Source organism: Lycium ferocissimum, chromosome 7, assembly GCF_029784015.1.
Source record: "Lycium ferocissimum isolate CSIRO_LF1 chromosome 7, AGI_CSIRO_Lferr_CH_V1, whole genome shotgun sequence".
Classification (NCBI taxonomy): domain Eukaryota; kingdom Viridiplantae; phylum Streptophyta; class Magnoliopsida; order Solanales; family Solanaceae; genus Lycium; species Lycium ferocissimum.
The window spans coordinates 44,836,300-44,908,388 of record NC_081348.1 but is presented as its reverse complement, the minus strand read 5'-3'; the positions used below and the strand labels follow the sequence as shown (position 1 = coordinate 44,908,388).

General features: G+C 33.5%; 3 protein-coding genes across 6 annotated transcripts; 2 read left to right on the top strand and 1 right to left on the bottom strand.

The window, feature by feature from the left end:
* Positions 1 to 15,848: 15,848 nt before the first annotated feature.
* LOC132065313 (homeobox-leucine zipper protein REVOLUTA) lies at positions 15,849 to 24,301 on the top strand. The gene is made up of 18 exons (XM_059458645.1): positions 15,849 to 17,435; positions 17,931 to 18,087; positions 18,419 to 18,504; positions 18,610 to 18,700; positions 18,801 to 18,896; positions 18,978 to 19,091; positions 19,178 to 19,261; positions 20,114 to 20,269; positions 20,353 to 20,427; positions 20,711 to 20,817; positions 20,945 to 21,119; positions 21,218 to 21,406; positions 21,857 to 21,937; positions 22,005 to 22,139; positions 22,237 to 22,571; positions 22,688 to 22,793; positions 23,169 to 23,318; positions 23,919 to 24,301. The coding sequence occupies exons 1-18, from the start codon at positions 17,203 to 17,205 to the stop codon at positions 24,069 to 24,071; spliced, it is 2,523 nt and encodes an 840-aa protein (XP_059314628.1). The 5' UTR covers positions 15,849 to 17,202; the 3' UTR covers positions 24,072 to 24,301.
* Positions 24,302 to 25,693: 1,392 nt separating this feature from the next.
* Positions 25,694 to 34,826, bottom strand: LOC132065312 (CASP-like protein 5A2). 2 transcript variants are annotated; one of them, XM_059458643.1, is made up of 3 exons: positions 34,615 to 34,826; positions 31,819 to 31,951; positions 25,694 to 26,089 (listed from the first exon to the last, which is right to left on the bottom strand). In XM_059458643.1, the coding sequence occupies exons 1-3, from the start codon at positions 34,824 to 34,826 to the stop codon at positions 25,898 to 25,900; spliced, it is 537 nt and encodes a 178-aa protein (XP_059314626.1). In that variant the 3' UTR covers positions 25,694 to 25,897. The 2 variants fall into 2 exon arrangements, with proteins under 2 accessions (XP_059314626.1, XP_059314627.1); XM_059458644.1 differs by lacking the exon at positions 34,615 to 34,826 and adding an exon at positions 33,608 to 33,726.
* A 12,877-nt stretch (positions 34,827 to 47,703) lies between these two features.
* LOC132065310 (uncharacterized) lies at positions 47,704 to 67,711 on the top strand. Of its 3 annotated transcripts, XM_059458638.1 has the most exons (20): positions 47,704 to 47,732; positions 55,995 to 56,151; positions 58,480 to 58,583; positions 58,736 to 58,822; positions 58,957 to 59,032; positions 59,125 to 59,199; positions 59,308 to 59,361; positions 61,304 to 61,363; positions 61,480 to 61,596; positions 62,161 to 62,255; positions 62,369 to 62,574; positions 62,839 to 62,936; positions 63,421 to 63,524; positions 63,661 to 63,826; positions 64,022 to 64,171; positions 64,835 to 64,917; positions 65,553 to 65,694; positions 65,893 to 65,922; positions 66,045 to 66,115; positions 66,509 to 67,711. In XM_059458638.1, the coding sequence occupies exons 2-20, from the start codon at positions 56,113 to 56,115 to the stop codon at positions 67,335 to 67,337; spliced, it is 2,586 nt and encodes an 861-aa protein (XP_059314621.1). In that variant the 5' UTR covers positions 47,704 to 47,732; positions 55,995 to 56,112; the 3' UTR covers positions 67,338 to 67,711. The 3 variants fall into 3 exon arrangements, with proteins under 3 accessions (XP_059314621.1, XP_059314622.1, XP_059314620.1); XM_059458639.1 differs by lacking the exon at positions 47,704 to 47,732 and having other exon boundaries at positions 55,899 to 56,151; positions 66,512 to 67,711; XM_059458637.1 differs by lacking the exon at positions 47,704 to 47,732 and having other exon boundaries at positions 55,899 to 56,151.
* The last annotated feature ends 4,378 nt before the right edge of the window (positions 67,712 to 72,089 follow it).

The following is a 72,089-nucleotide window of genomic DNA, read 5'->3' as shown; positions in this document are numbered from 1 at the left end:
TAACTTGAATGAGATATAGTTTTTTGTTCAAAAACTAGTCTATATATTTAATAGTACTATATATATGGACTGTATATGTAGTATAAACTTTGGTACAGTATACGGTATCACGATATTCTTTTTATAAATACCGAATACAAAAAAAAGAAAAATACATAGCAAATATCGTAATATCAAAATCACGGTATTAAAAATTTCGGTTTGATAGGTTATTCGGTATATATCGTACCATGCCCACCCCTAATTACCGGTAGATATTTGATATTTGGCACAAATATCATGTTTCGTGTCATTTTTACATCCTATTCTTATGACTTTTATCGCTTAATCTATGATGAAATCATCGTATTTGGGCTTATGTTGTTATATTTCATGTGTATAGGCACGATGAAGACAAACGATGGAAAACCCAAGCAAAAAGTGGTTGATTTTGGAGCATATGATGATTATACGAGTGACTAGGCGAAGACTACGTTGACAAACTAAAAGAGAAGAAAAATCGGATCGAAGGAGATATATGTGCCGACCGTAAAGACGGTCCAAAGACGTGAAAAACCGAACCGATCGAGGCATGTGCCGGACCCGTAGCACGGGGCCGCACGTGAAGTTCAAGTCGCGGAAATTGAAGACCCGCGCTGCACGCGCGTCACGGACTTGGCACATTCACAATCTTAAGATTACTGAAGGGTCCGTGCTGAGCCCGCGACGCGGGGCCAGCACGGATGGGCTCAAGCTGTCCGAATTTAATTAGGATTTTGTCTATTCTTGAGTCATTAAATTCCTAGACTATAAATACTTATTTTAAGGGTTGAGAACGGTATGCTGAGATACTTTGAGACAATTGTAAGCCGTCATTAACCCTTTTCTTCCCCGTTTTTACTTTTATCTTCATAAACCCCAAGCTAATCATGAATTCTTTTGTTTATGATCGAATCATGAGTAGCTAATCTCTTAATTCTAGGAATGTGGCATAAGACTTGAAAGTTGGTTTAATGACAATTATTATCTATTGATTTTTCATATTTTGGGTTGCTTATTTATTCTTGATCTTAATTGTTTGATTATCTGGACAATAGTTAGACACTATCTGTGGCGTGTAAATTGAACTAGGGATAGGGAATTTGCATGCGTAATAAGAATAAATAAGGCTTGTTCGATATAATCGTTTCGCTAATGAGGATAGGAATATACATTTTAGCCTTGCTTAGTTGAATACGAGAAGTAAACGCGTTTGGAATGCTGCCGCGACCAACTCGAAGATACTCATAAAGTTATAATTAACCCGTCAACTAGTAACCCAGAAAATAAGATAAGTAGAATTGTCAGAAGATCAACTGGATTGTCGAAAGCTATGACCCTAGAACTCTCCATTGTCTGATAAACCTTACAATCTTTGTTGAAATATTCTCAGTCACAAAAACACCCATCACAAATTGTTTATTTTTCAGTTTTAGTTTGGTTACAACAAACACCTTGATTTTCACTTTCTTGAATAGTTTTATTCGAATTTGGATTAGTTTAAACAGTAGAATCTAAGACTCTGTGGGATCGATATCTGGACTTAAAAGTCTATATTACTTGTACGACCACGTATACTTACGTGTGCGTTTGGGAGCAACAATATTCAACTTTCTTTAATTGCATTTGGACCCCAGTTAGATTATTGAAAAGGATACAATAAGCGTTTGGAAGTTAAAGTTATGCTTGGACATGCATTTCCAACTTAAAATACTTTTATCAAGTTGGAGTGAAGAATTGGCATGATGTATAAGAAAAGAAAAGAAAAAAAAAAAAGATGTGCAGACAAGCCCATAGTACATATAATTTCATGTTTGGTCGTCCAACTAAGATTCTAATACAGCAAAGTCGTAAATTTTAAAGATAAGTCAACAATCTATATATTTCGCATAATATGAAAATCAATGGAAATTCATCAACTAAGGAGTTGAAATACAACTAAGTTTCCACATAAGACACAATTGCCCAAAGATTACAACAATATAAACATATAGTAGTTAAAAACTTAGCTTCTATGTCCTGTATTTGGTAACAAACTTTAGCTTCCGGCTATTTTCATTTATGCGAAATATAGCGATGGTTGATATACTTTTTGTTGCAAAATAGTTTTACTGTGACTTTGTTACAATAAACTTTAATTTGATGTTCATACTCATGGGTAAATATATTTAACGGAGTATTGGAAACTTCAAACGGAGTGTATTTAGTTAGTTTATGATGAGAAAAAAAAATGATTAAAATGTACCATTCATTATATATTAAGTAAGCATTTGGTCATGAAAATCAAATATTTTTCACTTTATTTGTTTCAATAAAATAAAATTGAGCTGCGTTTGGTTATATAGCTGAAAGAATATTTATTGTTAATGTATTGAAAGTGAAAACAAGATTTAGTTGTTTTCCAAATTCATGAAGTTGTATTTGAAATTTTCATGACCAAACGCTGATTTCTAAATAAAGTAAAATAATTTTTTGAAAAAAAGAAAAAAAAAATTCATGGCCAAAAGGTCCTTAATGTTGCTTTCGTTTTTTATGATTGCTATACATAGGGGTTCCCCTACAGCAGCAACATCCATAGAGTGACATTTGTCAAGTGAATGTCTTTGGTATCACTGACCACATGAAACACTACAAAAGGCTTTTGCCTCATAGATCCCAGTGCCAGTGAGGATGAAATGGGGTTTAAGAGTTTAATAATTGCAATTTCATTTCATCGCGATAAATGTGGAGGATCCAAATTCGATAAAAGGTAGTATGAAAGAATTTGAACATTTTATTTATTTACTCTTTACATGAGGAGTAATTTAGAGTCGTTATAAATCCTAAATAAAAAGACTGATATAACCGTCAATATGTGATACTCTCTCTATCTCAATTTATGTGACACTTTTCGCTTTCTGAGATTTAAATTGCATTAACTTTGATCAATATTTTAAAATGTATTTTCACCAAATTAATATGAGAAGAATTGCAATATATAGTACTTTTCATGTAGTTTTTCAAATATATAAATTTTAATCTTAAAATATTGAGTTAATCTAATCCATTTAGCTTCAAAATTTAGTCAAATTGACTCTCGAAAAACGAAAAGCGTCACATAAATTGGAACGGATGGAGTATATTCTAACACTTTCCTGCACGTGTAATTTAAATTTACAAGTGATTTTATTTAAATTTACAAGCGAGTTTTTTTTTTATTTTATTTTTTAGAGAATGTTGATGAGCGGACATAAAAAGAGATATAGGGTTACATAAAACACACACAACAATCTGTATCCTTAACTCAAAAACACTAAACTACAGAGAGAAACCTCAAATAAACTATATACAGCAAGATGCTCGTGAAAAAGGGGATTGTCAAAGTTTACCACTTAAAAATTAAGCATCCAATCCAAAACTTCAACGCAACAAGTGAAAACATGTAGAAAATCTGATATAACAATAAAGTCAATAAGGGACAGATAATATATGTATTCTCTAACAAAAGATCCTTCCTTGATCTCATTTCCCCCTTATTTGACGGTTAGTGGACTAAGACTTTATGGTCGGAGGTAAAATCCACAAATAACTTCTTTCTTTTTTTTGTCTTTATAATATAAAACTAATCATTGACATTAAATTTTAAATTTTAGGATATTCTCATGAAATCTCATCCGTGAAATTTGAAACACAATGACAGTAATTATATTTTAAAGATGGAGCCAAGAAGTGATTGGTGAATGCTATTTTTATGAAAATGGTCAAAGTGCACAGATAGCCGATTTTGGGACAACCATTTAAGTCATACTTTTAGTGCATGCATAAATATTTCTAAGTCTCCCGATTCAGAATAACTTCAGATATCTATGACTGAAGTTTAACCAGTTTTACTTGAACTATAAGCAAAAATATTCAAACTTCAATCATATGAAACTGCAGACACACCGTGTTATTCTGAAGCGGATAAATATACTACATATGATAAAAGAAAATTAGATGATGTGAAAAAGCATAAATACACTCCTACAAGAGTGTTACTACAAGTCTACAGTATAAGTGTGATAAATAAGCAAAGGTAAGAAGAAAAAGATGGAGAGAGAGAGCCGCATGTCATATCCATGTGTAAATGGTGGGCCTAAATCTGCACTTCAACGACACCAACCCAACTCAGCATTCTATTAATTCACGCAATATTTCCCCAAAAGGGCCCATATTAGGCCCAGACATAATGGGCCCACTTAAAGGTGATGAATTTGATTGGACCACAGTGGGGCCCAAAAAGGAATTAAGGAAGCACTGGATTTTATTCCTTTCCTATGAGAAAAGGAATGGCTCTTGGCAAAAGTAAAGATGGGAACCCTCCACCCATTAGGAACTATCAACAAAAATAAATATATATATATATAAATATATATATATATATATATATATATGGTAAATAAACAACAACAACACGCCACAGAATCTCCCACAAAGTGTTTCCTGAAAAAGTGATAATCGCGCGCAAACCTTACCTCTACTCATGAGATAGAGAGATTGCCTTCGTGAAGACTCGACTCAAGTCAAGAAATCAAAATACCAGGAAAAAGTAAATACAACAATGAAAAAGATAAATAAATAAAAAAAGAAAAAGAAAAAAGACCTAATTAGGTAAAAAGAAAAGAAGGGGGACAAAGTGGAAGAATGTTAATCCCATCAATCTATCTAAAAAGCTAAAGTTAAGATTGTAAAAAGAAAAAATTGAAACAAAGATACAAAAAAAAACCATGTTGACTTTGGCCAATGCTCATCATAAACCATTGATTGTACAACATACAGATAGAACTCATATTGTCCCTATTATAGTCCTTGCTAGTCAATCTTTGTAATGTGTCATGTCATTTTGAGACATTCTCTCAACAAATTTACACTTCTTTATGTACATCTTTTTTAACATGTTGCTTTGCATACAATCATTCTTTCTTGTTGAAATTTCCCTCAATGTTTTGTCATATCACAATTTAATAAAAGGAGAGACATAACATGTTGCATCCCATATGACAGAATAATACCAAATTTGCTACTAATACACTCTTTGAATTAATAACTACAGTATAATTTAGGGTTAAAGATAGTTGTTCAACATAATCTTACTCCCATCGAAATAATTTCAAACTCATAGAGGCAATTAACATGGTCCAAAATGGACACCAAATTTATTGGGCGCTAATCTCTTAGTGTTAGTCTTCATTAAAATCACCGGGGAATCAGCAATCAGCCACACATCCAGGGAGAAAAATCAAGTCATTGATCTGTGTCGAAGGAGGGTGCCAGAAAACAACTTTTTAACAGACTCAAAATTTTGATAGTTCCTCCAATGTTTGCCATTAATGCAATTTCGACAGACATTTTATAAACTACTTTTATTAGACATGTTTCAGACTGTAACCTTAATGTGCGGGACATAACTACTAAACTAACAAGGAGCAATGCTCCCACTATTTTATATTTTTTTGGTTGTATTATGCTATTACTATCCACTTAGCAAAAAAATACCAATTTTGCAATATACATATATATATACTTACAAGCATGAAAGGATTTTTGTCAAAAAGGTTAGATTTTTTTACTTTGAAATATTGGAAGTAATTGGCACTTGGTTTAATGCTTTTCATGAGATTTAGGAGGAAACAAAAGCAAGTCTTCTTTAAACGGTGGAGTTAAATTTAAGCTTTCAACCCATTATATCAATTTCAAAGAAAAGAAGAAGTTGCAATAATAGCATGTATAACTTTGTCAACTAATTTGTGGAATTTTTAGCCCCTCTGAAAATCAAATCAATAAAAGGACGGCATGGACAAGAGCTGAAACTTTATGTAATGTCTGTGTACTCGTCCTGATCTGAAAACGGATTGGTCAAACTAGATGCCTCTCTTATTTTTTAAACCACTAGGTATTTGCAACGCGCTGACTCGACTAGCCGACTAATATAAATTCGGGTCAGTAGGTCCACGAGGGAGCAAAGTGCTCCTTATTTAGTGGCGGAGCCAGAATTTTCACTAAGGAGTTCAGAATGTAAAAAATAAACACAGACAAAAGCCGACGAGATTAAACATATACATTCTATTAACATAAACTTAATTATACACTATAACTTTTCAGCGACTGTCACCGACTTCCCTTGGAAAGGGTAGCTCCTCCCCTTTGGTTAAGGATAAAGTGATCTTAACTATTCCATTCTATTCTTCAGTGATCCATTCTATTATAGTTTGAAAACCAAGAAGTAACGTGAAAAAGAAAAGAAGTTGGAATAGATAGTAGAAGTTGGAATTGTATGGATGACCAAAGGCAAAGATAAAAAGAAACCATTGCTTAAACGTTACTCTCTTAGACCGGATCTATTAGCTATAGCTCTGTACACTTTGGAGAAAAGAGGATTCATAATGTAAACTCACATCCTTTGAACCATAAAAGGGGCTGCATTAATGTATAGTTTGTGTAGTTGATATATAATCACACTGTTAGCCGACAAATTGGTTGGACTAGCTCTTTAGTAAGTCTAAACAAAGGTGATTTGTTAGCTTCATCAAATTATAAATGAAGCACTCACTTCTATGTATAAATTGGTGGACGTAAAAGTGATCTGGTAAAAGCTTCATCAAATGAAACACTCACTTCTATGTATAAATTGTTGGACGTACGATCAAAGTCTCGCATTGAAAATTAATACTGACAAAAAAAGGTAAGCTTACAAACACTTTAATGGTGTGAGTCCTTTAAAAAAGACCATGCATGTTTAGATTAAAGCGGACAATATGTTGTTGAACAGATTAGACTAACAAATTGCTTTAAGAATTCGTGATTGGACGGAACTAGTATAAAGATGACAGATGTAGCTTCCAATTGTTATGAAAAGCAAAAAATAAATCCCAATGGTGTGGAACATACCGATTAGTAGACGCACAAGGAGAAGCTTATGGACTTTGGTGATCATAAATACTCGGATGGGAGATTTTGCGTTGGTGTAGTTAGCAAATTTCGCCAACATAGTCCAAGCCTTTTCCCAAATTGTTATGTTCTTTCATGAAAGGTGTTATTTGGCACATCGTGATATTTCATGAAAATTCGTCCATTGAGTAAAGACAACCCTTTGTAAGAAGCTAAGACTTGTCATGAATTGATGTATTGGTTGGTTTATAAATAGAAAGACCAATTGAATCCATTGAACTCTCATTGGAACAATTACCAAAGAGTTTGCAGTATTTTCAAAATTAAAGTGAATTCTCAAACTTAAAATGAGAGTATTAGAGAATTCTTCAATATTGCTAGTTGCAGAATTCACAAATGTTTTAATGTATTATGGGAGTATCCTTGCAATAACCCCATAGCAAAACGTAAGCGGGGGGAAATAATTCTCTTACGATAGTGTTCTACATGCCTCAAAGCCTGACCAACTTCGATATTGCTTTGATTTAATTATTTTCTTCTTTCTATCAACCATCTTCTCCAAGATATGTTCCAATATTTTGGATTTGCAATCGCAGCTCTAATTGTTAATTAATAAGAAAAGAAAATTACATATAATTAATGATGTGAGGCCTTTCTGACAAGAAATGTGCTAATTTGGCCTAAACCAAATAGTATCACAGGGTGTTAAAAATGTCTTTGAACTATCATATCCTAGTATAAAAGTCATCATGTTGTGTCTGTATATATATGGTGCATATAGCTATATTCTCTAAAAAGAGAACCTAAATGGTACAAGTTGGAATTTGCCAGTGTATAGTAGTTCTCAAACTTCACGTTACTCTTCTACACTTTATGTACTCTAAGGTCTAAATATTAGGTTGTGTGACCTTGTTGGTTAGCAGTGACTCCCTTAATTAAAAAATTAATCGTATCTGATTAATAAGTACTTATAACTTTAAAACATGAACAAATTTATATTATTAAATGTAGCAATATAAGTATATAACAACAAAATTATTGCGAGTTCTTAGCTTGTTTACAGTTATGAGTTAATTAATCTTGCTTTCTCCTAAACATAGATCTCACAATACTAATGTACATAAGTATAGAGTCTTATATTCCTGGAATATTCATTTTTTTCTGTTCCTTTTCGAAAGTTTCATTTGATACCAGAATATTATCATAATTAACATACCATAATGTGATAGTTCTAGAATAAGAATGTTCTTTGAAAGGGATGTTTTTTTCCTTGCTATATCCAAAAAGAAAGAACATGAAAAAAATTAGGTAAATCCTTTTATTCCTAATAAAATACACAATGATTGAATCTAAAAGATTGATCCTAACCCGACTCTATATAAAAATAAAAATAGTACAAAACAATTGTCACACTGACTCTTACTTTTTTTCTGTATTTGCTTTTCAAAAAGCTAAGCCATGTCGTTTCATACTAAAATTAAATAAGATAATACCACCTCTATCATATATAATTGATTTATACCTTTTTGCAAAATATACAATTGATTTATACTTTTTTGCCAATTATAAAATTGATTTATGTACACCTCACTTGCTGGACTTTGTGTCTTCTAGGTCATCCGTGGGAAGCACGTGACGTCTCTTTTTACGCATGCCCTTTCCTAAAAGCACTTGAAAATGTGATGTCATTTTAAAAGCTAACATAAAAGTTTACTCCATATTCATTTCTTTTTTATATTTTTTGATGGTGGTAGAGAGTGTGGGGTATGGAGAAAAGGGTGGATGAGAATTTATAATTTAAACCTATACTTAATTGAATCGTCTAATTTGAATTCGAACGTATAAATTCGTTAAGGGGTAAAAATGTTTTCTACTTTTAATCGTTTAGTTAAAGTTGTATGTAGTAGTTGATCAAGGAAATCATGATGATCCCTCTGTCATTTCTCATGCTGTAGTCATGTAGTGAATGTATAGTTAGACTTACCGGATGATTTTCTATTTTCAAAACTCAAATTTGAGACCTCGAATTTGCGGTCAATATTTTCTTACATTGGTTATCCGTAGTATTTTCGATGTATATATTTTTTTATCTTTGATATTTTCATCTCAGCTTCTTTGTTCTTGTGTTTTAATCGTCTAATTTTAAAACCTGTTTTACAAAATGTTTTTTCTGAGCCAAGGATCTACTAGAAACAACATCTCTACCCCACAAAGATCAGGATAAAATCTGCGTACAACTACTTTCTCCAGACCCCACTTATAGAATCACACTGAGTATGCACTCAATAAACTTCCTACAATGATAAAACAGTTCTTATAAAAAAGTTCTATCCGATATCAAGATTCAATCATGAAACCTCCAATTAAAGGTCCACTCCAATTAAACGTGAACCTGAAACCAGGGCCGGTCAGAGGGTCAAGCCAATAAAGCGAGGGTTTTAGGCCCCAGAATTTTGGGGGCCCAATTTTTCTTATCCGGTGTTCGATACATGTATTAAATTGTCTAATTAATTCGACTTTGAGACACGCAAGGTCAATTAAAGATGGAAGCAACCCCAAGAAAGATTTTTTTCATTTTGAGGCTCGAACTCAAGATCTCTAGTTAAGGAAGAATGAGGCCTAATTTTTACCTGTAATAAATTTATAGGTGAATTTTTCTTTTAAAAAATATTGAGCAAAAAAAAATAAAGCTTCCATTTAAGCTTAGATTTAGGCCACTGATATTATTGAGTCGCCGCTGTGTGAAACAAATAAAAGAGTAGTGTGTGAGGTGGGACAGGAGGAGCAGAAAGAAAATTGAGAATAATGAGAAGGGGAATTAAAGGGGAGTTGTTATCATGCGCATATCGCTTTTATAATGGGAGTGTTGGTCTGGAATTAAGAAACCGCCTTCAGAGATCAGATACTGCATTTCACCACTTGTTATTTTCAATAAACATTATACTATATGGTCCCCCTTTAGCTACATTCCTTGTACACATTCAAATATTATCCTAACCCTTCTTTTATTTCACTTATAATAATATAACATTACCCCTTTGTTGTTACTTACCTTTCTTATTTTGTAAGGTTATGAGAAAGAGTGTAACTTCTGGATCATACTACAACAACAACATATTCAATGTGGTCTTATAAGTGGGTCTGGAGAGGGTAGAGTGTATGCAGATCTTATCCCTATCTTTATAGGATAGAGAAGTTGATTTCCGATAGATCCTCAGCTCAATGTAACTTCTAGATCGTGATAGTAGAAAAGGTCTAAATTTCCTATTATTTAGAATTGTTCAATTTTATCATCCGTTATATTTTTAGTTCATTATACTTTGTCTCGTATTTCTCATTATTATAAAGGAGCGATAGTGCGAAATGAATGGATTTCATGTGTCCAATTTTGTTTTTACCTTTGAACTTTTTCTTGGATTTAAAATCACCCTCTTATTGGAGCTTAATCAAAGGTGAAGGTAAAAAAAAAAAAACGAGACATTTTTCTAATAACGAAGGTAATATATAATGCCCCGTAGCTTTTAAACTGGACTAAGAACAATGAGGAATCATGTAGGAACGAATCAGAGAATCAGCATGAAAGAAAACAAACGAAAAGGGAACAAGAAAACATACTGCATGGACTAAGTGACGAGATCTAAGTTTGTAGTCCTTTTAAAAAAAATCCTTTAGTTTTATTCTCAATTTCACGGGAAATTCGTATAAAATAACAAATGAATTTGTAAATAGAACAAAAAACTTGTGAAAATATTTTTATATTCAAATTGAAAATGGACATGGAAGAGTATTCCATCGTGAAATCAAATAAAAATAAATTTTATAAGGGTTGGTTAGAAAATACTTTCACCTCAAGGATGGGCAAACATATTATTTTTTGTTTTCTTACAGATGTCGAGAAGATGGAGAAAGAATAGTTGAAATATGAGGTTTATTCGTGAAAGAAACTACTTAGCAAATTTATAATGTAATTGTAAACAAGACAAGAAGAAGAAAGAAGAAAATAAACAAACAAGACATCACATGTAAGGTAATGATAGCAGGATTTTAACAATAAGTGAAAGGTAAGGAAGGAGACATAACACCACTAAAAGTGAAAAATTAAAGAACAAAGGACTAGTTGTTAACAAGAAGCTATTTGTCTACTTAAGTGAAAAAAAAACTAAACTCTTGAAAAGGACAATTCTATGAAACCCTACCTTCTTAATTACTCTACTAATTATGAATGTGACTGCAAATTAGTGTAATTATGAGAAAGAAAAGGCGAGTAAGAGTAATGGTAAACAGCAACACATCCAACTAACCCCACTAGATTAATATATGTGAGAAAAATAGAGTATAGTGTATAGAAAATTGTTTTGCATGAGAGACTGGAGGAAAATTTTGAAATCCCATGATTAGGAGGGGTCATTTAATTTAGCTAAAAAAGTGATAAATATTGTGCTGTCAATCAAAAACTTGAAAACCTTGAGTCCAGACATGTGACTATTTGTTTCCCACTATATATTCAATCACTACTAACTAACTGGATTTGATCTGTCCTTCACCAACATGTTCAGTACTATCTAGTTGTAGCAACCTCCAATCTTGCCCTAATCTTATGGAGAAAAAAAAGGAACTATATTTACTCCCTAACGTTTAGTTAACCTTTGAATCAAATGATTAAACAGAAAAAGCTACAAGACAAATTGACAATTTAGTCATGTACGTTGAGAAAATGACTTAGAAAATTCTCTTATGTTTGGAATAGATTCAAAGTAGTCCCTTGAATACAATTTTGAGCCGTTTTTGTCCTTTAAATTTGTCAAAAGTGAACATTATTGTTTTCCGTCAAATATTTTAACAACCTATGTCACTCTAATTTGAAAAGTACTGTGAACAAAAGAAGATTTAACTATAAATACCAGAAAAGCCTCATCAAATGCTATAAACTACAATACACACACAAAAAAAAAAAAAAAAAAAAATGAACACCAAAAATTGCAGAGGCTGGCACGTTATCTCTCAAATAACTACACCAAGACTTTAGAAAATATACCAAAAATAATTGAAACTACAAAAATTATAAACTTAGGGGCCGTTTGTAGCTGGTTAGAGTTATACATATATTAGTATTACATGGATTAGTTATGAGGGGATTCATGTATTATTTTATGTAGGGTTTAATTATTCATGTATTAACTATTCATATATTAGTTATTAATTCCATCTTATATCTTATGTAAAATAATACATAGATTTTTTTGATAACTTATACATATATTAGTTATGTGGCTTTCTAAATTGTAAGCTAAACACCGTATTAAGCGTGTTTAATTTTATACATAGCAAAAGAATGCTATCAAATATAGAACTACTTATGCAGGATTTGATACATGAATAACTTAGCTCCTAATAACGTATGTGGGATAAGGTAGTCCCAAGATTAATCCCGAGATTAAATTTATACATTCAACTAAACACAGTATAAATTTAATCCCAAACTTAATCCTGAATGTCACATCTTATCGGATCAAACTTGTTATTATTTTATCCCACCTCCAGCGTGGGATAAATTAATCCAAAAATGATAATCCCAAAACTATAATTGAGAAATAATTTAGTCCGCGAATCAAATAACTCCTAAGTGACCGTCTTTATTATTTTGTCCTTGCAGGTTAAATAGTTTTTGTTCATTTTCATAAAGTTCTAGTATTTCCTTTGACACAAAAGACCAGACCCTCAAGAAATTAATCCTATCTGACACAAACGTTTGATCCTGTAGGGAATAACTCGGATCTTAGCAGCTACTGATTTTTTTTTCAATCCCTTTTTTGTTTTATTTTCACTTTTTTTTATGTTCCTCATAAGGACAAAAAAGATTTTCTTGAAAACAAAAGAAGAAGAAAAAAAAAAGCAATAAATCTTTTAGCAGAGAAACAGAAAGGGCAGAGTAGGCATAGGCATAGACATTTGGCAGAAGATTTTATTTCTGTAAGATTTGACCCAACCATTTTATTAAAGTTTTCTTTCTTTTTAACAGTACGTGGCGTGGGTCTTATACGTCATTTCACATACTGTACAAGTTCGTAAATGCGCCGAATGGGTATAATACTGTTACTGTTGACCAGAAAAGGAAAAAAAGAAAAAGTAAAAAGGAACTCTTTTAGGGGTATGTTTGGTAGCTGGCTAGTAGATAAATTATCCGGTACAGTCAAACCTCTTTATAATTATAGCATTTATCCGAAAATTTCATGACTGCTATAGTGAGTTGCTGTTATATATGTGTACTGATGTTTAGATTTCATTTAACTGTTATAAACAAAAGTATACTTTACTTTTTATGCTAGTACTAGTATAAACGAAACCAAAAAAATTTGTTAATTTTAAAATCCCAATTGATTTTCATATTTCATCATTAAAAATTGAAAAGACTAATAAATTACTAAGAAATCCATAACTAGTTATACCATACCGATAAAGAATTAAAATCTAAGGAACATGTATTTAAAATTAATTGAAAATTTAAATTTTCAAGTTAGATGTAAGAATTCTAAAATTGTAGATTGTTCCATAAATTTCAGCCTCATAGTAATAATATAACGTTTGAACTGACGAAGATTTTTGTTCAAACTTTCAGCAAAAGAAAATTCAATAGCTTTCCCTTGAAGGTTGTCTAAGAGCTTAATAGTATAATTGAAGATTGTTAGATATTCGTACTTGAAATTTACTATGTACATGACATTAATGATGATTATCATAAATATTTTAATATTTTATTTTATAGATAATATATTTTTACAAAATATTATTACACAATATTTGAATGTGGCCTGGCTGTTATAGAGAAGTAACTTTACAAAGAGTGTACCGCTATAATGAATGTCATTCAATTTATCGCGTAATGTTGTTATAGAGAAGTAAAATATAACATAAAAAATCGATTCCGGAGAAAATCAGGTCGCTATAGTGAAATGTTGTTATAATGAATGACAATTATAGAGAGGTTTGATTGTAGTATTCTTTTGCTACATACTCTCTCCATTTCAATTTGTTTGTCCAATTTTGATTTGACACAAAGGTCTAAAAAAGTAAAAAAGATTTATAAACATGCTGGCCTTAAATTAAAAATACGTAAAATGTATCTAAATGCCCTTTGATCTTGTGGTATTAAACATTTCATGTGAAAATTGAAATTATAGAATTGCCAAAAAGGATGGAGGCGTTCTATTTTAGACGGACTAAAAAGAAAAGTAAGACGAACAAATTGAAACGGGGGAGTATAAAATTCAATAGACTTAATACGGTGTTTGGTTTACAATTTAGAAACTCACGTAACTAAAACATGTATAGGTTATCAGAGAATCGATGTGTAATTTTATGCAGGATAGAAAATGAAATAAATAATACATAAATAATTGAATCCCGCATAAAATAATAGTACATATATTCTCTCATAACTAATTTCTGCATTAATAATACCTTCATAACTTTAACCAGCAACCAACCAACTCTGCATATTTTTCACCCGTTATCCGTTACCTGCTTTGAAATCCCGATTTAATTCAAGTTCATGCTAGAAAGTTTCATATGGGTACGCTCCACAATAAAAGTGATTTTCATACCAAGGCCAAATCCAAGACATAAATATTTACTCGTCCGTACAATTCTATTGATTAAAAAAGCATATAAAAGTAAGGTTGAATATAGAAACTATTATACAATGTTATTTTTCTTTTTTCTTTTTTATTCGTCAGAATCTACACAGAAATAGAAAAATTCACCTAGACAGTTATATCCATATTTTTAAAAATGAAGCTTTTGATTTTTTCTTCTTATGATTTACATGGAGTATATAAATTTGTGTAAACAGTAGTGACCATATGTAAACAAACAAGTTTTTGAATTTTTCCTGTTTCCCCTTAGTATTATACAAGTATAACAAGGTATTGTTAGGACTAGATTGTTCCGTAGATTACTGTAATTTACATTGATGCAATGCAGATTTTATTGTGACTTATACAAGTATAACAAAGTATAGTTAATGCCTGACCATCTACTTATTGTGTACCACTAGATTGTTCTGGAGATTACTGTAATTTACATTGATTGATAAATTGCACTATTGCAGATTTAGCTGTGACTTAACATTTGACCATCAATACATAGTGTACAACTAGACTGTTCAGGAGATTACCGTAATTTACATTGATGGATTGCAGATTTAGTTGTGACTTAATATTTGACCATCAATGTATAGTGTAACACTAGATTGTTCAGGAGATTACTGTAATTTACATTGATGGATTGTAAATTCAATTGCTATTTCTTGTTGAAGTTTGTAGCTATCTCATCTATAAACTTAAGTTGAAGAAAATATATTTTTATTTATTTAAACATATTTTTTATGGTCAAGCATATTTTAATTTTTATGACAATAAGTTACGGCGAGACTTGAAACCAGAATGTGATCAAACAAGTTACGGTGAGACTTAAAACAAATACCGTGTTAAAGTATGTGATCATCTTATTCAAAATTTAAGCCGTTAGAGAGAGCATGTTATAAATTATTTAATATAATCTCCAAAATTTGAATCTAAGTAATAAGCCACCCCAAGATGAGTGCTCTTCTATTCTAACTTCCTCGGAACCACTACTGAAACGACGACGTACTCTCTGCCCAACGAAGATAGAACAATAGATGTTTTTAATTCTAAAATAACTTATTACAGAATTAATAACCAAATAAGAGATAAGACGGTACTAAATGTTTATTCCAATACTAATTCCCATTATACTTTAGCACAAGCTATTGTATTATTATTTTCATATAATCATTCATAGATTATAATATACTTTATATATTATTTAAATTAAGTAGCAGAAAGGACATAAAAAAGAAAACAGAAAAACACAACACCACCAGCACAGAGAGAGGCAAGAGCAGCATAAAAACACTGTCACATTTTCGATTTGCGAGCTCAACACATAACTTCTTTATTTTTTTCTTTTCCCTTTTTCTCACCCACCACCACTCTCCATTTTCAACATCACTTCTCTCTCTAAAATATATTCAATCTTTTTTTTTGTTTTTTGCTGTTCTTAATCGTTAACATGTCTTTTATAGTTTGTTTCAGTTTCAGATCTTAAGGGGTTGATGTTTCTAATGTATTGAACCTTAAAAAACCAAGAAACAAAGAAAAAAATACAATCTGTTTTTGGTGCTACTAATAGTTGACATGTCTTTTATAGTTTGTTTCAGTTTCAGATCTTAAGGGGGTGATGTTCCTAATATATTGAACCTCAGAAAACAAAGAAACAAAGAAAAAAATTCAATCTTTTTTGCTTTCTTTGTTTTTTTTTTAAGGTTCTCTTTAATGGGGGGTAGTTCTTGTTTTAGGTTTGTTTGTCTAATTTGAGAAAGGCATTTTTTTCAGTGAAGTGTACTAAGAGAAGAGAAAATCAAGAAACATACCAAGTTTGTATTTTTTTTTCTTTCTCTTTGTGAGGGGGTAGTTCTTGTTTTATGTATATACTGAAGGGGTTTGTTTGTTTATCAAAAAACAAAAAAACAAAAAAAGCCAGCTTTTTTGAGTGAAATTTGGAAAAAAGTTATCATTTTTGGACTGAAACGTGTCATTTGATCTCTGTATAAACCAGCTGGATAAGTTTTACAGCTCAGAAAACTTGAAATTCTTGTGGAAAAATAAGGTGAAAAAAGAGAGTTTTGAAGCAAAAAACAAAGGGCTGTAGTTGAAAGTTAAAAGTCTTTTTTTTTTTTAACTTAATGATGATGGAGTTTGGAGTTTGGAGTTTTGTGTGAAGAGTGTATCAAACACGAGTAGTTTACAGCTTAAGTGAAAATATTTGTGATAAAAAAAGAAACAAAGGATTTGTTTTTGTCTGTATTAATATCCTTTGTTTCTGGCGTATCTTTAGTTGAGCAGTTTTGGCTGTACCTTAATTTGTAAGGTATGTGTGAAGTGTGTGTTTGAGCCTTTTAAGTGGCACATAGGAATCTTCTAGTTAAATCAAGATCGTTCATTTAATCTTGTCTGAGATCACTAGGGGAAAAAAAAGGAGCATCAAGGTTTAGTAAAAAAAGGAAAAAAGAAAAAGAAAAAGCCTTTGTTTCAGAGAATCTTAGTTCTCTGCGTAGATATATATAAAAGCTGTCAAGAACACAGTTTCAAGGGAATATATCTACTTGGGGTGTTTTATTTATTCAAAGGGTGTACTAAAAATCCAAAAATTTTGAATTTTTATTCTTGGTTTGGGATTTTGAGATTTTGAGGGTTACAAATGGCTATGGTGGCTCACCAACAAAGGGAGAGTAGTAGTGGTAGTATTACTAAACATCTTGATAGTAGTGGAAAGTATGTTAGATATACAGCTGAGCAAGTTGAGGCTTTGGAGAGGGTTTATGCTGAGTGTCCTAAGCCTAGCTCGTTGCGCCGACAACAATTGATCCGTGAATGCCCGATTTTGTCGAATATCGAGCCTAAGCAGATCAAGGTTTGGTTTCAAAACAGAAGGTACACTGCCATTGTTTGATTTTTCGGTTTAAATTTGGTTTCTTGTTTGTTCTTAATTGCATACATTTATGTGTATGGTGTACTATTGATCTGCATTCAAGTTTGTTTAGTACTGCTAGAATGTTGTATAAGGTAGATCACTGATGATAAACTGGAATTTATCAATGCGGTTCTTTTTCTTAGGCTTGTGGATTGGGCGGTAGGAGTAATTAGGCTGGTCAAAATGGGCGGGTTGGGCTGAATCTGAGCTGGTCAAAATGGGCGGGTTATTGACCCGCCCAAAAGCTACTTGGGCTGAGTTAGTAAATGGGTGGGTTATTGATACGGCCAGAAGTTACTTTTTTTGGCGGGGGGGGGGGCATGTTTTCATGGGCTAATTTTGCCACCCTAGGGGTAATGGTTAATCTTAGGTGATTGAATGTATTGTTTAATTTCTTTTTGTTGGAGAAATGAGCTTAGAGTTTGGCATGGAGGGTAAATTTTGTATCGTTTCAGGTGTCGAGAGAAGCAAAGGAAAGAGTCTTCTCGATTACAGACTGTAAATAGAAAGTTGTCTGCGATGAATAAACTGTTGATGGAGGAGAATGATCGCCTACAGAAACAAGTCTCACAGCTTGTGTGTGAAAATGGCTATATGCGGCAACAATTAACTGTAAGTTAACTTAATTCTTCGTTTATTGCTTATTCCACCACTACGGACTGCCTGACTTTAAGCAGTCTATATTGTCTTTATATTGATAACATTGTGTTAGGTAAGTCTTATAATTATGGCATGCATGACGTTAGATTTGGGACTAAATTTTGTATGCCGTTGTTTTCTGTTGTATTATGGTTTACTACTCGCCCTTTTTTTTCGCTGTGCTATTTGTCAAAGAAAAAACAAGAAGCATTGGGGTACTGTGACTTCAATGGTACCAGTCATCAGTGTTTCAAGAGGACTCATTTGGAGCTTCCTTAAGGGTCTCTACTTGTGTTTTGTGCAGGCATCAGCGGCCACGACTGATGTAAGTTGCGAGTCAGTGGTAACCACCCCTCAGCATTCCCTTAGAGATGCTACCAATCCCGCTGGGTAATTAATTACAGACAGCTATTTCTTGGGAGGAAGTAAATGGCATATATCATTATTTAAGGGACTAGTTGTTTATCTCTAAAGTCAAGTTTATGCTCTATACAGACTACTATCAATTGCAGAAGAAACCTTGGCGGAGTTCCTTTCTAAGGCTACAGGAACTGCTGTCGATTGGGTCCCGATGCCTGGGATGAAGGTTGAAATCTAGTCAATCATATTTACTTTAAAAAATTCAGTATTTCCATCTGTCTCATTGACCAGACGGCTAAAAAACAAAATTCTCATTCTATTGTCAGCCTGGTCCGGATTCAGTTGGGATTTTTGCCATTTCACACAGTTGTAGTGGAGTGGCAGCCCGAGCATGTGGTCTTGTTAGTTTAGAGCCGACAAAGGTAAGCAATCTTGTGGAAAGTTAATTTAGAAGTAATGTTGTCAAATTCTTCAAAGTAAAATATTTTCTTAAACTTTTACAGATTGCTGAGATCCTCAAAGATCGACCTTCTTGGTTCCGGGACTGCCGGAATGTTGAAGTTTTCACGATGTTTGCTGCAGGAAATGGAGGTACCATTGAGCTTTTGTATACACAGGTAAATACCTTCTCTTTAATCTTCAATTTTTCTTCTGATTGGATTAGCGTCAGCATTAAGGGGATTGTTGAAATCATTTCTTTCAGACATATGCTCCAACCACCTTGGCTCCTGCACGTGATTTTTGGACTCTGAGATACACAACAACCCTAGAGAATGGTAGTCTTGTGGTAAGCACATCTTTCTCATTAGAGCCAGCTAGTGTCGGCGATCTGGCTACTTTTGTACTTAGTAGTTCTGGCATTGCTTATTTAACTTGTCTTTTGACATCTCAGCCCCCTTTGAATGAACAAGAGCCTTGAATGTAATATATTTGGGTCATATTTGTGAACTTTAATAAAAATGATGCATTTTAACCACCCCTTTTTAGACCTTTGAGGATCCTGCTACTTCTACATGTAAACTTGGTGCTACATTATTGAGAAAATGACGAAAATGGTTTAGTCCCTTAAGTATGTACTGAACACTTTTAGTCCTTTAAGTTTGTCATTTAACTTTCAGTCTGCGTAAAATATTTAACAATTTATGTTGGTTAGATTTGATGGAAATAGTGGGAAAAAAGATTTTACCGTAAATCACAATAAAGTCCCATCAAACTGCACTAGACACTAAAAAGATATTGATTTTTTTTTTAGAAATTTCACCTCAAAAAGTTGCACGAGACTCTAGAAATAAATCAATAATAGCAGAAACTACAAAAATCACACCTCTAAATGTGAGTTCTCACTAATTTCCTTCCTTTTTTTTCATAGTTCTTGTCAAATCTAATCGACAAACTTCAGCAAATATTTGATAGAGACTAAAATTGTAAATTTTTAACAAACTAAAAGGATTAAAACAGTTCAGCGCATACTAAAGGGTCTATTTTGAACCTATCCTCACACATAAGGGACCATTTGGTCATTTTCTCCTACATTATTTGCTGATTTTGAAATAGTGAATTCTATTAGCTGTACCATTTTGAATATGTTGCTGATGGTCTCTTGTTATATGTGGCATCAATTTCCCCCCCACCCACCAAGGTTTGTGAAAGATCCCTCTCTGGTACTGGAGCCGGCCCAAATGCTGCTGCTGCTTCCCAGTTTGTAAGAGCTCAAATGCTTCCATCCGGATATCTTATCCGACCATGTGACGGTGGAGGATCCATTATACATATTGTTGATCACCTGAATCTTGAGGTCAGATATCGGACTGTACCGCCTACCTTTCTCATTAATCTATTCCATGTTGTACCTGCACTTCACTGCATATAATTTTTCAGGCATGGAGTGCCCCTGAGATTCTTCGTCCACTTTATGAATCGTCAAAAGTTGTGGGTCAGAAAATGACTGTTGCGGTGAGTTCAACCCTTGATTGATTTTTACGGTTCAATTTTTCCTCATTGTGTTGGCATAGAAGTATGCATTTTAACATATTAATGATGAGAAACCTTATGCAATGACGCCCACCAAACTATGAAAAGCAAGCACTGAACTACATTGTCGGGTTTGAAGTACTTGTTTTACCACACTTTATGAAAAGCTATGTTTGTTGGATTTGAAGTACTTGTGCAATTATCACACTTTTCATAGCTTGTAAAAGAAGCACTGATTTCATGCTTTAATTTGTTTCCCGTAAAGGCATTGCGATATGCAAGGCAAATAGCTCAGGAGACTAGTGGCGAGGTAGTATATGGTCTAGGAAGGCAACCAGCTGTTCTTCGAACATTTAGCCAGAGATTATGCAGGTAATGTTTATTTCTGGTTTTTGTTCTGTGCTCTCTCTTTAGATGCTAATTCTGAAGAAAATTTACAACTACCATGTTGGTCTAATTTACGCTGGGTATGCTGTTGTTTGTTGTACTATAATTGCAGAGGGTTCAATGATGCCATAAATGGATTCAGTGACGATGGCTGGTCAATGTTAAGTTCGGATGGTACTGAAGATGTTATAGTTGCTGTCAATTCAAGGAAAAACCTCCCGACCTCGTCCATTCCGCTTTCCCCTCTTGGAGGTATCCTTTGTGCCAAAGCATCAATGCTACTCCAGGTGAATATTGGAGCTTTATTGAACTGACTAAAACAATTTCTCCATGAGCTTGTAATTGGATGAATGAGGATATACCTAACTTTTTTGTTTGCTGGCAGAATGTCCCTCCTGCTGTACTGGTTCGGTTTCTGAGGGAGCACCGTTCAGAGTGGGCGGATTTTAATGTTGATGCCTATGTAGCTTCTGCATTGAAATCTTGTCCATATACATATCCTGGAATGAGGCCTACCAGATTTACCGGAAGCCAGATAATAATGCCACTTGGCCACACAATTGAACATGAAGAAGTAAGCAATTGACACTCTTTCAATTGCTAGGCTAAAACAAGTAACCATCTAATCCGACCATTAGACATGGGTTTGATAACTGACTTTCTACAAAAGGATCAAATATGGATATTATCCACTAAAAATGGACATCCAGATCAATACCCACCATTTGTCTGGTTGTTATTTTTCATGAGTTGTTGCTTTCTGGGAGTTAAGCTTATTTTTAGCTTGTTCTCACCTGACTATTCTTGAAGCCATGGATAATATGGATATTCATATTATCCGTCAGTTGACCCTTTTTTTTTTTTTTTTTTTTTTTTTTTTTTTTTTTAATCTGTGTTAATAGGAGCGGGTTGGATATTTTATCCTTTTTTGTTTAACTCGTTTTCGACCCGTCCATTTCCGATCCACCCCGCCCGTTTGCCGCTCCTACTTGAAACTTACCTCTCTTTTGTTTTTGATTTCCAGATGCTTGAAGTTATTAGACTCGAAGGTCACTCTATTGGCCAAGAAGATGCTTTTATGCCAAGAGATATTCACCTTCTCCAGGTACTTTTGCGTACTATACTAAACAAACATTGTCGAAGGATAATACTAACGTAACAGTCATTTCCAGATGTGTAGTGGAACTGATGAGAATGCAGTTGGGGCCTGTTCTGAACTAGTTTTTGCTCCAATTGATGAGATGTTTCCAGATGATGCACCTTTGCTTCCCTCTGGGTTTCGCATCATTCCTCTCGAATCAAAATCAGTTGAGTAAAATATTTCATCCACAACACCATTGAATTCAGAGCGTTAACTGAATTAAACATTGACAGTATAGCTTGGCTTGTGATTTTATTATTCAGAGGGATGCCCAGGATACATTAAATGCTCATAGAACTTTGGATCTAGCATCAAGTCTTGAAGTGGGCCCAGCAACGAACGCTGCTACTGGAGATGCGGCCTCTTGTTACAGTGCACGATCTGTACTGACAATTGCTTTCCAATTTCCATTTGAGGACAATTTTCAAGAAAACGTAGCTACGACGGCCCGCCAATATGTTCGCAGTGTGGTTTCATCCGTCCAACGCGTTGCCATGGCAATATCTCCTACAGGAGTGAATCCAACACTGGGATCCAAGCTTTCTCCAGGCTCACCAGAAGCTGTAACATTGTCGCATTGGATCTGCCAGAGCTATAGGTAAGCTGTAAAATATTCCTTTCTCAACTTTTTGAGAAAAGATAGAGAGGGTTTCAGAAGTACTTGGGTTTTCATTTGTTAACGTTCCATTATCTTCTTTTGCATTTAATCTCCAGTTATCACATGGGGACGGAATTACTTCGAGCTGATTCTAGTGGTGATGAATCAGTGCTAAAGAATCTATGGCAACACCAAGATGCTATTTTGTGCTGCTCATTGAAGGTGTGAATTTTCCTGCTTACCGGTTTTAAGAACTCATGTAGATAACATATTTCGTTTGTGATGAAGAAATATTGTATGTTTAAGTTGAGCTATGAACATGAATATATATACGTTTAAGTTGAGATATGAACATGAACATATATATCGTACATTTAAGTTCACAGGATTCCAGTAGCTTTTGCTCATAGCTTGTATTTGAATTAAATATTCACCAAGTATTTGATTGTGAACCCACTTAATATTGTAAATTAATTTGACATTACTGTAGGAACCCTTAAACTTCAAATCCTGAATATCCCCATCCATGTTCTTGTCTTCTATCATGTTACAAGAATGTGTCAGTAAGTTGATGAAGTTCTTTCTCTGTTGTTGCAGTCGTCGCCAGTTTTCATATTTGCTAATAAGGCCGGGCTTGACATGCTGGAGACAACATTAGTTGCTTTACAAGACATTACTCTAGATAAGATATTTGATGAATCCGGGAGGAAAGTGTTGTTCTCAGAATTTCCCAAGATCATGGAACAGGTAATTAGCTTTCAGATTGTGCACACTGTAAAAGTAGTTTTCCTTCCTCCTAGTTTTGATCGCTTAGGGTCTGTTTTGAGCAAATTTGTCCGGTGTTTGGTTTTGGCTAATAGCCAAATTAGCCAAAACCATGATATACCAAAATCTTATCTTATCCCATATGTAAGATAACCTTGTGTTGAACTAAACGACCCCTTAAGGAAAGAGGAATAATAATACTGCAAAATTCATTTTGCCGAGTAAATTGGTTGGATCCACTTCTAGTGTGAAGGGGTTGTTTGGTTGCTGGTTAGAGTTATTCATGTATTAGTTACTCCTCCTACCCTGTATAAAATAAAACATAAATTGACTCATAGAGTATGCATTTTCTAGTTATGCGGTTTGTAAATTGGTAACCAAACACCGTACTTGTGTTGAATTTTTCTACATATCAACTAAAATATTACCAAATATAATACTAGTTATGTTTGTTAATACATGAATAATTCATTTCCTAACAACAACGAAACAACCGCTAAGAATGTGCTCAGGCTATTGCGGAGCCTAAACCAAAATTTGAGGTGGTTTTGGTGTTAACTATTTTTTGATACTTGATCTCAGGGTTTCGCGTGTTTGCCTGGTGGTATCTGCATGTCAGCAATGGGACGACATATTTCTTATGAACAAGCTATTGCATGGAAAGTCTTTGCGTCATCTGAAGAAAATACTGTCCACTGCCTGGCCTTTTCGTTCATTAACTGGTCATTCGTGTAACGCTGTCACTTCTTTTTGTTTTTTTTTTGTTTTTGACCTCTTTCTCAAAGAACGCTGACAGCCAGGAAGACAGTTGAGTGTTGGAAGATCTTGGGACGAACGGAAGTTTTTGTAATATGTAAAACTCCCAGCTTCTTCTGCATTAATTTAATTAGACTGAAAGTTGTATTTTGTTTTCTTGATACTCTTGTGTAAATCTTATTAGTGCAGTTTTTTTTTTTTTGAGTGAAGATGCTTGTTTACGAGTCCAAAAGAACTGACAATCATCAATTTAGCTCCTAGCATTTGCAATAGATTCAGGCTTCATTTGTTTTCATTAAGATTAAACGTCTGAATTTGAATGCACATCTGAATGATTAAAATGTTGTTTTTAGGTTTGAACACTGAATGATTAAGATTGTTTGTTTTTCAATATGTGAATGTGCATAATATATTTATTTAAACATAATAAATATACAATTCAAATTAAAAAGTAATCAAATAGTGAAAAAATATTATTTGATAAAAAAAATGAAATATTTATGTTCACTAGTAATGGTGAAGATGTTTTGTAGTCGTGGTGAGTGGGGTGGAGGGGTGAGGGGTGGTGGTGGTGGGGAGTGAGGGGTGGGGTTGGTGGGGAGTGAGGGTGGGGTTGGTGGTAGGGGTAGTGGGGAGTGAGGGTGGGTGGTGTGGGGAAGGGGTTAGTGGTGGGGAGTGGGGGTGGGTGGTGCGGCGGGGAGTGGGGGGTGAAGTGGAGCGTGGGTGGGTGGTGGGGTGGGGTTGGAGGGAGAGGGTGGGCATGGGTGGGGTTGAGGTTGAGGTGGAGGGTTGGGGTTGGGGTTAGAGTTAGTGATAAAAAAGTTTCATACAAAAATACCTCTTAATGATATTAGGACTTGATTTAAGATCTTAATGATTAAGATATATTCAGATCCAATAAGTGCTTAGATCTTAATGTAAACAAATACACTTAATGGCTTAAGGTCTGAGCTATTCAGATTCAGACCTCCAATAAGTACAAACAAATGAGGCCTCAGTAACTTTAATGTTAAAGTACCATTGTGCTAATTTTTTTGTTTTATCGTCATTCCTATGCGACACTTTTTTTTTGTTTTGACTCAAAAAAAACGTTTCATTTCCATAATATGAACTTTAAAATTTTTTATTGACTCCTAATGAGATGATTTACAATGACAACCCTCAATTTTATTGTACCGTGCAATTGTGTCAATTCAACTGTGTAGTATGAATTTTAATAGCTCAATTGGTTGGCTACTGAACTTTTATCTTATTAGGGAGGGTTCAAATCCCCTTTACATTTTTTCCTTTCCCTACCCCCTATGTTATAAAAATTAAAAAAAATTAAAAATTCAATTGTTTACTTATTCAGTGAGACTATAGTAAATTTGCAAGTCTTAAATCTTGTATTCTTTCTTTTAAACTCGTCAAATACGTCACATACATTAGGATAAATAAAATATTGCAATGAGACGTACGGACGAAAGTTTAACCATCTCCTGGACTGGTAGCTTAAACATAAGCAACCTAAATATCAGCTTTCAGATCTCAAGGAAATAAAGTCTGGATACTCTATGTGATGCTAATAGTGCCTGCTACAAAATTTTGTGCAATCCTTCATATCTAGCAACAGACACACAACTCAATTTTTCATATTAACCAGTTTCACGCAATCTGTATTTACAACACCGCAGCAGCCAATTGTACGTGTTTTTTTGTTTTTTGGACATTGATCATCTGGACAAACATTTGCAATATCAAAACAAAAACAGTACTCTCACAAGATATTTTGACGTCGTTCGAGTAATTTCCATGAGAGCCCCTCTTCACCGGGACGCAAGCGACCAAAAGTTTAAGAGAAACGATGGCAAAGCACAGAACCAGCTTAGAAAAGCCATGGCGGTAGCAGTCTCAAACTCTAAGCAGTGATTTTGAGAGCAGACACCAAGGTCATTGCCAATCAGGACAGTAATTCCAGCAGAAGCACACGCTGCAGCAAACGTGAGGGTAGAAGTGACCTGCAATAAAGATATTCACGAAGGAGATAAATGGCAAGGAGTCATGACCCTAGACATGCTTCATGATAAGCTTATTTACAAACTTAGGTTATATGCACAAAGCTAAATGTGTGTGAATGCTTAATTCAAAAAGAAGTCATAATATTGGGGTAAATAAAAGAACAAAATGATGAATGCTGTTAGAAGGAACTCCAATGGCACACGTTATGAGATATTTAAAAGACAATTGAACTTTTATCTTTCCTACAAGGTAATTTGCACATCAAACCAGACGAATTAACAAACCATGTTAAGGAGCAATTTTATGGCTGAGCTCACAGATCTTAAGAGATGAAAGATGGATCAGAAATGTCCAAGAATACATCAAGAGAATTGCAATATTTTTGTACAAAATCAACAAAATGATGAGGAAATTTCCCATCAGATAGGTAACAAAACTAAAGAAGGCTCATAAAGTATTTCAGTTTTTCCAAATCAGTGAAGCTATCCAAGCCGAAGGGTTCATAAACTGCTTTACATCCTGTGTCTGTAAAGGTACGTATTAAAACTGCTTTACATTCTTCTAATATCAGTAACGAAGGGTTTATATCTTCTGGATCCCTGATCTTTATCAAGCATAGCATGCTATTGTAATCTATTCTTCTATAAGAGTTTATCGCTCCACACTAAATCTAACTTTGCGTCACTTTTATTCCAAAATAAAATACAGTTAAGATCATCTGTATTCATCTTAAAGTCAAAAATCACCCATGAGATATACCAATGGTATGTGTGATTTGGAGAGACAACGAGAGAGAGGGCATGCTAAAGTGTAAAAGGCAACCAAGAGGATGTGACCGTCTTTCACAGTGAAGGCTACCAAGAGAATTTTATTATTTCATACAATTGAACATACAATATAACTTTTTGGTAACTATTTTACAGATATGACTCCGGTATAAGACTATGAGCCCATTTGGATTGGCTTATAAGTTGCTGAAAACAGCTTATAAGTTGTTTTCAGCTTTTTTGAGTGTTTGGCTGGCTAGCTTAAAGCCATTTTGTGCTTAAAATAAGCTCAAAAAAATAATTGGGCCCGTTTGGCTTAGCTTATCTAAAGCAGCTTATAAGCTGAAAACAGCTTATAAGCCAAAAAAAATAAGTTAGGCTACCCCAACTTTTTTTTTTTTTTGGCTTATAAGCTGTTTTCAGCTTATAAGCTGCTTTTTTTAAGCCCATCCAAACAGGCTCTATGTTACTCCCTTTGTCCTCTCTCCTTTTTGATGCATCCTGAAAAGATTGAAGTACTTTCATCTAAGAAAACTATGCTTTGAAGCTTTTTACCCGCTCAACACTATGCCCTTCACTTCCACAAGTATAAAAAAAGGAAAAAAGGAAGAAGAACCAAAGATGGAAATATTTAATTCTCATCTTTTGCAAGAGGGATGCATCAGCATACTCATGATGAAGTATTAGGTGATAGAAAGGCAATGTGGAAACTTGAATTTGTTTTGCTTATGAGTCCTTTTTCTTTTACTTTTTTTTGATAAGAAATGTCTAAAGTCCTTCATTTCTAATTCAATATCCAATTAAACTAACTCATTGAATGGCACGGAAGGACTAAATATCATAAAGTTTATAGGACTCCTGAATTATTTCCCAACAAAAAAGTTTATAGGACTCCTGAATTCATGAAACAACTAAGACTAGTCAAGTATCAGAGGCTGTGCCCTTCTTTCTGGGACTGTTATAGAGTAGTTAGCGACAATTTTTGAGTTTCTCATCTCTTGCAATATTAGGAGAATATATAGAGATATATGTGACCACTAGTTGTCTCCAAGTTGTCTTAAGAAAAATAGTTTGAGATGTGACCAACAGCAAAATATCTTCCTCGTAGCCATGAGGAAGTTTCTAGAGATAACATTAAGACGACATTACTAGAAATATCTTATGAACGATAATCCCCCTCATAGCCGGCTGGGAGGTTTTAAGCATCTTTCACGTGGCACATAAAATTTAGATAAGCTTTGTTTACCGGAAAATCCGCACTTACAAGAGGCCCATTGTACGAAGCAACTACTAGATTAGTCACTAAAGATATAGAGAAATGATGTCAATTATGGAAAAAAAAGGAAATAGAGAAATGATGTCTTATTTCGAAACGTTTGCCATATGATGCCTTATGCATCAATGATAACTATTGATTAAAACAGTTGAGTGGCAAGAGCCTAAGAACAAAGCAGGAGGTAATCTTTTACCCTTATTCAGGTCTTGTTAGCAAATCGGTTTTGTTTTTATTAGTAAATGGATTTTTATAACGGAAAAGGGCAAAAATTACCCCTGAACTTTGGGAAATAGTTCACCCATACCCTTTGTTATACTATTGGGCTATTAATGCCCTTAACGTTATACTTTGGGGCAAATATGCCCTTATGTGTAACGGCGTGCCACGGTCAACCCATTTCCCCCTTATATTTCATTCGGATCAAATAAAACGCGGATCCGACCCAGCCAAATTATCACTCAACCCGTAAATAATTTATCAAACCCAACTATCTCTCTCTCTACAAAACAACGCCGACACCTCTCTCTACAGTAAACCTAACTTCATTTATGTCATGATTTCGGTGAATTGAAGGCATGAAGTTAGGTTTACTGTAGAGAGAGGTGGGTGGCGATTTACTGTAGAGAGAGGTGTCAGCGTTGTTTTGTAGAGAGAGAGATAGTTGGGTTTGATTTAGGGTTATTTGGATTTGATATATTATTTACGGGTTGGGTGATAATTTGGCTGGGTCGGATTCGCATTTTTTTTGATCCGGATGAAATATAAGGGGCAAATGGGTTGGCCATTGTGAGTTTGACACGTGGCACGCCGTTATACATAAGGGCATATTTGCCCCAAAGTATAACGTTAAGGGTATTAATAGCCCAATAGTATAACGAAGGGTATGGGTGAACTATTTTCCAAAGTTCAGGGGTAATTTTGGCCCTTTTCCGTTTTTATAAACATAAGTTGAAGGAATCATTATTCTTTTTGAACTTTTTCCCCAGGCTTAGTTCAAGTTGCACAGGTTGAGGTACTTGTGAGTTGTGACTTAGTTCCTAAGTTACACGGACTCGCCATTTTGGGTGCCGTCCCCGTCCGGGATACGGTCGGGTGCGGGTGCGGGTGCGGGTGCGGGTGCGGGGACGGCAAACGTCCGGGATACTATCAATTACATACGGATACTTTGACCGGAGTCCGTCGACAAATTTGGGGGAAAATTTGAGATTTTGATTTCTCAAAATTAAAAATAAAATAGATTTAAGATAAGGAAAATGACATACCTTGATATTATAGTACTTTTATCTCGTATTTACAACGTTTCATGTTTTAGATAAACCAAGAATACAAGGTTGTGTTGAGTTCGGATGGCGGAGAGAAGACGATGATATAGATGGAGGGTTTGTTTTTCGGCCTTGAATGGCTTTCTCTTTCTATCTTGAGGAAAGAATGAAAGACTGTGAAAGAGACGACCTAAAGGCTTGAAAACTTTGCTACGTAAAAGCTTGAAAAGGAAATTTGGGAATATGAAGAAGACGCTTACGATTTGGAGGAGACATGTAGTTGTGTGCAAGCTGAATTAGGACTCTTAAAAGTCTTAATTGTATTAACGTACAAAAATGACCCCTTTATTCTTCATATGTGCTATTTTTATCCCCTTTATTTTCCATTATATGAAACTTGTGACACAAATTGAAAGGCACCTAATTATGCTATTTATAAATGTTTCTTTCTTATACAATACAGGGAAATTTTAAAATTAATTATTAGCATGTCAATTTTTTGATAATTAATTTATATTTTTAATCGCACAAAAGCACGGACATATTTACTGGTTGAACATAATAAAATTGAACCCTTTGTACAACAGATTATTCTTGGAACGTATTTTTTCATATGCCTTTTATATTTTCTCATATTTTCCCCGCAACCGTATCCATAGCGGATCCCACCCCCGAATCCTAAAATTTAGATTTTGCCGAATTCGACACTCGAATCCGTACCCGTATCGGATACCCGCACCCGAGTCCGCGTAACTTAGCCTAGAGAACATTAGACTTAAAGTAAATGACCTAACATAACTAAAACTTAAAACCCAACAAATTGGATTGCCTATATGGATCTTTTACTTTCATTGTGCTGTATTTCTCGCTAAGCCTACATGAGTTCTAACTTCCAAGAATAAAGGAAACTAACTGAACGTTTTGAAAGAAGATCGTAGAGTTGTTAGAAAAAGGCGCATTTTGCATTAGGGGTGGGCGTTCGGTTTTTCGGTTCGGTTTTTTCAAAGTTCGGTTCGGTTTTCGGTTTCGGATAGTTCGGTTCGGTTCGCTTTTTAAAGTTCGGTTCGGTTCGGTTTCGGTTTTTAATTCGGTTTTTTTTTTAGCAATTACACGTCTCTCCATTTATTTCCATTTTTCCTTCTTGATTGCTTCGAGTTACGGAGAGAACTAAATGTTTGAAGGTTTGATGACTTTAGAATCCAACCATAGTGATCATCCACACATACAAGATAATATCTTCTATATACAAAATATAATGTATTATATAACGTATAATAAAATCATACGACGTATATAAAATTTTATATAGTGTATAATCAAATTATGTGAGTTATATCTAATTTATTATAATAGGTGAAATAAATTATATGAATATTATTCTATGTATAACATTTTTATTATACTATATATAATAAAAATCAACACTAAAATTATTAGTATACTTGTATTCAATATCTGTAGTGTTAAATGGCGAGATTTTATTTTTTATGGAACAATGAAAGAAGTTGAGAATAAGGAGGAAGTAGAAAAGGTAAGAAAAAAGCGGAAAAAAATCTGCGAGAATAAGGAGGAAGTATGAAATTGTATAAAACCGATTTATACTATGAACAACAAATAGGTATTGGAGTTATTCACGTGCGAAGGGTTTCCTTATATATAGCAATTTGATTTACTATAAAACATTTAACTTGTCATGTAATGTTTAATAACATTGAAAGAGTATGTAAATATTATAATATTATCGTCTACTTATGTTTTTTTCCCAAAAAAAAAATTGTATTCATGTAGTAAATTTTCAAAAAAAAAAAAAAAAAAAAAAAAAAAAATAAAAAAAATCGGTTTCCGAAAAACCGGTGAACGAGCCAACACCGAACCGAACACCGAAATTTTTATTGCGAAATACCGAAAAACAGGAATTAATTCGGTTCGGTCCGATTTTTCGGTTTTCGGTGTTTATGCCCACCCCTATTTTGCATAAACAGGAAGTCGGTCCATCGTGTATTAGCATAGAAGCTATCTCCAGTAAAAACTGACACCATACAATGAAAAGTCATATTTTTCAAATTCCAATATATCCTCATTAAGCTTTTTAGTACCAATTGCAAGGAGGAAAGTTGAAATTTTCAATATTTTACTCATCACGATACAATTTTACAGAACTAATGTATTGGAACTGATTCCAATAACTAGCTTTTCCCTGTTGTATCAAGTCCTTGCATGTCTGATTGTACCAATCTGAGCAAAAGCTATCAACTTTCTATGAAGATTCATTTTTGATATCTCACGAAAAAATCAGAATGTTTGACAAGCTGACATACATCTTTTTTATGGTTTAAAAATACTACTTCAATAATGCCTTCATTCATTAATTAGCTCAGTTACTATTACGTGATCAAGTTTTTGATGAATCAATGGCAACTTACCCCATCACCCACAGCAAATAAGCTCACAATCCGAGAATTCTGCAAGCACCGTCCAACAAGAAGGGCATAAACATCAAGAATTCCTAGAGACAAGCTCCATAAGCTCTGTAAACCAGCAGCAGCAACAAGGTAACTGGGAAACCAGATAAGATGAAAAAATTCACCATAAAAGCAACACAACTTCCAATAAGCATGTGCTTGATCAGAGGCCAAAACAACAACAATGATGAGTTCTTAAATTTACTTCATTCAATATTACAGAAGACATCCTTTTTTTTTTTTTTTTTTTTTTGAGATGGTAAAGAAGACATCCAAATATTTAACAGGATATGATGAGTTACTGTCAGCATTTGCAGCTCCAATTAGTTAACTTCAAGTCAATTAAATTTCAAATGATTGTCTAGCACATTTAGGCAATACTAGATATCAACAGAATTGAATAAAGTTCGAACAACTATCCAGTGAGATAATGAGACAGAAATGAAATTTCCCCCTACCACTACAAAATCTTAATTTGATCTGCAAATTTTACTGATAGGACAACCATTAACTCTGCCTGCAAATTACCCTTTTCTTCTAGGAGGATAACAACTGCTCATATTTATACAGCACCAACTAGTACAAATTAACATCCTCTTGCACACACTAGTGAGGAAATACCGGTACATAAGTTGGTTGTCAGCATACTACAACGGGATTTGAACCTGAGACTTCTTGGTCTCCACAAATTCCACCTCAACTTGCTAACAGTAGATCCATACTTCCTATATAAGCTATAGGCTCAGTAGGCTGAAAATTTTAGCATCTCCACTGGAGAATAACACTTGCTCCATCAGAAGGCCACAGCCCATCTCCAATCAAAGATTATTTTTTAAGAAAAGCTAGACTTCTAATTGTATGAAATATTAAGCTGCCAGGCACAATTGTTCCACATAATAAACCGTGAAATCACTTACTATACTATCAGCTAAAACTCAGCACATTCTCAGTTCATTTTATCCAAAAATGCCAGTTCAGTATGAACTGATGTAATACTGCTATCTTTGCAATTACAGTCAAGCCTCTCTATAACAGTGTCGTTTGTTCCGATATTTTTTGTTTGCTATAGCGAAATGTTGTTATAGAGAACATATAATGTATAACATAACATAAATGACCAATTCCACAAAAAACATGGTTGTTATTATTTTATTTTATTTTAAAAAAAAAAACATGTTTGTTATAGTGGTGTTTTTTTTTTTTTTTTTTTTTTTTTTTAAGATAAAGGTAGGTTAGTGAAGTGTTAATATAAGGATGTTGTTATAGAGAGGTCTAACTGTACTTACATATGATTTAAACGTCTAACTTACATATGATTATCTAAATATGATCGGAACTGAAACTTTGTACTTATAGTTTTTGTGCTTTTAAAAAGTGAAGAAAAAGCCAAAAATTACCAGAAAGCTGTGACAGAAGGAAAATCACTGGTAGAAGACGTGATACAAAGAGAAACAACAGCAATACGCCTTAACTTAAACATCTAACTTATATATGATTATCAAAACTGAAATTTTGTAGTTATAAGAGACAAAAATTACCAGAAAGCAGTGAGGGAAGGAAAATCACCAGTTGTAGACATGACGCAAAGAGAAACAACAGCAAAATTACAAAAATGTTGATGTAATGCTTCTATAGTTTGCAATTACTTACATATGATTTAAAGTTTAAACATCTAACTCACATTTATGATTATCTAAAGTCTAAACATGATCGGAACTGAAATTTTGTAGTTATAAGAGACAAAAATTACTAGAAAGCAGTGACGGAAGGAAAATCACCGGTAGTAGACATGACGCAAAGAGAGACAACAGCGAAAACAAACCGAGCGAAATGTAAGAAGAATCCGCTGATCATAGATACTAACATTTCCGATTACGCCCTAACTTAAGCATCTGACTCACATATATGATAATATAAACATGATCGGAACTAAAAGTTTGTAGGAGTTTTCGTGTTTGTCAATGGTAATAATGTTAAGTGAAGAAAGAGACAAAAATTACCAGAAAGCTGTGAAAGAAATAAAATACTATAATAGCATGACAAAGCCTTTCTGAAAAAAGGAACAGTAACTACAAACAAAATAATACGATAAACGAAGTACAAGAAACAACAGATAGTAACAGAAATCGAAGAACAAAAAACTACAAGAGTAATACTACTACTGCTAGTATGGAAGATAAGTGAGACAATGCTCAAATAGATCGGAACTGATATTTTCTAGTTATAGCTTTTGTGCTTTTAAAAAGAGACAAAAATTACCAACTATTTATCAAAGCACACCTTGAAATTAATGAGTCAGACGAAATTTTATGGGCAAATAAAGTTGGCACGCGCATTTGGCAATTGTATTCAAACACTTGATGTAGTCAGCTTCTAGGTGTGTTTAAATAGTCAGTGACAATGCAGGTAGAAAACGCAGACACCTGATAGTTCACGTAGGAAACTCACAAAAAAGTGATACATCAGGTGTGTTTTTGATTATTATCTCTTATATAAATATGATCAGAACTAAAAATTTGTAGTTTCTGCTTTTATCCTTTTAAAAAGTGAAGAAAAAACCAAAAAAAAAATTACCAGAAAGCTGTGACGGAAGGAAAAAATTACAGGTAATAGCCACGACGCAAAGAGAAACAAAAGCAAAAACGTAATCATCTAAACATTGCAATTACGCCTTAATTTACATATCTAACTTACATATGATTATCTAAACATGATGAAAACTGAAATTTTGTAGTTATAAGAGACAAAAAAAATTACCAGAAAGCAGTGACGGAAGGAAAATCACCGGTAGTAGACATGACGCAAAGCGAGACAACAGCAAAAACAAACTGAGCGAAACGTAAGAAGAATCCACCAATAGTGCCAGGCATGCCTTGTACATCTTTCATTCTCACGCGCGGCACGTTCGCTGCTTCCGTTTGTAACGGTGGCGCGTCAACTGGATGCACTGACGCGTTGCTCACACTCATTTCTTAATTTGTCCTCTCTATAGTATTTCCTGCATAGTTTACAAATATGTCCGAATTCACGATCAAAATTGAAAAGTTTTACTCTCAAAATTCGAACTGTGTAGCATAAATTGGGAGAGAGAGAGAGAGAGAGAGAGAGAGAGTACCTTCTTTTTTTGTCACCACCACTAGTAAAACAACAAGTTCAATTAATTCACTGTTGCTACCAATAAATCATCATCCTAAATTGATTAATTAATTGTGCGATCCACAACTACTTCAATTAGAGAGATCTGGAGTTGGAGAATTCTTCTCCGGCAAAGACTGATCGGAGCAGGGGATGTATGTATAGATGTGGCCTGGAAAGTGACGCACAATTGGGCACAAGTTGTTGAAAGATGGAAGCGGGCTGTAATATTCTTCTCCATCATGCTTTTCATTACAGTAACTTTTTTCCTTTTTCCCTTTACCTTTTTTTTTTCCTGTTTTCTCTGTAGAGATGTGGCCTGGAAAGTGACGGACAATTGGGCACAAGTTTTGTTGAAAGATGGAAGTGGGCTGTAATATTCTTCTCCATCATGCTTTTCATTACAGTAACTTTTTTCCTTTTTCCCTTTACCTTTTTTTTTTAATTGAGGGGTTGAGCGTGACAATTAATTCTACTACCCTTTGGTTGAATACATGTGCAGTATTTGTTCAAAATTTTCATTTAGACATTTATACTAAAGTTGTTCCTATTGAATATCTAAACTCAAGTCAATATGTATCTATTAAACACCTAACTGATAATCTCTGATTCTCCTGTTTGGATGGTTGTTTTTCGTGATTCATTAATTTATGATTTTCTATAAAATCTTGTATGTATCAATTATTTTTAAAATTATATTGTATGATATTGTAAACCTATTATAATTTCGTGATTATATAATCATGAAAAAGTTTAATTTTTGTAATCATAGATTTGGTGATTTTTGCGTGGTTACGTATTTCATTTCTCCATTATGCCCCACCCCACCACGCACCCCTACCCTCTACTACCCCATCGATCTGCCACCCATCCCAACCACCACCCATCCCAACCACCACCACCCAACCCCACGCCACAACCACTCACCTCTACCTTACCACCCACATTTCCCACTCTCATCCTACAACCACCCATCTCACACCACTCACCCCTCCGCCATCCCCACCATCACTCAATGACCACCCCCACCCACCACCTACTTATTTTTTAAAGTTCCTATTTTATTCTTTACCTAAGTTTTATTAATATATATATATATATATATAACTAATTTCTAATTAAATATTAAGGGTATTTTAGTAAATTTACATGTTATTATGCAGTATCATACAATCAAACCAAACAATAAAAATATTATTAAACCGTGACAAACGAAACAGTCTATCCAAACATTATGTTCATTAATACAGTACAATACTATACAACACCATATTGTACCATACCATACTGTACATTAATGAACCGCAGGAAACAACCATCCAAACAGAGTGTAAGAAAATAAAATGTGTGATTCTCACTTGCAGTGACATGACAAATATGGCGAATCAATACGTGACAGGCATAGATAAGGTGATGTGGCACCTCTCTATTGCTAGCATTTCTATTTATGTTTTACCTCCTTTTTTTGATATTTTCTTCTTGTTTTTCCTACTTATCTTATTTTAAAGAGTTTGAGAATTGCTACATTCATTTCTCCGTTAATGTAAAAAATACAAGGAAATGAAAAGAAAGGACGTGAGTTGCTGCATTCATTACTCAATTAATATACAAACATTGAAGGAAATGAAAGAAGAAAGAATGTGATCAGTTGCTGGCTTATAGTTTCCCTAACAGTTACTCTTTGATACAGTAACTGCTGCTAAAGAAAAAGAAATATAAGGAAGAGGAAAATAGAAAGAGCAGCAGCCCACAGTCCACACCACATTATGGTACACAACGAAGAACAGCATTTAGGTGTACTTCGATCACCTCCATTAAGCTTTTCAACCCGGATATCACAAGAAATCTTCAATTGATATTACTTTTATATACACTCTCCAGAAATTGAGTGACAAACATGTTTCTCTATAAAGTGTGAACTATGATTTTATATTTTGCAGGACAAAATTATCATGAAGCATAAATGCGGAGCACGAAATAGATCATGAAAGGAAGAATTTAAGGTAACATGTGTTATTGATTTAGTGAAAGAAGCTTCCATAAACATTTCACTTCCATAAACATGTTTTTGTATATTCCCAACCTTTTTTATAGAAGTTTCCGGGTAATTTTTTATTCTTCCAACACAAAAATATATGAAAAGCTTTTGATGCTCCCTCTCTCTCAAATTATCTTCTTTAGAATGAATTTTATCCTTTATGCATTAAATCTTGATTGTGGTATAAAGAGAATCGTTTATGCTTTTTTTTTTCCTTCCGTTCAACATTTTCTGAAGATTGAGAGTTGATTCATATGGGAGATCTTCGCTATTGTTCAAGTTCTAGGGACAAACATTCTCTATTTATTTTCGTTATTGATTTTGACACAAATATTTTGTATTACAAGAATACACACTCATCGGATAAAGTAGAGAGAAAATAAATGATTTTAAAAAAAAGTACTTTCCTGATATAAATCAACCTAAAGAAAGACTACATGCAATTTTTACACACTAAAAATTCCAAAAAGTAAATCAGTGGCAGATGAACGTGAGCGACCCTAATTTAATGCTTTTATGTATTTGAACATAATGAGGAAGCTTAATTTTTTTTTGGAGGCATTAACGTAGTAGCTTTATTCATTATTAAGAGTGGGATTATTATTATAGTATGCCTTTATTTTTTTTCTATTAACCTTTTTGTGTTTTTGTTGTTAATATTTTTTATTTATGTTTCCCTTATTCCCCAATTCTGCCTACGTATTTGGGGGAATAACGGGATGCGCTCAGAGAGAATATTTTATTTGATACCTTTATGTGTTTAAACATCCGACTTTTCAAGAAACTTGGATAGGCTTTAAAATTATTGCTTTAGTCGTTAGTGAGAGTAGGAGGACTACTTTTATAGCGTGCCTTTATTTTTATTTTGTTAATCAGCATGTAATTTTCTATATTTGGGGTTGTAATTCTTCTTAGATCTTGATTTTCTTCGTTTTTGTATCGAGTCGATGCTCTCAGAGAAAGGTTTGATGCTAACAAACACATACTATGTTCTTATTCTCATTTTTTCTCCATATTTCTTTTGTTACTTTCAGTAAATCTATAATTGTTATGCTTATTAGCATTTTAATTCTACTTTTACGCATTTATATGTAAAATTTCATTTCCTTAGTAGAAACAATTATTTTTGACTAAAAATGTGTGAATTAATATTTATACCTCTATTCTATTTATTTACGCCAATTTTATTTATTTATTTATTTATATTTTTCATGTGTTTTCCTTAAATCTATAATTTTGTATTTAATTTGTCAAAGAATTTTTTTCTACGACCACGCGAGGCGCGGACAAGTATACTAGTTTGTTTGAAAACCTCTTTTTAATTTTTTTCCTAAATTTCCCCCTCTCTTCAATTCTTGGTCGCCGATTAAATTCCCAGCCTTCTATTTTTTTTTTTTTTTATCTTTGTTGAATTTCGACCGTTTTTCTTGAAGCAATTGACGATTCTCATTTTATTTTTTTTAATGTGATTTGGCCATTTGCACTTTATCTATGTTTCCCTTTTTTTCTGGGTATTAGTTTAATTGAGGCTTCTGCAAGTTTTCTTTACAAAGAATGCAAAGAGAAGGTAACATAAATGTGAGGAAGAGAGATTCAAGATAAAATCTCTAGTGATCTGCTGAAAACCCATCTACCGGCAACGACGAGTCAAAAAGCAAAAATACGATTGGGTGAGTTTTAATCTTTAGAACTAAGAATCCATAGGATAACTACTTGCAAGAATTAGATACATAAATTTAATTGAGCATTTCACCAAGAGATTATTGCTTTTCACGTTCCAGAAATTCACTACGCTGGCCGTCGGACGAGATAAACACTTTGAAGTTCATTCTTTTTTCTTTTCTTTTCTTTTTTAGATTTTAGGTGGGTTTTATTTTTGTTTAAGTCCATATCAGCTAATTTCGACATCTTCACCCGCCCAAACATAAGTGAGTCTCACTTTTTGTGCCATGTCAGCTCTTTGGGTATAACAGACACATATTGACTTGGATTGAGATGTTCAATAGGAACAATGAGTATAAGTGTCTAAATGGAAAATTTGGATAAGTTTAAGGGATTACATATGTATTCAGCCTTGGACTTGTAACTCATTTCTGTCTTGATGTGTTATGTTTTCTTTATCAAGTTTTATTTAGATACTCAAATTACACTCGTTTCAATTGAACAAATATCTATTCTTGATCTATCAAAAAGAAATACGATGCTTTCCAATTTTTTAATTTTCAGTCGAGATGTAAAGACTGATTTGTAACAAGCTTCGAGTAATGATTGAGTCTTATTTGGCGAGATAGCATGTTTGTATACCTCCTCCTCGTTCCCTTTCTCGCTTAATAAATTTTAAATAAAGTACACAAATGTTTACCTGTAAATTGATACAGTTGAATTTGTTTACATGATCAAGGATGCGTGGATCAAATATGACGAGATGATGATAAAGTTTGCAGTTAGAATTAATATAAATGAAATGTAATTAAAATAAAGAGGTAGATGTCTGAGCCTTGGAGAAGCTTTGAGCTCGAGTCTCCGAGCTAATCGTTAGTTGCACTATTAATTCAGCCCAACAGAAATGAAAGTAAAAAATCAAAGCGAGTATTGAATTTGTGTGTTGTATATCTCTTGTAATTCGTGTCTTTGCAATGAAGTGATAGGCCTTATTTATACTCGTGCTAAGGGTACGCATTCCATGAATTATGCCCCCATCAAAATAAGAATTAATGCTACAGTAATGACGGACAATAAAGAGGGTAATAACGCTTATTAATGCTCCATGGAAGGTGCATGGTCTTCTTGTACCTGTTGACCGTTGGCCTCTTCAACCAGTACCATGTCATTTCAACAGACCATTGAGGACCGGAATTTTATCGTGTCTCCGATGTCACTAGATTACCTCTGGAGTCCTTGCGTGTTGACTTGGAATGGACTCACCATTACTGGCACGCGTCATCACAGTATTCGTCCAGTTGTATTCTACAAATTTTCCGTAACACAACAAGCTGATAAATGATGTGACAACACATGTAAGTAGAGACTAGCATATCTAAATACCACATGAATCTTTTTGTTTTCAACCACAAGTCTATAATGGATTGTGACATATACAAAATTCTCTAGTATAAATGGAAGCGGATGCATGATTGTGGATTGCGATATTCAATTCATCTGAATCTAATAATACTTTTGAAGCAAACCCTAAATTTGTATATAGAAACTCATTAACATTATAATAAACAATAGGTTTAAATCTATAATTATCAAATATAATGAATTCCATATTAAAAGTCTTAAAAATCAAATCCATATACCTGGTATCCTGATTTCGCCTCTTAGTATAATAGCCTATCCTTAAAAAATGAGGTCTTTCCATATAATTTTGTTACTCATTGTATTTAAGAAATAACATATGCTTTGCAGGTCTTAGTTTAAAAAAATTAAGTAGAAAGTTGCAGAGTAATAATTTTTTTTAATATGATTCTATTCAATTTTTTTAAATGATTTGAATTGTAAAAATTGTTATTAAATATATGAAATTATTGTTTTTTCTTAAAAAATGGTCATTTATTTATCAATTTTAATCTTGTACTCTGAACATCTTTGCTCTTTTCTATAAATAAAAAATAAAGTGCTATTTTTTGAATTGTAATTCAAACGCGAGGTACATGATACTTGGTACACAGTTGTCACATGTATATACACAATCGTCAGAGAGAAAACAATTATTCAGATTCAAATGTTGTACCACATCACATTAATTTTATGATTAAAATGCAAATATACTATTACGTATATATAATTAAACAATGAAAGTATAAGTGAGAGGTGTAACTTTTCGAGAAAATGGAAAGGGGTCCTTTATGTTTGAGAGTAGGGTCAAATAGTGCCTTAAGTATGCATTGAACAATTTTGGTCTTTTAAGTTTGTCAAAAGTTAACATTTCTACTCCCCTCGTCAAATAGTTAACAGTTTATGCTTATTATATTTGACGAGAACATTAAAAAAAAATGATTTAACCATAAACATCAAGAAAATCCTATCAAATTCTAAAATATACAACACAAAAAATACATAAAAATTAGCAGAAATGACACCTCAAAAAGCTGCACCATACTCTAGAAATAAATAAAAAATAACTGAAACCACAAAAATTGTTCCTCAAAATGTGAGTTCTTGCTAATTTTCACTTTTTTCACAGTTCACGTCAAATGTAACTGATAGAGTTTAGTTAATATATCACGGAGACTCAAAATGTTAACTTTGGGAAACTTTATAAGATCAAAACTATTTAATGCATACTTAAGGGGCTATTTTGAACCTACCTGCAATCATAGAAGATCATTTTTATCATTTTCTCAAAAAAATTCCTCCGTCACTTGCTAGGAAACTTTTCATCTTAATTACGTAATTAATCTTAATTGTTTTTTAATCAAGTTACTTTTTGATTTGACGTGAATTCTAATAAATCTGAATTTAATAGTTTTGTACTTTTCCGTCCCAATCTGAATTTAATAGTTTTGTACTTTACTCTTCATTTTTATAGGAAAAAATAATCTCCCTCTATCTATCTATACTATACCCATGCCCAGGTCCGCGCACGCCCAACAGATTATTATAAAAATCACGTTGTGATATATATTTTTCGAATTCATGATTATATATATATATATATATATATATATTATGTTCAAAGCACAATTAATATAACATTGTAGTTTGTCCGTATCTAAAATTTTATTATATTAATGTTACATTGAATACAAAATCGGTAAATTTATTAATATTTTTTAAAAGAGAAGACTTGTTTAAAAAAGAAACTATTTTCGTATTTCTTTGAGATCAAACAAAAGAATATTTAAGCATTAGTTGATACTTTTAATTTTAATTCGATTAATTTAAAAAGTGTAAAATACTTATTATTTTTTATCAAATTTTGATTTGATAATTCTAATTTAAATTATTAAATTAATTTTACATGTTTAAAACAAAACAAAGTAGAAATTGATTTTCTATTTAAACGAAGAAATACTATTTTTTAATTTTTGGTAAATATTAGGTGCTTTTAGCTCATTTTACTTGTCATGTTGTCTTTTGCATGATTTTTTAAGAAAAACGTCGATTAGAATTATGATTTGACTAATTTACCTTATTCATTATTTGATTTCCATTTGATATATATTTTTCTACGACATTAATCTCTTTCACATTTATTGGAGCAAGAATAAAAATAAAAAAGTAATTAAATTCTATCTTATTTTAAAATATAAATATTTTTAGTATATTTATTTTAGTAAACATAACAAATAAATGACATGGTGGAATAACAAATACAACAGCTTTTTAATAGTTAGATTAGATCTCGCGCTAATATAAAAAAAGAAAGAAAATTGTATGGTTTGACTACCTAACCTTTTGAAGAAAAGTTAATTTCATTTGCTCCCATTAATGAATTGATACGCACGTGCAATGAATCCATCATTATTGACTCAATGAGATACTTGGAAATTACATGAATATTGTTTGATTTTTTAATATGGGGTGCATTTTTTTTTTGGACATTATTAATTTGCACTATTTTTATGCATATATATATATATATATATATATATACACACACACTATGTTCAAAATACAATTAATATAACATTGTAGTTTGTACTCCGTATCTAAAACTTTATTATATTATTGTTTACTACGAATACAAAGTTTGCACTTTTTTTTTGACATTATTTTTTTTTAATATGGGGTTCACTTTTTTTTTATATTGCTTGATTTTGTTAATATGGGGTCCACTTTTTTTATTGTGAGTTTGGAGATGGTGGGTTCCACTTTTTTACTTTTTTTTTTTATATATATATATATTGCTTGATGTTGTTTAGTATGGTCCACCTTTACGCGGGGTGTAATTTTTTTTTTTTTGATTATTAGTTTGTACTATTTTTTTTGTATATATAATATATATATATATTATGTTCAAAAACACGATTAATATAACATTGTAGTTTGTCTTTCGTATCTAAAACTTTATTATATTAGTGTTTGCTACGAATAAATAGTCCTCCACCTTTTTTTTTAATATTATATTTTTTTTAATATGGGGTTCAATTTTTTTTTTAATATCGTTTGATTTCGTTAATATGCGGGGTTCACTTTATTTTTTTCCATGAGTTTGGAGATGGTGAGTTCCAATTTTTTTCTTTGCTCGGTGTTATTTAGTACGGGGCCCACCCTTTTTATTAAGGGGACAACGGATGATGACGATCAGTCTAAACCCATGCTTTATATAGTTTCTTCCTTTTTTTTTTTTATTTTCATTTTTTATATTGGTTGGTGTTATTTAAGATGGGCCCACCCTTTTGGACATTATTAACAGACTATTTTTATGCATATATATATATATATTTATATTTAAAATACGATTAATATATACGTAGCTTTGCGTTCGTATCTAAATCTTTATTATATTAAATAACACACACGAATACGCATCATGTTTAATATGGGGCCCACATTTTTTTTTTTAATATTTGTTTTTTAAATATGGGATTCACTTTTTTTTTCAATATCGTCGATTTTGTTAATATAGTCCACTTTTTTTTCCTCCGATTTTGGATGCGCGAGTTCCACTTTTTTTTTTAATCTTTTCGATGTTGTTTAATACGTTCCACAATTTTTTTTTTTTAGGCTTGATTAATATGGGCCCAAATTTTTTTTTTTTTGGGGTTGATTAATATGGGCCCTAAAAATTTTGTTAATATGGGTCCACTTTTTTTTCTCCCATTTTGGATGTGGTAGAGTTCCACTTTTTTTTTAATACTCGACGTTGTTTAATATGGGCCCACAAATTTTTTTTTAAGGGCTTGATTAATACGGGGACCCAAATTTTTTTTTTTTTTTTTTTTACAATTTTTTTTTTTTTTTAGGGGTTGATTAATATGGGGCTCTAAAAATTTTTTTTTTTTTTGGGGGGTGTGACGGACGACGACAGGTGCCACTTACTGGCTCCCGCATGGGCCCTAAAATTTTTTTTTTTTTTTTACGCTGGGGTCCACAGACGGACGACGAAGGTGCCACTTAACCTGGGCTTTCTAAAGGATAGACTAGACCGCGTATGCCGCGCGCCCAACACTTTAAATTATAGTGCGTATGTGTATGTAGTTGTCTTTTAATAAATGATATATATATATATATATATATATATATATATATATATATATTATGTTCAAAACACGATTAATATAACATTGTAATTTTTCTCCGTATCTAAAACTTTATTATATTAAAGTTTCTTTACGAATACAAAATCGGCAAATTTATTAATATTTTTTAAAAGAGAAGATTTGTTTAAAGGAAACTATTTTCTCTTTTCGAGATAAAACAATAGCAATATTTAAGCATCACCGATACTTTCAATTTTAATTCGATTAATTTAAAGGTGTAAAATACTTATTATTTTTTATCAAATTTTGATTTGGATAATTCTAATTCAAATTATTAAATTAATTTTACATGTTTAAAACGAAACAAAGTAGAAATTGATTTTCTATTTAAACGAAGAAATATTTTTTAATTTTTGGTAAATATTCTCGGCTTAGCTCATTTTACTTATCATGTTGTCTTTTTGCATGGTCTTTTTAAGAAAACGTCGATTAGAATTATAATTTGACTAATTTCTTATTCATTATTTGATCTCCATTTGATATATTTTTTTTTACGACATTAATCTCTTTTCACATTTATTAGAGTAAGAATAAAAATAAAAAAGTAATTAAATTCTATCTTATTTTAAAATATAAATATTTTAAGCATATTTATTTAGTAAACATAACAAATAAATGACATGCATTTTAATAAATACAATAAATACTTTAATATCTAGATTAGATCTCGTGCTAATTAAAAAAAATAAAAAAAATTGTATAGTTTGACTACTTAACCTTTTGAAGAAAAGTAATTTCATTTGCTTCACTAATGGATTAATACGCACATGGCAATGAATCATCGTTATTGACTTAATGAGATACTTGGAAATTACATGAATATTGTTTAATTTTTTAATATAAGTATTTTTTTTTTGGACATTATTAATTTGCACTATATATATATATATATATACTATATTCAAAACACGATTAATATAATATTGTAGCTTTTGTACTCCGTATCTAAAACTTTATTATATTAGTGTTTCTTACGAATACAAAGTCCGTACTTTTTTTTTTAACATTATTTTTTTTTAATATGGGGTTCACTTTTTTTTATATTGTTTTGATTTTGTTAATATGGGGTCCACTTTTTTCCGTGAGTTTGGAGATGGTGGGTTCCACTTTTTTATTTTTATTTTTTTATATTGCTTCGATGTTGTTTAGTATGGGGTCCACCCTTTTATGGGGTGCATTTTTTTTTTTTTTGGACATTATTAGTTTTGCACTATTTTTACGCATATAATATATATACATATACTATGTTCAAAACACGATTAATATAACATTGTAGTTTGTGCTTCCATATCTAAAACTTTATTATATTAGTGTTTGCTACGAATACAAAGTCTGCACTTTTTCTTTTAACATTATATATTTTTTTTAATATGGGGTTTACTTTTTTTTTTTTTTTTGATATTATTTGATTTTGTTAATATGGGGTCCACTTTTATTTTTTCCCATGAGTTTGGAGATGGTGAGTTTCACTTTTTTTTTGCCTCTTTTTTTTTATTTTCATGTTATTTAGTATGGGCCCACCCCCTTTTTTTTTTTTTAGGACAACAGAACTGACCAAGCATGGGTCTAAACCCATGCTTTATATAGTTTCTTTTTTTTTTTTTTTTTTTTTAATTTTTATATTGCTTGGTGTTGTTTAGTATGGGGCTCACCCTTTTAGACATTATTAGTTTGCACTATTTTTATGCATATCATATATATATATACTATGTTCAAAACACGATTAATATAACATTGTAGTTTGTGCTCCGTATCTAAAACTTTATTATATTAGTGTTTGCTAAGAATACAAAGTCTGCACTTTTTTTTTTTTGATATTGTTTGTTTTTTTAATATGGGATTCACTTTTTTTTTTTTATTGCTTGATTTTGTTAATATGGGGTTCACTTTATTTTTTTTCCCGTGAGTTTGGAGATGGCGGGTTTCACTTTTTTTACTTTTTTTTTTTAATATTGGTTGGTGTTTTTTTAATTTTTTAATATTGGTTGGTGTTTAATACCACACATTTTTTTTTTTTTTTTTTTTAATAAACGGACGACGAAGCATGTGGTTCGAGACCATGCTTTATATAGTAGTAAAAATCTATGGTGTCTTAAGATATCTAATATTTTGTTTATCAATTATGATTTATTCATTTGACAAGATTGTAGGTAAATGTTGGTAATTTTCAAAAATTATGAGGTTTTCATATTTATGAGAAAAAGATACAACATAAAAAATTTAAATTATATGTCCAAACAAAATTTTAATTTCATAAATAGCACTTTTTTTTTTTGGTTTTTCACTCGGTGTCCGGTACCCGCATTGAAGCCCGACTAGAACCCGAAGAAGGGAGGCGCAGCCCATCAGCTGCACTACAACAAACATACATTTTAATTAATTGGAGGTTAAACGATTGAGTCACTAAGTAAAATCATAATTTACCAATACCAGAGTAACCAAAACCTATTGTCCCCTATGTCTGAGGCGAATCTAGAATTTTTGGAATATGGATTCACCACTAAGAAAAAGAAGAAAAAAATGTATTAAGTGAGACTTAATTCCTAGACTTTTAGGTAAATAACTCAACCTTCAACCAAGTGCACAATTTAACTGGTTTGTAGCATGTGGTCTAGCAGATAGTATTATGCTAAGTTTAGAAAATATATGCATAAAATATATAGTTTTACGGAGAGACCATGTGTTCACGTGCCCCATTTTTGGCACCTAAAATTGCCCCGGCCTACGTAATTAATTTTAATTAACATTTTACTAAGTAACTTTCTGAGTTTGTACTTTTCCGTCACAATCTCAACAAAAACGTTCGCCTTCATAACTCCTCTTTGCCATTTTTATACAAAAAAAAAAAAAAAGAGTAAAATTCTCTCTCTGTCTATCTCTTTCCCTATATCGATATTTAAGGCTTCTCTTCGTTTTGATCATCAAAAAGACATAGGTTTTGTTTTTTTAAACCCTTATGATATCTAAGTACGCATTTTTAACCTTTAATTACATAAAAGTTTGCATTTTCTATCCGTTTACTAGTAAATTTTCAAAAATATCCATAATTATTAGTCATTTCACCATTTAGTTACACATATATTATCTTAAGTTTGTACTATTACCGCACATTTGAGCTAACGTACTTTTAAGAATAGTTTGAAAATAACATATTCCATGGACGAAAAACATACATTTTAATTAATTGAAGGTTAAAAGTATTTTATACAAGTAAAATCAGAATTTACAGATCACAAGCTATTGTCCCCTACGTAATTAATTTTAATTAACATTTTACTGTGTAACTTTCTTAGTTGTACTTTTCCGTCCCAATCTCAACAAAAACATTATAGCCTTCATAACTCCTCTTTGCCATTTTTATACAAAAATAAAAAATTCTCTCTCTCTCTGTATATATGTATATATATATATATATATATATATATATATATATATATATATATATATATATATATATTTACAGCTTCACTTTGTTTTGATCTTCAAAAAAAGCTAGCTTTTTTTTGTTTTCTCTATTTTCGTTCCCAAAAGCTAGGGTTCAATTTCGGGTTTACGGATCCGTGTGTGCGCGCGTCGTTTTTATCCCGATTTGAATATGTTTTAGAGCTTCGATTTACTTTCCTCTTGTTCTCGGTATGTTTCTATGGGTCCATATATATTGTGCGTACAATTTTAATTGTGTTCAAATTGATATTGAGCTGAAAGAAATTTATCAACTCAATTATTTTGATATTTTAATTGTAAAGTTAGTATATTTACAGTTTTCCTTGTGTTCAAATTTATTGAGTTCAATTATTTCGATACTTTGCTTGTAAAGTTGCATTTCGAAGCATATATTTACCGAGGACATGACCTTAGATAGGAGGTTGTGGAGGACTCAGATTAGGATAGAAGGTAGTAGGTAGTCTCGCTTTTCTTTCGCACTAGTAGGCGTAGTTTTGTTCTACTGTTTATTGTCCTTTGATTCATGCTTTTATGTGTTGGGTCTTGTCTTTCCATGCTATTTTATTATGACTTCTTTGCTCTTGTTATTTCTCATTTTCGCATTGCTTTGATTTGCTTGTCTGTATCTGACTATTTTCCCTTGTTTTCTTTTGAGTAGAGGTCTTTCGGAAACTTTCCCTACTTCCCGAGGTGGGGTAAGGTCTGCGTACACTTAACCCTCCCTAGACTCCACACTGTGGGATTTAACTGAGTATGTTGTTGTTGTTGATCGGAACTGAAATTTTGTAGTTAATAGTTTCCGTGCTTTTAGAAAGAGAAAAAAGTTACCAAAAAGCTGTGACGGAAGGAAAATCACTAGTTGTAGACATGACGCAAAGAGAAACAACAGCGAAGACAAACGGAGGGAAACATTAGAAGTCACATATTATATGATCATCAAAAATCAGCACATTCTCATTTCATTCTATTGACAACTTGAAATGAAGCATCAAAAGTTCAGCAACAAGTCTCCGTACAAAGGAACAACTGTTAGCAAAAAATTATTGCTAAGAGAACTCAATTGCAATTATGCCTTAACTTGCATCTAACTTGCATATGATTATTTAAAGAGATAATGGTCAAAAACACAACCTGATGTATCACTTTTTTGCAAGTTTCGTACCTGAACTATCAGAAACTATTTATCGAAACACACCTCGAAGCTGACTAGACCAAGAGTTTGAAAACAATCGCCAAAAGGCACGTGACAGCTTAATTTTCCCATAAAAGGCAATTGACTCATTAATTTCGAGGTGTGTTTTGATAAATAGTTGGTGATAGTTCAAGTACGAAACGCATACACCTGCTAAGGTGTGCTTTTGACCATTATCTCTTATTTAAATATGATCGGAACTAAAATTTTGTAGTTACATCTTTTGTGCTTTTAGAAAGTGAAGAAAGGGACAAAAATTACCAGAACTGAAATCCCAATTCTAAAGTTCAACATTAAATCGTACAAATGAAACAACTGTTAACACAGAAATATTGCCAAGAGAGCTCATTGACAAAAATGTGATGTAATATTGCTATCGTTTGCAATTACTTACGCCTTAATTTCAACATCTAACTCACATACAGGGACGGAGCTACTCTTGCTTGAGGGGTGTCGGCGACACCCCTTCGCCGGAAAATTACATTGTATAGATAGGTGAATTTTTTTATTTTATTGGTACGTGTATTAGTATTGACACCCCTTAACACAAGTTGAAGACTTAGCGTAGCGGTTAAAGGGTTACGAAAAGTCCCTAAGTTGCGTGTTCAAACCGAACGTGGTGACGTATCTATATTTTTTAACACCCCTTAATATGAATCCGGGCTCCGCCAACTGCTTACATATATGATTATCTAAACATGATCGGAACTGAACTTTTGTAGTTAATAGTTTTAATACTTTTAGAAAGAGACAAATTAGCAAAAAGCAGTGACGGAAGGAAAATTACCAGTAGTAACCATGACGCAAAGAGAGACAACAGCAGCATAATCAAAAATTAGCACACACTCACTATAGGCCTCTTATTAAAAATTAGCTTAACATCTGAGAGACAAATAAATTACCAGAAAGCTGTGACGGAAGGAAAATCACCGGTAGTTGACATGACGCAAAGAGAGACAACAGCAAATACAAATTGAGCGAAACGTAAGAAGAATCCACCAATAGTGCCAGGCATGCCTTGTACATCTTTCATTCTCACGCGGCACGTTGTTTACTTCTATTTGTAATGGTGACGCGTCAACTGGATGCACTGACGCATTGCTCACACTCATTTCTTAATTTGTCCTCTCTTATAGTATTTCCTGCATAGTTTCCAAATATGTCCGAAATCACGGTCAAAATTGAAAAGTTTTACTCTCAAAATTCGAACAGTGTCGCATAAATTGGGAGAGAGAAAGAGTACCTTTTTTTTTGTCCTCTTCTTCTTGCCTACCAACCAGTAACAACCACTAGTAAAACAACAAGTTCAGTTAATTCACCATTGCTACCAATAAATCATCATCAGAAATTGATTAATTAATTGTGTGATCTATAACTACTTCAATTAAAGAGATCTGGAGTTGGAGAATTCTTCTCCGGTAGGGGATTAGTTTCCGGGGGATTGATGGAATCTAGGTCCGGCAAAGACTGGTCGGAGTAGGGGATAGTTGAAGAGAGGGATGTATGTATGTGGCCTGGAAAGTGATGGACAATTGGGCACAAGTTGCTGGAAGATGGAAATGGGCTGTAATATTCCTCTCCACCATGCTTTTCATTACAGTAACTATTTTCCTTTTTCACTTTACCTTTTTTCTTTTCCGGGACATGTAACGACTCGTCCGGTCGTTATTTAATATTTCGCCAATCCATGCTCAATTTAGGTCTATGATCGTAAATAATAAGCTCTATGGGGTGTTTTGAGGATTAATAGTGGGAAAAATCAATTTCGAATAGAGTTAGAAGTCATAGGCCTAGGGCAGGAAGTGGACCGCTATAGCGGTCAAGGGACCACCGCAGCGGTACCGCTATAGCGAGACCTTGTCTGCTATAGTGGACGAGGAGAGGTAGTAGTCGCGTTTTGGTCACTTAGTTTACTTTTCACTCTCCTTTTTAATAAAAAACTCTCCAAGGCTGCTATTAGGTTTCCACGAGAAGGAAAAACCCTTGACACCAATAAAAGAGACTCTTTCTACTTTCTCCATATCTTTCCCCTCGACTATCATCTCTCATGGATTCGGATGAAGGTTAGGAAGGCGAGCAATTCATAGAGATTCAATTGGCTGTTCGTCAACAAGGTAGGTTATGATTTACTTGAGTTAGACTTTGATTAGTGAATCGTAAATACACTTAGAGTTGACGGGAGATTGCATGATTCGGTCTTCAGACACGGAGTTTGGATGGATATATTCGGAAAACCCAACGAAAATTGTGTGTAAATAGTAACTAGGGTATAATGAGTATTTATTTGAGTGCTACCATTGTTGAGGTTTATGTGTACGGGATGGGAATTGATTATTCATCATGGCTAGAAATAGGGGTATTGTGTTGATTAGAATATGTATTCCTAGGGGTATTCGATTTCCGTCCTTATTTCCAAGTATACTGAAATATTCATGTGATTGTCATACTTGCTAACAAGAGGTTTGTATTGGAGGACTGAAGGAAATCGTGATAGTGCAACACCCATCAAGGCATGATTCATGACTTGTTTTATTCACTTGCATCATTGCATACATGGCATGTGGTTATAAGGAAATATGTGGGGCGGGAAGTCTGAGTATGTGTCAGTTGTGTTATCTGATCTTATGAGAGTTGGGTGGAATATGCGGGTCTTATCATCGGCTCAATCATTGGCGTAATGTAACGGCGAGTAATCTATATGATGTGGATTCGCCCAGGTTTTTTTTCGGAGCGGAGGATTTACGACTCGGGGTTCGATAGGTATCCGGACGCAGTGGTACATGGACACACGTGGATCCTCACAAGTGCATGACCTACCGAGCAATGACATCAATTAGCATGTATGTATAGCGTGGTTGGGCCCTTGCATCGCATTTGCATTACATCTCATATTTCTACGTCATGCATGTGTGTACCGCCAGCCTGTTATATTGCATTGTGCGTCTTTTATGATTTCGTTGAGATTGTGTGAGGTGGTGATTATTATGAAGGTAAGTGTAAAGATAAAGTACTAAGTGGTAAGTTTGTCCCATGGGGGTATCATAACTGGTAAGTGAATTGGGTACAAAGGTTTTAGGGCTAAAAGTTAGGAATTAGATGTTAGTGTAAGTGAGAAGATGAGACTTAAGAGAAGGTGGAATGGGTTTAAATGACAAGTTAGATAACCGGTATATTCCTACAGGGATAAAAGAAGTGAATAGTTGGGAGTAAAAAGGTAAGTTCGTGAGAGTGAAATAACCTCTATTGAGAATCCTGAGGGTCTTGACTTAGCCGCTTATCTTATTAACTTTTTATTGTGTTGCGTGAACTAATCTTAGTCGACCCATGATGTTTACCAGTACGTGTGGTGTACTGATACTACTCTTGCTACACGGTTTTTTGGTGTAGGTATGTTGCAGGTGTAAGTTGAAGTTTCTTCGTGTGGATTTATCAGGCATTCTCCTACAGCCTCGCTCCTCTCACTCTAAGCAGAGGCTGTGTCATTTATTTTATCTTCTTGTACAGTAGGAGCTCTTGTACATGTCTAGACTAGGTCCTGAAGAGTCCTTTTCAGTTTCTTGTGTTTAAAACAGAGTCTGTATGAGCTTTTACTTTAATCTTGTGATTTTTAAGAATTTGTTTATTATAAACTAGTTATATGCTTGGGTTGGTTGGTAAGGGTTCGCCTACTAGGTTAGTAATATGGTAGGTGCTCGCACGACCCGTGAGTTGGGCCGTGACAGGACACAAATGTCCAACCATTTTTTTGGACTTTTAACTCATTTCTTTCTTGTATGTATCATGTTTTCCTTATCAAATTTTATTTAGACACTCAAACTACACTCGTTCCAATTGAACAAATATTTATTCTTGATCTATCAAAAAGAAATACGCTGCATTCCAATTTTCTTTATTTTCAGTCGAGATGTAAAGACTGATTTGTTAACAAGCTTCAAGTAATGATTGAGGTTTATTTGGCGAGATAACATGTTTGTGTACGTCCTCTTCATTCCGTTTCTCACTTAATAAGTTACTCAAGTGTTTACTGTAAATTGGTACAGTTGAATTTGTTTACGTGGTCAAGGATACGTGGATCAAATATGAAGAGATAATGATAAAGTTTGCAGTTCGAATTAATATAAATGAGATGTAGTTTAAATAAAGGGTTAGAATAGCCTAAGCATTGAAGAAGCTTTGAGCTAGATTCTTCAGGCCAATCGCTAGTTGCACTGTTAATTCAGCCGAATAGAAATGAAAGTAAAAAATCAAAGTGAGTATTGAATTTGTGTGCGGTATATCTCTTGTAATTAGTGTCTTTACAATGAAGTGATAGGCCCTATTTATACTTGGGCTAAGGGGTACGCATTCCATGAATTATGCCCCCATCAAAATACGAATTAATGCTACAATAATGACGGACAATAAAGAGGGCAATAACTCTTATTAATGCTCCGTGAAAGGTGCAAGGTTTTCTTGTAACGGTTGACCGTTGGCCACTTCAACCAGTACCATGTAATTTCAACAGACCAACGAGGACCTGAATTTCCAGATTACCTTCGGAGTTCTTGAGTGCTGACTTGGAACGGACTCACGACACGCGTGATCACAGTATTCGTCCAGCTGTATTCTACGAATTTTTCCTAATACAACAAGTTGGTAAATGACGTGACAACGCATGTAAGTAGAGACTGGTATATCTAAATACCACATGAATCTTTTTGTTTTCAACCACAAGTCTATAATGGATTGTGACACATATACTGGAAGCGAATGCATTATTGTGGATTGTGATGCTGAGTTCATCTGAATCTAATAGCACTTTTGAATTGAAACTCATTAATATTATAATATAATAAACAATAGGTTTAAACCTATAATTTTTAAAATATAATGAATTCCATATTAAAAGTCTTAAAAGTCAAACCCATATAACTTGTATCTTGATCTCGCCTCTTAGTATAATAGTATATCCTTAGAAAAGAGGTCTCTCCTTATAAGTTTTCCACTCATTGTATTTAAGAAATAACATATGCTTCGCAGGCCTTAGTCTAAAAAAACTAAGTAGAAATTTGTAGAGTAATAAATCTCTTTAATATGATTGTTATTAAATATGTAATTATTGTTTTTTCTTTAAAAATGATCATTTATTTATCAATTTTAATTTTGTACCGTGAACATCTTTGCTCTCTTCCAAAAATAAAAATAAAGTGCTAGTTTTTGAATCGCAATTCAAACTCGATGTAGATGATACTTGGTACACAGTTGTCACATGCACATACACAATTGTAAGAGAGAAAACAATCATCCAGTTTCAAATGTTGTACCACATCACATTAATTTTATGATTAAAATGCAAATATATCATTAAGTATATATAATTAAATAATAATAATATATGTAAGACGTGTAACTTTTCGAGAAAATGAAAAGGGTCCTTTATGTTTGAGAGTAGGGTCAAATAGCACCTTAAGTATGCACTGACCAATTTTGGTCTTTTAAGTTTGTCAAAAGTTAACACTTTTATTCCCCTCGTAAAATATTTAATAGTTTATGTCTGTTATATTTGACGAGAACATGAAAAAAAAGATTTAATTATAAACATCAAGAAAATCCCATCAAATCCTAAAATATGCAACACAAAAAACTACATTAACACTAAAAATTACTCCCTCCGTTCCATAATAAGTGTCACCATGGCAAAAAATACGCATATTAAAAAATCAATAATGCAATGTGAAGTTTACCAAATCACCCCTATATAATAAAAACTAAATTACTTTTTCCTCTCGAGGCATGCACAAGTAGTAAACCTTTTGATATTGGGAATCCAACAATACCAAATTACTATGCGATTTTTCCAATCATCTTTTAAATATTACTTTAACTTGTCAATTTTTGTCTGAGGGTAGAATTGAAAAAAAAACTAGCCAATTTAAGTCTTGATTTTCTAGTGTGACACTTATTATGGGACAGTTTGTTTGGGCAAAGGTGACACTTATTATGGGACAGAGGGAGTAGTAGAAATGACACCTCAAAAAGCTGCACCATATTTTAGAAATAAATCAAAAATAACCAAAACCAAAAAATTATGCCTCTAAATGTGAGTTCCTGCTAATTTCCACTTTTTTCACAGGTCACGTCAAACGTAACTGATAGAGTTTAGTAAATATATCACAGAGACTCAAAATGTTAACTTTGGGAAACTTTATAGGACCAAGACTATTTAATGCATACTTAAGGGACTATTTTGAACCTACCTGCAATCATAGAAGATCATTTTTATCATTTTCTCAAAAAAAAAAAAAAATTCCTCCGTCACTTGCTAGGAAACTTTTCATCTTAATTACGTAACTAATCTTTAATTATTTTTTAATCAAGTTACTTATTGATTTGACGTGAATTCTAATAAATCTGAATTTAATAGTTTTGTACTTTTCCGTCCCAATCTCAACAAAAACACTAGTTCTGTACTTCATACCTCCTCTGTCATTTTTATAGAAAAAAATATTCTCCCTCTATCTATATTTACGGTGTCTTAAGATATGCTGATATTTTGTTTATCAATTATGATTTATTCATTTGATAAGATTGTATGAAAATGTTAATAATTTTCACAAATGGTGAGATTTTCATATTTATGAGAAAAAGTTACAACATAAAAATCTAAATTATATATCTAAACAAAATTTTAATTTTAAATCATGATTTGAAATCATGTTCAAAACGGCCTCTAACCTTATAACATACTTAAAAAATAGTTCATATATAGCACTTTTTTTTTTTAGTTTCATCCGTATTCGTATTGTATTTATAACCCGCACTGACACAATTAAGTGAAAAAGTTACCGACCACATCAAACATACATTTTAATTAATTGAAGGTTAAACGATTGAACCCCTAAGTAAAATCATAATTTACCACTGCCAGAGTAACCAAAACCTATTGTCCCCTACGTAATTTTAATTTTATTAACATTTTACTAAAAGTAACTTTCTGAGTTGTACTATTCCGTCCCCAATCTCAACAAAAACATTAGCCTTCATAACTCTTCTTTGCCATTTTTATACAAAAAAAATCTCTCTCTATCTATCTCTTTCTCTATATCGATATTTACGGCTTTCACTTTGTTTTGATCTTAAAAAAAAAGCTAGGGTTTACAAAAGCTAGGGTTCTCAATCTCGAATCTCTCAGATTCATTCAATTTTTAGGGTTTACAGATCTGTTACGGCGCGCCGTCGTTTTATCTGATTCGAATATGTTTTGGAAGCTTCCAGTACTTTCCTCTTGTTCACCGGTATGTTTCTATGGATCCATATATACTGTGCAGTACAATTTTAATTGTGTTCAAATTGATATTGAGCTGAAAAGAAATTTAGCGACTCAATTATTTTGATATTTTGATTGTAAAGTTGCGTTTCCAAGCATGTTTACAGTTTTCCTTGATTGAGCTCAATTATTTCGATATGTTGCTTGTAAAGTTACGTTTCGAAGCATATTTACGATTTTCCTTGTGTTCAAATTGATTGAGCTCAATTATTTCGATATTTTTGCTTGTAAAGTTACGTTTCGAAGCATATATTTACGATTTTCCTTGTGTTCAAATTGATTGAGCTGAAAGAAATTTATCGACTCATATTTAGCTTGTTAAGTTGCGTTTCGAAGCATATTTACAATTAATTCTGATCTTCTGTGATATTTTGTTTGTGAAGTTGCGTTTCGAAGCATATTTACATTTTTCCTTGTCTTCGAATTGATTGAGCTCTATTATTTCAATATTTTGCTTGTAAAGTTACGTTTCGAAGCATATATTTTTCCTTGTGTTCTTCTGAAAGAAATTTATGAGGTTGTGAAGTTGCTCTATTATTTCAATATTTTGCTTGTAAATTTACATTTTTCCTTGTCTTCGAATTGAGCTATTATTTCAATATATATTTTACCATTTTCGTTGTGTTCAAATTGATTGAGCCGAAAGAAATTTATCGACTCATATTTAGCTTGTAAAATTGCGTTTCGAAGCATATTTACAATTAATTCTGATATTGAGTTGGCGGAGCAGTGTTAGATTATGTATGTGTTTCTATTGGTGCTTCAACTATGTGAAACTATATATTTCTAGTGGTTTTGATGCTATCTATTTAATTTTCCTTGTGTTCAAATTGATTAAGCTGAAAGAAATTTATCGACTCAATTATAAAAGAAATTTATCGACTCAATTATTTTGATATTTTGCTTGAAAAGTTGCGTTTCCAAGCATATTTACAATTGTCCTTTGTGTTCAAATTGATTCAGCTGAAAGAAATTTATCGACTCAATTATTTTGATGTTTTGCTTGTAAAGTTGCGTTTCGTATCATATTTTGATCTCTGTGAAATCGCGACTCAATTATTTTGATTTTCTTTGATATTTTGCTTGTAAAGTTGCTTAGAAGCATATTTTGATGTTCTGTTAGACTGAATTGACTGAGCAATGTACTTGTTGTGCTTCAACAATGATTCATCTATGTCTACTGTGCAGTAAAAATTTCCTTTGTTTTCACATTGATATTGAGCTGAAAGAAATTTATCGACTACTCAATTATTTTGATCTTCTGTGATATTTTGCTTGTGAAGTTGCTTTTCGAAGCATATTTACAATTTTCCTTTGTGTTCAAATTGATTGAGCTCAATTATTTTGTTTTTCTATGATATTTTGCTTGTAAAGTTGCGTTCGAAGCATATTTTGATCTTCTGTTATATTTTGCTTGTAAAGTTGTGTTTCGAAGCATATTTTGATCTTCTGGGATATTGAACTGGCCGAGCAGTGTCCTTCTTGTTTGATTTGTAGATTATGAACGTGATTTTGTTGGTGCTTCAACTATGTGAAACTATATTATTTTCCTCTGTTTTCAAATTGATTGCGCGGAAAGAAATCTATTGACTCATTTTTTTTGATCTTCTGTGATATTACTTCTGTGATATTGAATTGGCAGAGCAGTGTACTTGTTGTTTTCAGACTATTTTTATAGATCGTGAACGTGTTTTTATTGGTGTTTCAACTATGTATTTCTAGTGGTTTTGCTGCTAGCGCTGGTTGTAGCTTAACTCTGTTTAGCTCATAGTAATTGTTTTGAGCTAAATTCATTGATTTTATTATTTGTCCTCCTTCTAATAAAAATTGAATTCAAAAGTGAGTAGAATCGTCATATATGTTTTAAGGAATTTGGTTAAAGTACTTTGAGACTATTCTGTAATTTCATATTAATTGAGTTCACGATGATAACTCTTGAATCTAACAAATACATAAGTTCATTTGAAAAGGAATGGACTTAGTAAAATGAATATCTGTGCAATTCATAACGGTTTTTAAGTTGGAGTATTTTCCGGATTGCCGATCCTTCATTGCAGCTGTAATATCCATCTGATTGCAGGAGCATTTGATAATGTGATTTTATAGTACTTTATGCACATTTTTTTCTTGCATAACCTGGTGCTACATTAGTCATATTGCGATATTGACTACGTCTAGCTTGCGTAATAAATCTGTTACCTCAATACAGTATGTGTTTATCTGCTTTCCTGTTGACTTTCTTTCCATCCTGGTGAATGTTGTTATTTATGATTTTTTTCTTTCCTTGGAATTTTAGGTTGAAGCAGTACTAGACAAGGAAAATTTCACTTTGGAAGAGCTTCTTGATGAAGAAGAAATAATCCAAGAGTGCAAAGCTTTGAACAGTCGTCTCATAAATTTGTAAAATTTCTCCCAGTTTTAACTTATATAGATGCTTTTAATTTAACACGCGCCCGGAGAGAATGTAGTTCCTGACTATTTTTTTTTTTTTTTTTTAGTTAAGCTTAAACTTTCAGATTCACTGAGACATGGTTATCATTTTCTGTTTTCAGTTTGAGAGAGAGAACGCAGGTTGAGCAGTTGCTGCGTTACATTGTTGAAGAGCCTTCTGAGGATGCTGATAGCAGACGAACATTTAAGTAAGTTTCTGCAGTACTTGACCTTGCTTTAACAGTTATGTCTGTATTTCTATTTGCAAGTGTCTGCAGTTTTCTTAAATTTATTCATTTAACAACAATTTATTTCTTGCTTCTAATGTTGTTTCACAATCTAGGTTCCCTTTCATTGCCTGTGAGATTTTTACCTGTGAAATTGATGTCATCCTTAGGACTTTAGTGGATCATGAAGAGGTACTCTATTCACAAGATGCAGTAAAGATATTTTAAGTTAAAATGAAGGTCTTTCGCTCTGACGTTTCAATCGTTCATCTGTCTTGCTGCAGCTAATGAATTTGCTCTTTTCCTTTCTGGAACCAAGTCGTCCTCATAGCGCCTTGCTGGCTGGGTATTTTAGTAAGGTAAAAATTTGATTCATCCGCAAGCTTTGTGGACAAACTACTCGTTGTTGAAACGTTTCTTTTTTGGTCTAAAAGAAGTTGCTTTATGTAGTTCTTGCTGAATTGTAGGTGGTGATATGCCTTATGGTGCGGAAGACTGCTATACTTATGAATTATGTTCAGGTTTGCCTATAAGTTTTTGGCTTTTCCTGCTTCATGTAGTTAAAGCTGTGACGTTTTGGTTTCCCATCAAGAAATATATATTTTATTACTTGTCTCTAGAAGATTATTAATTAAGACACAATAAATCTCATAAACACCAAGTCGGTGTAAAAAAGAATATGTATACTATAACTGAACTTGAGTCATCTATCAGGTTTGACGAACTAATAGCAAGTTTCTCTCTACGCCACAAATACAAGTGCAATAAGAGGATCTCTTGATGCAAGCTGCATGATTCTCAGTATGATGAAATAGTCTTCTACTCCTTTCATTTTATATGCTCCAAAAGGGACATGATTTTGCCATCATACTGCTTCTTTACCTTGCCAATCCTATGTAATCTCTAACACATGGTTGCATCCTCCGCCGTCCTCAGCAACACCCACAAAGATATTGAACAATAAGAGCTGGAGGGTTAGCAGTTGCGAAGCCAACCTATAAACCAAAATGATTATTAGTATCTTCTGTAGATTCTTTGCACATGCAACACCAACTCACAAAAATCTTGTTCTATTCCTTAAATTGTTCGGGTAGCATCCTATGCTGCACAACAGAGAGGAAGGCTAATTATTTTGGAGAATCGATGTTCCAGAACTTTTCCCTTGACTTCCCGTTTCTGGCAATTCCAAATAATAAGATTTTGCCTCCCCCCTCCATATCTTCTCATCTCCCTTGTCATTCCGATTGGGTAGATATATTATTTTATTAAATACTTAATCCCTTCCAAATCTCGAATAGTCTTCCTAAAATATATACCTTACGTTGACTTTGACCCTATTAGGGTCTTGTCTCACTTCTAAATAATAAGATTATGACTTCCTTGCTTTCTGAAGAGAACACTTTGCTTTTGTCGGTTATTCTTCTTGTATTATTTCCTTAGCTTACCAATTAATCTATAGAAGAGCCTTAGGATCTCAGAAACTCCGGTAGGCCTTTTCTCTTATGCATCATCAATTAAAAAAAAAGGGCAGCCCGGTGCACTAAGCTCCGCTATGCGCGGGGTCCGGGGAAGGGCCGGACCACAAGGGTCTATTGTACGTGGCCGCCTTGCATTTCTACAAGAGGTCGTTTCCACGGCTCGAACCGTGACCTCGGTCACATGGCAGCAACTTACTAGTTACGCCAAGGCTCCCCTTCTTATGCATCATCAGTGTTTTCTCAAAATTTGATTAGGTCTTAGGGTTTTAATTAATGTGCGTCACTGTGCTTCTGGCTTCTTTTATGGCGACTGTGGCCAGCTTTCACTATATATGAAGTTATGATCTTTATGTTTTCCTTCCACTTCTACTTCTACTTCTAATAGTTTTTTGTTTTTTCATGTTGGTTTGACCTTGCTCCCTTTCCATCTTGAGCTTAAGCGGTCGCTTCATTTTCCAAATTTTAAAATCATTCTATGTTCTAGAAGCCTACATTGTCTAATACCAAAGTCGCTTAACTTATCTTGCATTCGTTGAGAGCTTGTGCTTGGCTCTTCTTGGAATTTACTTTTTTAGAAGGTTGGATTAAGATACACTGGGAAGGAATAGTAATTGCAGGGTCCGGAATCTGCATTATGTTCTTTTAAGGAGTTAACTGGATCTGCCATTTCAAAAAAAGAAAGGAGTTAAATGAATCTGTTGGAGAAGTTGAATTTGATGTGTATTCTTGCAAATCTTCTTAGACTCGGTGAGTGGGTGATGAAGCTAGGAGAATCATGATCTCATCCCATGGTTAAACTAGTTTTTAACTATTGCATAGAGCTCGCTTATGTGAGGGGGCGGGGGGGTTATTCTTAGGAACCATAATTTAGGTTATTTCATTGAGCAAACTCTATGTGGAAGATGATTTAATGCAAATTTGTGTGCCTTTGCATCCTGTAAATGGTTGTTGAAATGCATTTTCTTACTGATTTTTCTTGTTACAGGCCCATCATGATGTTTTCCAACAGATGGTGGATTTGATTGGTATCACATCCATAATGGAGGTTAGTTAGCTTCGTTTTTTCTTCTACTATCTGACACAACCATTAATAAGTCACATTGTGATATGGTTGATCTAGTGGAGGCAACTCTTTTTCTCTAATAAGTTCTTTCTTTGAAGGTTTTGGTGCGACTTGTAGGAGCTGATGATCATATGTACCCCACTACTACGGATGTGATGCAATGGTTGACTGAGAGCAATCTATTAGAAATGATAGTGGACAAATTGAGCCCCTCTGTAAGTGAAAAACTCTACCTGATATTATATTAATGGTGGTTGGATGTATACACATGCGGAAATTTAGCATTTTAGCATTGGATGTGCCTTCTAGAGTATTATATGATTGCGTTGCTTCGCCTATTGGTTGGTATCTATTCTTGTGTTTCTTGTTATCATTATACCTTTGCAATGCCTTTACTGATCATCCTTCCAAAAATGCTTTGCTGGTTTCAATGTCAAATTGGTATTTATTTAGTGGTGTGCGGAGTCTAATGAGTTTCTGGTGTTAGTAGCAGGCTAGCAGCAGGAGCTTGGATGTTTTCCCTTAGCTGATAAGAATTACCTATTACCAGACAACTAGACTATAACGAATCCTATCCAATTATAGATGCATGTCCTCTTTCTCCACCTTAATTGATTTCACTGGAAATTCTGTTTTCATTTCCCTTTTTAATTATTATTTTTCTGAATAGTTAATATATTTCTGAGTTTTGTGTTTTGAAGCACTAGTGTGACTTGGTCTTTTACTGAATGACGGCCTCACGCTCAAAACTCTTGTGATGTACTGCTTTCTTTTTTCAGAGTTCTCCTGAAGTTCATGCTAATGCAGCAGAATCACTATGTGCAATAACCAGAAACACGCCGTCCCCTCTTGCCACCAAATTATCCAGCCCAAGGTTTGTTGGAACTTGGTTGATATTGCTCTTGGAAGTTGGTCTCTGTCTTGGGATATCTTTTCTGTAGATAGTGACTTTAATTCATTAAGCACCACAACTTTCTCTGCTTGCAGTTTTGTTGCCAGGATATTTGGTCATGCCCTCGAAGACTCACACTCGAAGTCTTCCCTTGTCCATTCATTGTCTGTCTGCATCTCTATACTGGATCCAAAAAGATCAATTCCATCATCTATGATGTATTCTTTCCGGAACCAGCAGGCTTATGAGTCTCCCGTGCATGTCAATGCTGACACTATCGATGCAATGCTTCCTAAACTTAGTAAGTTTTCTGATTGTGAAAGTTTTGACACTTTTGAATTTGAATACTTAACTGCAGAAAAGGTCAATGTCAAGTTCTCTACCAGTGACCAGTTCATAGGGAAGTGTCAAAATGAAAAATCTATACAAAGTGATTCCTCCTGCCACCCAGCAAAAACAAGAAGAAAATGACAAGCAGAATGCATGCTACTTGTACCTGTGAATTTTCTTTATTTGGAGCTCATCTTGAAAATTTTAATAACGTTTTACATCACTTATGGCACAGGCGGTTTGCTTGAGCTGTTGAATGTGTCATCTGATGAGAAGGTTCTGCCCACAACATATGGAGAACTCAGGCCGCCTCTTGGAAAGCATCGCTTAAAGGTTTGTCTTGGTTATATTCCTGGAAGAACGAACTGGCCCTTGTTAATCCTTTCCTATTTGACTGGTGTTCCCTCAGGAGGATATGCGAAGTGAGAACTTCACTATTATGATGTTTCATATTTGTTGTAGAGATCAAATGGTTTTATGGCTCTGTTGCAAAGGAGTTATAAGTCTTGTTTATGTTTATCAGGCTCTATTATTTGGGATCTGCGAAGTGAGAACTTCACTATTATGATGTTTCATATTTGTTGTCAAGAGATCAAATGGTTTTATGGCTCTGTCGCAAAGGAGTTATAAATCTTGTGTATGTTCTGATGGAAATTTGGGATATATTTATCAGGCTCTATTATTTGAGATGGTAGCTTTGAATGAGTATATCCAGTTCTTGAGTGCTTGCAGAATGGGTGTCTGTGGTCTATTGTGTTGAAAATCTTGTCCAAATCTTTTAATTATTCCATCTTAAAGTATTTTGTTTTCCTTGTAGATCGTGGAATTCATTTCTGTGCTACTGAAGACTGGCAATGAAGTTGCAGAGAAAGAATTGATCAGCTCTGGGACAATTGAGAGGGTCCTGAATCTCTTTTTTGAGTAAGATATTGTGTCAATGTTCCTGGATTATTGGCCTAATAAGTAGTTGGGGGTGAATGGTCATAGATCTTATTATTGAATTTTTTAAAACCAATTTCTGTTCGACATTTTTACGATTTGCTTAATTTCTGTATAGGTACCCCTATAACAATGCATTACATCATCATGTGGAGAGTATAATATACTCATGCTTAGAAAGTAAGAACACTACAATCGTTGACCATCTTTTTGAGGAGTGCAATTTGATTGGCAAAATTATTCAAACCGATAAACAGCCTACAGTTTCTGGTGATGGAAATCAGGTTGATCTTTGTGAAGCAACGAAATTCTTTTTTTGAGGTTTTTGATTTTGCACACTATCCCCCTTCAGTTTTGAATAAAAATTCACCCGAGTTTTCTCCCCCTGTCAAGGATAAGTCTGTTTAATTTGAAGTACGCAGTCCCATTGCTGGTAATGACTTGTGCAAGTATTTAATGGTGTTTTTTAACTGATGCAGCCCACCTTACCGGCTACTGGAAAACAAGCACCCCGAGTAGGTAACATAGGGCATATAACTAGGATTTCTAACAAACTCATTCAGTTGGGGAACAATGACAACCTCATTCAGTTGGGGAGCAATGACAACCTCATTCGCGCTCATCTTGAGGTTTGTCAGATATAACTCTGTTGCTTGATACACTTCGCAGAACCTAGATTATGGGTCTTTCTCTAATGAGGAGTAATTATTACTGAAGCTTTAATGATAAAATTTACTGTGTTTTCCTTGAAGACAATTTCTATTTTGAAACTTCATGGTGGCACGGGAAGAGAATTTCAACACACAGTTATTTGCCTGTCCACACTCCAGAAATTCTTATAAAGTTTTTGTGCGCTGAAGCTTGGTTTGTTTTTGACAATATTTGAGTGTACATTGATATTTATTCAGCTGTGCATGACAAAAGAATGTTTTGAATTTGAAAGATCTCTCAGTTACTCTTCCTTTTCACAACTCAATAATCACCGCCCTTGTGCGGGCAGTGTTTATTTTGAGGTGCCTGTTGGTATTGATATTGCTTTAGTTCACGGGTTCCCTGCTAACGTTTTGTTGAAATTGGTATTGTCTCTTAATACCGCCCTACCTTTCAAGGTGGGGGTTAGGTCTGCGTACACTCTACCCTCCCCAGACCCCACATGGTGGGATTATACTGGGCTTGTTGTTGTTGTTGTTGGTATTGTCTCTTAATAATGATGTAACTGTTCTTTACCTTATCAAAAAAATAATGATGATGTTTCTGTTCTAACTGGTTTTGCCACTCATCTTGTACTCCAGAAAAATATGGAATGGAGTGATTGGCATACTACTGACTTGCAGGACCGTAATACATTAGAAAACGTCTACCGCTGGGCTTGTGGGTAAGGTTTTATCATATTGGTTGTCTGCATTATACTTCGACATAGATCTGAAGTTGGATAATTATTGTATTGAAGCTATTGCTTGGAACCATTCCTGGACTATATTTTTATGTGTTAACAGTGCCCCGGTACAGTAATGCAAAATCGAAAACTAAATAGAGAGTATGCAGAAAGGGAAGTTTGGAGTATCTGATATGTCAAGCAAGTCATTCAGTATGTTGTTGGTGTCCTAACAAGCTGCATTCTCCGGCCATTGTACCGTCTCTGTCACTGTTTTGATTTCACATATGAGGAAGTGAAAAATGGGGAAAAGAGGAAATCGGGGTGGGTGGGGTAAGCCAGGAATTGACTGAAAGACTTGCTTTTTTTGTGATCTAGTAGTCCTGGACGTCTTGCTATTATAGATGAAACAAATTTTGGGGGTAACTCTCCAATGAAATTGTCATGAGAGGCTTGCAGAATTCATTGGGATAAACTTGGATTTTAAAAACTGTTAAAGATGGGTGGAGGTCTATTTGTAAAGTTCTTTTGGTGGCAAATTTACTTTTTTAAGTTCCTTGGCTATTCCTTTTCTATTCTAATGCTATTCTACGAAATAACTAGTTTATGCTAATGTCCTTTATTTGTATGGCCAGCCGACCAACTGCATTGCACGACAGAATGAGGGAGAGCGACGAGGAAGATGTTCATGACAGAGATTATGATGTAGCAGCTTTAGCGAATAATCTGAGTCAAGCATTTCGCTACACCATATATGATAATGATGATGCTGAAGAGGTAAATTTTTATTTTGTTTTGGGAGGTGAAAGTTGGGACAGTGTGGGGTTCCTCATGCAAAAAGGAAAAAGGAGGAATGTGTAAACTCATTAGCATTTTTGTACTGGAACCCCCCACTCAACCTTTGGTATTTTTTTTGGGGGGGGGGGGGGGGACTTTCAATGTCAGTTTGCTCACGGTCTCTGTTGCATTTTCCAGGGGCATGGAGCTCTTGAACGAGATGATGAGGTCAATACTTTCATATCCCTGATTATCTCGTCTTCCTTGTGGATATATTATCAAAATTATTGCATTTGCTATTTGTTATCATTTGCCATAGTGTTCCTCAGTGTTATGTTCATGCCCTGTAGGATGTTTATTTTGATGACGAGTCTGCTGAAGTTGTGATATCATCCCTGAGGTTGGCAGATGATCAGGGGAGGTGAGTTCAAGTTCCCATGTTTTTTCTTTGTCAAGGAATAACTTGAGTAAATTTGCTTCTAGAAAAGAAAGTGGAAAAAGAAAAAGAATACAGATGACGAAAGAATTTTATGTACTTCTTTCCAATTATTTGACTCTGGTAAACGTGTGCTCTTCACTTTGGGTCTTCAGTGTCTTAAAAAGATCGTCATGAAAACAATGGTCTACTAACTGGAACTCTTAATACCTCTAAGGTCAGGACAACGAACTTACATCTCTTCCAGGCGGATGTAAAAAAATCTAATAGTTTATACAAGATTCAGTTTTGTAATATCTTTCAGTTTTATCTGTTGGGACTTACCACTGTTTGTATAATGGCTACCTTTTCCTTTTTTCCCGTTCTCCACTTCTGCAGCAGTTTGTTCACAAATTCAAACTGGTTTGCGTTCCAAGATGATAGAATTGGTGATGCCTCTATGAGCACCTCACCTGCTGATGCTATGGAGGATATTAACCTCAATGGAACGTCAAATGGTAGCAAAAGCAATAGTGATGATGAAGTGGTAGTTGGAGAGGAGGATGAATTGGCTGAGAGCAAAAATTCTAATGCAACTTCCAGCTCTAGTTCAAATGCCTTTAGTGGGCTCAGTGTAACCAATTCTGGTAACAGTGGAGACCAAAATCAACAGAATGAGAAAGCAGGCGCCACAATTGACATGATTCCTGTACAGTTCGAGACGTCAGAGAATGATGACCCCTTTGGAGACACGTCTATGCCCGAATGGGTAGCATGGGGGGATGCCCCAAATTTTCAAGTTGGTGGATCCACTGTGAACCCCTTTGAAGACCATAATAACTCTACTGACCATCTTGCCAACTCAGTGGAGATCGTAACTCCACCACTTAGTTCCACTACTAGTTGTAGTGGAGAATCTATTCCAAATGGTGTCTCATCTCCTGATTCTAGCAAAAGTTCGGGGTCTGATTCTAGTCAGAAAGCAACTACCGTTCCTTCTTTGTTTGAAGAGGATGTTGAATTTGTTGGCGTGGAATTGGAGGGTACTGAGAAGGCGATGGAACATGCTCTTAAAGAAGGGATTGTTGGCGAAGCCGCTCCATTGAAGAGGAGCATTGTTTCCAAGGTACCGGAAAAGGAGAGCACAGATGATGGTGGGGCAGGAGTAAAAGAGTACAACGATGCAAATTATTGGAGAGTCGACCAAGAAGTTGCAGTGTCGGAATAACTGTGTGGAGGTCTATTGATTGGTTGTTTCAACGTGTAACATGGAGCTCTAATAGCCAGGATCCCCGACTATTGATTGGTGAGTTTATGCAGCAGATGTGTACAGTGTACTATGGTTACAATTGGGATCAAACAATAGGCTAATATTAAGGTTTGTCACCAATTAATTATTGTTCTTATTAATGTTTATTATTCAGGTTATGTTTTCGTTGTAAAAAAATTTTGGTTTCTTCTCGTCTTGACTTTGTCATCTTTCTGTAGTTATATGGATTCTGAAGTAATCTTCGTTCTCCATCCCGTTAAGAGCAGGCTTAAAGGCTGCCTTGTTGAGACAATGTAAACTCTATATTCTTTACCTTGATATTCATGTGTTGCGTGTTGGTGCATTGGATAAGACGAGAAAAAAAAAAAAAAAAACTAAGCTAACCCCCCCCCCCCCCCCCCCGGCCCCCAACCCACACACACAAAATTCTTATTTGGATTAATTAGTGTAAACGTTCTTTATTATGCTATCCGGTGTGATCAAGGCAATTACTCGTGGCTAACGCCCTTGTGATTGGGTGACCTGTAAATGACATGTCATAATAATCAATATTGACTATTGGGCTTTATACAAGGAGAGCCAGAGAGGGGTAAGAAGTTTGCTTTTTTACTATGTCAAGTCTAATAAAAATGCGACTTTTCAATGATATGGCCAATGCTTGCTGAATCTTCTTTGTTTTTTCTTCTCTTTATTCTTCAGTTGCAAGTTCTTTGCTAAAACTCATTAAGAGATAGACTGAACTTTGTAGTGCTACAAAAAATAGAAAAAGGAATAGCAAACCAAGAAGTCCTATTGCGCTAACAGCTGGTTCATGTTGGAGCAGATTAACTGACTATATTTTTTTTGCGAGTTAATGTGGACATAGCCTAAGGTAGCCAATCTAATACCTAGGAACAACTTGGCAAAGTATATAACCCACATTGACCGATTAGATAACATATCAAACCAAATAAAAATCTAAATTTTTGGGTTTGATTAGTCAAATATTCTACGATACTAGCACGTATCTCAATTACCGTGTATTTCATCCGACTCATTAGTGACTTTTTATCCCTTTAAATTTGGTTGATAATGAGCGTCATTTTAAGAAATCAAGGTGACACTAAATATTATTTCTTCAAATATATTCTTGCTCTATTGAGTAATCTATATAGCTTTTTACGTAAAAAAAAGTTTTCTATGCATGAGTAAAGATAAAGGATAATTCAGTTAAATAATCTCTTATTAATGCTACTAATTAACTTTTAATGAGTGTCAAAATCTTAAATAGAATGGACTGCAGAGAATACCGGACTTCATGGTAAAAGTGGTGAAAGGAAAAAGAGAAAAAAAAGTTACAACAACAATAATAATATACCCAGTGTAATCTTACAAAGTGAGATATGAGGAGAGTAAAGTGTACGTAAATTTTACCCCTATCTTGGAGGTATAGATGCCGTTTCCGATAGACCCTTGGAATTCAAAAAAAAAAAAAAAAAAAAAAAAAAAAAAAATAATAAGTCAAACAAAATAATAACAGTAATTACAACAAAATAGTATGATAATCGAAGTATAAAAATAAGAAACAACAGTAAAAGAAGAAAAAAAAAAAAAAGTTACCGCGGTAAAAATAGAGGAGTATAGCAACGCACCTTGGTGTCGGCGAAAAGAGTATAAATCTCGAGATCTCGGGAGAAATTGATAAATTGACAATTCAAGCAGTTTTTAAGGAAACACGATAACGATATTTGAGCCGTTTATGTGGGCCTTGCCCGGTTCAAATATCATTTTCGGCCCGCTTCAATTTTTTTTTTAAAAAGATAAAAATATTAAAAAGGATGTGTGGGACCTACCGCACGGTTTAATCCACGTCTGCATATCTATGTCTTTTTTTGGTGCGTAAGGATTAAAAGTATGTGTTTCTTTATTTATGTAGTTTTTCTTAGGATAATTCTCTCTAGAAATAGTGTTTCTTTTTTTTTTTTTTTTTTTTTGCTTTGTGTAACTTAATTAATTTTTGTAGGGATAATTAATAGAAATACTTAATTGTTGGTTGTAATTTTTTTTTTTTTTTGTTTCTTAGATTTTAGACACTGATTAATACATATTCGTGCCTGGAAGTTTTGTTCCTATTAAAGGTTATTTTATTTTTGAGGGAAGGTTCGAATGGAAGACCATGAGCAGAGTTAGGGCGGCATAAGGGTTCACCCGAACTTCCTTTATCAAAAAATTATGCTAGATACTTAAAATTAAAATTACTTTTATGTATATATTAGATGTTGAATTTTCTTGACATCTTCAATTTTTTGCTTCTATTTATTTTGAATTTTACTACCGAAAATCCTAACTCTAAATCTGCCGAAACCGTTGGTTAAGAAAGGGATATGTTCCATTCATTTTTAGAGTGATACAATCAATGAAAGAAAATTACATCACGACGTCGATATTGCATTTTTATGAATTGACAAACATTAATCCTTTACCTGATTGAAAAGATTACTATAGTCATGTTATTTTTTCCAGCAAAACGGTTTATCTCTTTCATTTGTTTCAGATGTGAAATCATTTTATTATGTTGGTCACAACTTGGAGAGATTTTCATAGTTCACTTATATATTTGAAGAAAAAATATGCACCTGAACTAATTAGATTGCGCATAAATCATAAACAATGGTCACAACTTGGAGAGATTTTCATAGTTCACTTATATATTTGAAGAAAAAATATGCACCTGAACTAATTAGATTGCGCATAAATCATAAACAAGAGGACTTATAAATTTTTCGTGTAGTGTAGATTGAAATGAATCACAGATTGTGAAGGGAATATTGTTTCTCAACCACTAAGGGGGTTAAGTGGAATTTACTCTATATGGGAGTATTGTTTCTCAACCACTAAGGGGGTTAAGTGGAATTTACTCTATATGTTAATTGTATATTGTAGGTACCTATATACGAGGAACTACGGTTAATAACAATTAATGTATTTAGCCTTGAGGGCTTTTATAACATCCTTTTTGGATATACTGTTATTCTCAACAATATATTAGAGTTATTAATTTGTTTATAATTTCCTCAGATCAATCTAATCCCCAAATTCCGTTTTGTTTCATTAGAATGTCAGTATCAGTATGTACAAAAATATAAATTTTATTGTACTCTTTTACATCTGTTCAACTCTTATCACTCTTACAATTGTCTCCATGGAAATCAGGCAATAACACGACTTCTATCCAAAGCCAAAACAAAAAAGTACAAGAAAGTGCTTTGAGAAATGAATATGTTATAATGATCTAAAGTTGACACTGGAAAAAAATAATCTAAAGTTGATGAATAGGGTTAATAGGATTTATGAGAACCAAGAAAATAATTTTAAAAAATAACTATTAAACAAAATCCTCGTTGATTCCCATGTACTTGAAACTAAAGTCTAGTAGAAATCCGGTCGGGACGGATGTATGGCATTTAGATATGAATTTACTTCAGACATTATACTAAAAATATGTACAAAAACTAAACTAAAACTCAGTTATTAGCATTTAAGGTCAATGTCTTAAAATTTAGAACTTATAAAGATCAAATTTTAGATCTGCCTATGTGTATTGGACCTATCTTGGAACTGATAACACAATGTTGAAAACTTGGGAAGCTCAAAATCTTATATGTTTCCCTAATATTTGACCATTTGTATCTGATACCTAATAGATGTACGTTGAATTTAGTGGGTAAGCTATTTTTGTTCAAGGCAAGTCAATGACATCTATTCATCGGAAAATGATATTGTATATATATGCTCAATCTTTTATTATGTATATAGTATTAAATATGGTGTCTCCTTGACTATTTCATGTCTTTATTTCTTTTTATATTGAATCTTTTTAGTGAAAATCTGGTTTGACTTCAAAATCGGAAATACCTCTGATTAACTTGAACAGATCATCCATATCATTTGGTCTCGTTATACTACTAGGCTAAGGTTATTTAATTTGCTTAGAACAAGTTACCTGTCTGTTGTGCTTAACAATAATGACCATTATTCAATGTTCCACTTATGGGGATTATTAATGGGATTGTTGAAATTATTACAATTAACGTGATGCATTAATTTCATAACGAGAATTATTAAATCTAGATTGTTATTCACATTTTCTAAGGGATCAATAGTACCAAAGTGCGTGTAGTCAAATAAACCATTAATAAGAGTTTAGACATAGTGGAGAGAGCATAAATGAGACACAACCATCAATACGGCGTTGCCAATGGAACCCCCACGTGAAAAGGGCTCCCCCACCCCCACCATACTAAATATTTACATCAAATTAATCAATTTAATTTTAACAGTTCGAAAATTATAGAAGAATTATACATCTCTTAATTATGGTTAAGTGTATAGATCTCTTAATTATGGTTAAGTGTATAGATCTCTTAATTATGGTTAAGAAATAAATATGAATATAAATATATTAAGAATATAATGAGCCGACACTAGAAAGAGATATATATCTTGCATTCATTATTTTGATCTACAACGGGTGCGAGTAATTTTTTTTATCTCATTTCATCACTTCAAAGAGGTTGGGTGGGTGGGGTCTGATTAAAGTAGAAATCACATTCGATTTGATGAAAACCTAACCTTAATAGGGGTTGGAAAACAATGCTTCAAATTTATTTTAGACTTGTAAAACCATAGCATGTGTCATTTAATTTTTTTGAAAAAACATAAATATGAATA

Excerpts from the sequence above, each read along its gene's own strand:
- LOC132065313 (XM_059458645.1), top strand. The coding sequence starts at position 17,203 with ATGGCTATGGTGGCTCACCAACAAAGGGAGAGTAGTAGTGGTAGTATT. Across the intron at positions 17,436-17,930 it reads GTTTGGTTTCAAAACAGAAG|GTGTCGAGAGAAGCAAAGGA; the intron begins GTACACTGCCAT and ends GTATCGTTTCAG. Across the intron at positions 20,818-20,944 it reads TTTAGCCAGAGATTATGCAG|AGGGTTCAATGATGCCATAA; the intron begins GTAATGTTTATT and ends CTATAATTGCAG.
- LOC132065312 (XM_059458643.1), bottom strand. The coding sequence starts at position 34,826 with ATGAGTGTGAGCAACGCGTCAGTGCATCCAGTTGACGCGCCACCGTTA. Across the intron at positions 31,952-34,614 it reads CCTTCCGTCACTGCTTTCTG|TTACCTTGTTGCTGCTGCTG; the intron begins GTAATTTTTTTT and ends CTGGTTTCCCAG. Across the intron at positions 26,090-31,818 it reads TATTTGCTGTGGGTGATGGG|GTCACTTCTACCCTCACGTT; the intron begins GTAAGTTGCCAT and ends TCTTTATTGCAG.
- LOC132065310 (XM_059458638.1), top strand. The coding sequence starts at position 56,113 with ATGTTTTGGAAGCTTCCAGTACTTTCCTCTTGTTCACCG. Across the intron at positions 61,364-61,479 it reads GTATCACATCCATAATGGAG|GTTTTGGTGCGACTTGTAGG; the intron begins GTTAGTTAGCTT and ends CTTTCTTTGAAG. Across the intron at positions 64,918-65,552 it reads GTCTACCGCTGGGCTTGTGG|CCGACCAACTGCATTGCACG; the intron begins GTAAGGTTTTAT and ends TTGTATGGCCAG.